This window comes from Lactuca virosa, chromosome 8, assembly GCF_052849685.1.
Source record: "Lactuca virosa cultivar CGN04683 chromosome 8, Lactuca_virosa_CGN04683_v6, whole genome shotgun sequence".
In the NCBI taxonomy this organism is placed as follows: Eukaryota; Viridiplantae; Streptophyta; class Magnoliopsida; order Asterales; family Asteraceae; genus Lactuca; species Lactuca virosa.
Genome location: NC_136433.1, coordinates 98,966,380 through 99,038,468, shown reverse-complemented (window position 1 = coordinate 99,038,468; position 72,089 = coordinate 98,966,380). Strand labels below are relative to the sequence as shown.

Sequence of the window (72,089 nt, the reverse complement as noted above, 5' to 3'; positions counted from 1 at the left end):
TCCGGAATCTGCATCGGACCGAAGTCCGGAACTAACCAGGGCCTTGCCCTCTGCATCGGACCGAAGTCCGGAAACTACATCAGACCGAAGTCCGGAACTAACCAGGGCCTTGCCCTCTGCATCAGACCGAAGTCTGGAAACTGCATCGGACCGAAGTCCGGAACTGACTGAACATAACATAGCATAATCATAACTACTAGCATAAACACATACACTGCATACTGCATCGGACTGAAGTCCAGAACACATAACACAAAGACATGCTCGAATCACAAAGACATCAAGCACACTGAACCACTACATCAGACCGAAGTCCGGAACTACTGCTAACTAAACGGGTCGGCATTGTGGCCGTAGACTCGTTCCTACTGGAAGGAAAACTCACCTCGTAACGCTGGCTGCTGAGGTGCTAAATCTGAGACTGTCTGACTGCTGCTCCGGAACTCCCCGACTACAAATCCCATAACACTAAATCAATACTGATAACTAATCTCAGGGTAAAATGACTATTTTACCCTTGGTCACAGTCAACTTCCTGGTCAAAGTCAACTTCCTGGTCAAAGTCAACTTCCAGTTGACCGGACTCGCCGAGTTGGGCCGCCAACTCGTCGAGTCCCTATCATGCATTCTAGTCCTCTACGCGCTTCTACTCGTCGAGTTTGGCAAGGACTCGACGAGTTCTTCTTCGAAACTAACATCGAGTCTAACTTCATCCGACTCGCCGAGTTGTATGAACAACTCGTCGAGTTCTCCTTCATCATATGAACACGTCCAGTCTGTGGCTCGCCGAGTCGTATGAACAACTCGTCAAGTCTGAAGAACAACTCCCCGAGTTGAAGAACAACTCGCCGAGTCCCAAGCATGCTATTACTATACAGTCGATTCCAATTGATTTCAGTGCTTCCAAATCATAGATCTGAGCTTCTAGGACTGGTTTTACACGTAAAGTTTCCAACTTTACGTGCATGCACAAGAGTATAAGGCTAAATACCCAAAATCATCAAATACTAAGCACTTAGGGTTTGGAACAAGGCCATGATTACATAAAGGTGGCTATAATGAGCTCTTGGAGTTCAATAACGTCCAGATCTAAGGTTTCATCCAAAGGAGAGTCCATATCTCAAGTTTTGAATCATAAAAGGCTCCAAGAGAGACATAACAAGCATAAAAGAGGGTTTAATGGAGGAATACACAAGGTAATAACTTTATTACCTGAATCAGAAACAGATGGAAGCTAACTCTTGGATCTCCTTTCTCTTCTATGGACCTTCTTTCCTTCCTTCTCTTCCAAAGCTTCCAAACTAGCACAAACACACTCAAGCTCAACAATGGGGGCTAGGGTTTACAGGGGAAATGCTCTAAAGGTGCTGGAGGCTGGGGTGGGAGGCTATAATGACGTTTAAATAGGGTACAAACCCTTGAAATTAGGGCTTCATCCAGATAGGCAGACTCGCCGAGTCCCAACATATGGACTCACCGAGTTGCCAACTTAAATCGCGAGCTCATCCCGCTTCTACTCGACGCGTCGGGCTACAGACTCGTCGAGTAGCCCTTAAGAAATGGAGATACTTAAATTAAAATTACATACCAGAAATGGGGTGTTACAGTTTATAAAAAAAATATTTGTTATGTTTATAAATGATTTGTTAATAATAATATCCATTAATTTCATATTCAGAAAAGTCCCAATATTTTGGTTATCGGGTTATTTTCAAAAAAGTCCTAATATTTTGAGCAAACAAACGAAAAAGGACAGAATACCGGCAAAAATCTACGAAACTGACCAAAAAGGGTTTTTTCGAAGTTTTAGCCGGTATTTTGTGCTTTTCTATAAACAAAATTTAGTTTTGGACTTTTTCATAAATTGGACTAAAATTTTAAGACTTTTCTGGAGATTTCCCATTATATTTTATAAATAAATTCATTTTATAATGACATTTTGAATCATGAAAATACATATAAACAAACTTTCTATATTAAGTACCTAACTGAATTTATGATTTTAGGATTTAACAAAAAGTTATTCAATAAAAACTTAATTTTTTATGATACAAAACATTTTTTTTTACTATTTAAGATAAAAAATTGTCTCTATTATCATATGTTGTACAGAATGATAAAATTTAAGATAGATAAAAAGATGTCTCTATTATCGTATTTTCTACATAATGATAATATTTAATATAAACGTTTTAATTTAATATGAAATTATTATTTAATAGATAACAATAACGATTTATTTATTTTTAATTTTTTTTTTCTATTTTAATCATATAACTTTGTATATGCAAAACAACTTCAAGTTCCAACCTTATCTCTTATAATATAGTTCAACATAATAACAATACTAAAAATCATTTTTTATATTTTTATGAAATTATTATTTAATTGTTAATAACAATGATTTAGTTATTTTTAATATAAAATATTTTTTTATATCTCACGCAACGCGCGGGCATTCGCCTAGTGTATATATATATATATATATATATATATATATATATATATATATATATATATATATATATATATATATAATAATAATAATAATAGAGGTGTTAATTAGTGGAATTGATTAATTTTTTATTAACAAAAAAATGCAAATACCACATAATGACATGTAGAATGTAAGTAGTTTAAAAATCTCACTTAATGACATGTGCCAAAAATCTTGAGGAAATGACAAGTGGAAAAAACATTTTTATTTATTATGACAGATTCGGTACAATTCACAAACATTTTGATAAAAAAATTCGATTGTTATTTTTACGATTTTACCTTCTTAGAGGGTGTTTGGGATTTCATCTAAAAATTCCTTTTTAACTTATTGAATTATTGAAAAGTTAATAAGTTAAAAAATGTGTTTGGATATTTAATAATGATTTTTAAAACAACTTTTAGTTTAGTCTTTGAAAATGAGTTTTGAAGAAGTTACAATTTGTTGGAATGACTTATGACTTGTCATAATAAAAAAACAAGCAAAAATCAATAAGTTAGTCAAACACTTTTTAACTTATTAACTTATTGACTTTTGTCACTAAAAAGCGAATCCAAACACATTTTTAAAATCTTATTTTCCCAAATTGATAAGTTAATAAGTCATTTTAGAAAAAAGTCAATTTTAACTTCAAAATGAAATCCCAAACACCCTCTTATTGTATTGAAAACAATACGTAGATAAAACTATCCCGTAAAAAAGGAAGGCAGCTATTCGCAATTCTTTTTAGAAAAATCGTGTTTTTCCTATTTACTCGCAAAAAATATATAGTGCTCCCGAGTGGTTCACAAATTTGCTTGTATTCTGTAATTTGCAGCTTAAATTCGTGAGTTATTTTGTAGTAAAATGTCTTTAGTGTCGAAAATAGCAATGTTGGAATTCCCGACATTCACTATAAATTGGTGTTCATGGGAATCTATTTTAATAATAGATGTATGCTTGTTGTATGCTAGGTTAGCTGTTTAATGTCCTTCTCAAGAACTTAATAATGTTGTTCATGTCTTTTTTGTGATGTTTGCTTAGATTAGCTTGGCATCTGTTTGCCATGTTTTAAAGATGAGACATGTAAGTCCTAGTACACAACATAGGATGTATGCTAGACCCTACACTTGAAGCATATGAAATCTTGTTTATTCTCTCTTACCCAATTCTAGAACTATGAAAAAGAGTCTTACCTAATTGCACTCTTGAGACGTATATATATGAATAATCACTTGAAAGTCATGTCCCTAATATGTGTTACGTCCATCAAATTGAATGGTTTAATCTTCTTACATAACTGGTTTTTTTGCTTTATTATGATGCTCTTAAAGTTCTTAGTAGATATAGAAAAATATATTGAATAATTAAAATGACTAGTCGAAGTGCATAAGTATTGATATCTCCCTCCATCATGTGTGTTGAATGATCCATTGACTATGTATGAGATCTAACAGTACCTCAGTTTTATTATATTTTTCGGTAAATATTGATTTGTCAATTTACAAAGTAAATAAGATTCACATGTCTCATACGATTTCAACTCATATGAGTCTAATAGTCTACCATAATGGAGTTTAGATATGTATATCTTGACAAAACCATATTTAAATTAAATCACTTAATATACATATATTTTTAACATTCCATTTTTTTTAAGATTAACATAGAAATATAATCACCGTAAATCACATTCAAATTTTAATTATATTCAAAATCATCATATATTAAATCAGTAAAAGAGTGTAAGAGTCTACACAAACCCGGAAACATGCAAGTTAATGTTCAAGGTAATATACATTTTATAGGCAACAGCAATCCATCAAATGTAAAGTGATGGTAACAACAATTGTACTAGCTACTACCTACTCTATGGTTCTTCGTCCCTCGAACAAACTACTTATCCTCCGACATCCCTACACTTCAAGCATGTAAGTTCACAACTTGTACATATACCAGAAGATTTTGAAGGTATGGCAAAAATATAGATATGATGAAGTACCAATCATATATTGGATTCATACTTCTTTGTCTTCGGATATATGGTCGGATCCGGCCAAGACCTCTTATTGGATTTATAAATACAATTGCCATTTATTGACTTATGGTATAATCAATATAATTTTGTTCATTTAAAACTTTTTATTCTAACACTAAAAAAAACGGATGGGATTATCCATCAATATCATTAAAAACTTGTACGAACTAAAAGTTATAAAATCGAGTCAAAACATTCTTTTGTTTCATTATTGTTAATTTTACTAGCTTAGTCAACATAAAAAAGAAAATAAAAGACATAAAATCGGAGATGGGCCAGGGGTTACCGACACAAAGATTTGGAGCCGCTTTTCAACGTTCGACACTCAGCTCGCCATAACATTTCGTTACAACTTATTAAATAAAAAAATGTAAATAGATCATCTTGTATTATAACAGAAAATCATTCATTGGCCCACAGAGTCGTACAAATCTACAACTTATTTATTTATTACACTTTTATTGAACAAAATTGGAAACAACAAAGAGTATGTATATATATCAGTATAAGTAGGTTAACTGACGTGCTAAAAGAATACAAAACAAAACAATTATAAACAAAACAATTATGTTTTTTTTTTCTTTTTAATATGCATTCTAAACATGCCGTGTTGATTTTTAATATTTTGTTCTTTGAACAGCCAAAATATATAAAAACACAAATTTAGCAAACCGATAGACTAGAACCAACAAAATTACATTGGGTTTTTTAACCGATCAATCCAACTAACACATCAATTGGACAACTTAAAACAATGATATCTTTTAACAAAATTATATGGTAATGATGGTGGTTTCGATAATGTTGGTAATCTCGGGTCGGGTCCATGAGCTCGAATTTTTGCTTCTTATTGCAAACTTAGGAAGCGAGGTTTAGAGGTGGATTCGGTCCTTGTCAAAAAATTCGGTAATGGGAGATTGACTAGATTTTAAAAAGAACGATGGAATGGAGATTTATTGTCTTTTAGATTCCCAATGTTATTTGAGCTAGAGATTGATAAAGATTGTTCGGTGGCTGATAGACGTATGAATGGAGAGTGTAATAGGAAGTGGTGCCATAATATTCATCGTGGAGAGGAGCTCAATCAACTCTCGGTTTTTCTAGGGAGCCTTCAAAATGTTGTTCTTAATGATAATTTGGATATTTGGTGGTGGGATATTGGAAAAGATGGTATGTTTACGGTAGGAGATACTAGAATATGGATTGATGATCAGATTCTTCCTTCCATGGATAAGGAAACTAGATGGAATCATTACGTGCCTAGGAAGGTAAACATTTTGATTTGACATGTTATCTTGGATAAAATACCTACTAGATTAAATCTGTCGTCTAAGGATATTGAGGTCCAATGCATTTTATGTCCTATATGTTGAACAACTTTTACATCTTTTTGTTAAATATGAAGTTGCTGCTAGAATTTGGGATGAAATATTTCTTTGGCTAGAGTTGGATCGTGTGGATTTTGACTTTATCTACGACCTTTTTTACTTTGATTGATAACCTTCCGTGCAACTCCATAAAAAAATAATAATAAAAAACCGTTGATGCCATTGTGTGTACTATGATTTGGTACATTTGAAAATTCAGAAATAGTTTGGTGTTCCAACCGTCCATCAAAGATCTATCTTTTTTGTAGTTCGTTAATAGAAATCGTAAGATTTCTTTAGATTGGATTATGTGGTTAAAAAACCCTTTGATATTTGTGTAATGTTTTCCTAGCTCCTTACTAGTTTTTTTTTCAATATATTTGTTGGCCGTTTAAAAAAATGATTCGGGAAGTTATAAACATTAAGCTTGTTTCCAACCACCCAATCATTCTATTATAAGATATTATCATTTTAAGGTTTTTCTTTAAAACGACAGATATTTATTAAAAAGGTCTAGCAAGCAGCTACACAACCAACAAAACAGTTAGGAAAGAGCCAATTTGGGATTATGAAGCCATCAAACCAAATTTATGTATTTTCTTATTCTAGCACTACACCAAAAATAAGATTGTGTAACTACTTTATCAAAAAGAACTGCCATCATTGGTTTTGTAGACGTAAACAAACGAGCTGAAACATCCCAAAAATACAGACCAAAAATTTCTTTTTAAAATCATTTATAATAAAACCATAAGTCATCCATCATCATGAAGAAAACCATAAATCGTGTATCTCAAAACATCGTGTCAAAATACTGTATCAAATCATATGATAATATCAGAGTCTAAACATCACAGGCTGAAGCTGTGGTGTGTGCCATGCGATCATCCCGAGCCATTCCCCTTGCTAGTGAAAGTACCTGAAACCAAAACTGAAAACTGTAAGCACGAAGCTTAGTGAGTTCCCCAAACTACCACATACCATACAAATATCATGCAACTAGGAGATACGGGCCCCGCCCACACTCCGTTGTCTAGGAGATTCGGGCCCCGCCCACACTCTGCGGTCTAGGAGATTCGAGCCCCGCCCACACTCTGATGTCTAGGAGATTCGGGCCCCGCCCACACTCCACTACTAACATGCATACAAGTATCACACAGACAACAAGTATATCTACCAAACAATCACATAACTATACACAAATAATACTATGAGAATCGGGCCCCGCCCACTCTAGGCTGCTACGAGATTCGGGCCCCGCCCATGCTCAGCTACTAACATATCAAATATACGGGCCGACCTTGGTGCCGTAGACCCTTTCCTACTGAAGGAAACTCACCTCACAAGACTGACTGCTGAAAACTCGAGTGAGAAATCCTTGTCTGCTGCTCCGGCGACTCTCCGACTATCAATTCCATAATAACACTTAATCAGAATCTTCTAATCCTCTCTTAGGGTAAAATGGCCATTTTACCCCTGGTCAAAGTCAAATTCAATGTCAAGGTCAACTCCCGGTTAACCCAACTCGTCGAGTTATCTCCCAACTCGGCGAGTCCTTGAATGCTTAAACTTGTGGTCAACTGAGTCAACTCGTCGAGTCCCTTAACAGACTCGCCGAGTTCTTGCTGTCATAATAATCGGGACAACCCGCTTCAACTCGTTGAGTCCTTCCCTGGACTCGGCGAGTTCCCCTGTCTGATTGAGCCATCTCAATGGATTAATCTCCTACCATTCAAATCTATGTTCCAAACTCCTTCTACATACTGGAAATGCACTCTTAAGGGTAAAGTTTCCAACTTTACCCATCCTTAGTCCCTCTTAATGGGTTTAACCCAAACCCTAACTTCTTTAAGACATAATACTTGGTCCACAAGCCATAATACCATAAACCAAAGCACAATATACTAGATCTAGGCTCTTATCATCTGTGGGACACGTAAAGTCCCGAGCTTTCCTCCCATGCATGGTCTTTTAGGGCTAAAAAGGTCATGTTCATGCATATAAACTTGCAAGGGGTCTCCATGGTCATAAAGTTTGCACCTTTATGGCATGGAACCCTTCCTAGATTCCAGATCTGAGATATACATCACTTGGGACGTCCCAATCCCAAGGGCTAAGGTTCTTTAACCAATTCCTTCATAAAATGTAAACACATAGATCTAAGAGAAGAAAGATCAAGTTATGGACTTGATTACCAGAATATGCATTAAATGAAATGTAGCTCCTGGATCTACTTCTTCCCCTTTGAGCCTTCTATCTTCTTCTTCTTCCACAAGCTTCAAAAGGTACAGTAACACTCAAAATGGCAAGAACTAGCTCAAAATCACTCAAGGTGGATTAGGGTTTCGAGATTAGGGTTTGGACGTGATAGAGGTTGGGGTGGAGGCCAGATATGATGTTTAAATAGGGTGCAACCCCTGAAGATTAGGGTTTCCTCCTGATGGACCTACTCGTCGAGGCCAGGCTTTGACTCGTCGAGTAGACCACTTAAACCCCGCGTCCCAACTGGCATCTACTCGACGAGTTAGGGCTACCAACTCGTCGAGTAGCTCTTACAAAATGAATATTTTATTAGATTAAATGCGTACCAGGAACAGGGCGTTACACGAGCATTTATGAAATTCCAACTATGTCACCGCAACGAATAAAAAAATTGCTTCCAAACAACAATTTATACCTCCTTGTAACCATAAATCAGATAACCAAATCAACCACTCTCCATAGCAAGACAAGTCCAGAATAACCATTTAGCAATGAGTCATAAGATCTTTAACCACATGATGCACAAAGAACAAATGACATACATATTTTGGAGCCACTTCACAAATAGGGCACAACAATGAAGGAATATCCACACCCCGATGATCAAGGTTGACTTGAGTTGGTAACGTATTTAAAATTAACCTCCAAGCAATATTGACCTTAATTGGAACTAACTTAGCCCAACAGGTACGAGTAGACGAAGAAGGGAGTAAGTGATTATCAATAAAAGAACGAGCACATGCCACAGAGAACTCACCCATCCACAATAAGGATCAAAACCGTCTATCTGAATTAGGTGAAAGGATCATAAAATCTAACATACATCAAAGAGCCTGACATTAAGCATTCTCAGTCCCCCTCCCCCTCTCGGTTCCATGCACAAAATCACAAAAAAAATAGTTATGATTCATCTTCAATCTGAATGACATGATCTTGTCTAAATCTAAAGCATACAATCTAGGAAATTGAGATTTTCGAGGCATATCTCCCAACCAAAATTCATCCCAAAAAGAAGTAAGCGAACCATCACCAATCCTCTTCTTGCAAAACAGTAATGGTTCACTCCCCTAAAAGTCAAACCATTTACCGCCTTAAGCACATCCAACCAAATTGAATTCTTATTTAATGGAATAGATGAACCAATAAGACCTTTCGAATCGTAGATAGTTGTGATAACACAAGCCCAAAATTCATTCAGGTAAGAAAGAAATCTCCACACCCACTTGAAAAGAAGAGATATGTTTAAAGCATACATACTACTCACACTTAAACCTCCAACTTGCTTATGAGATAAAACTTTCTTCTAACCTACCCTAGTCATCTTTCTTTTTTCCAAATCATCCCCAATAAAAAAAATTATTACGCAAATATTCCAACTTATTAAGAATTCCTATCAGATTAATTAAAGTTAATCTACCTCCCACCGATAAGGTTTTTACTTTCTAATTTGAGAGTCTAGAAGTTACTTGATCAACTACTTCGCGCCAAGAATCCAATCTAGACATATTTCCTCTAACTACCAAGCCAAGATAAGGAAACGGGGTCTGCATAGTCGTGCATCCTAAGTTCCTCGCCACATTCTCCACCTCCGATAAAGGAACTCCAATACCCAAAAGTTTACTTTTATGGACATTTATTTTCAACCTTGGAGCCAAGTGAAAGCAATGTAAGACCAGAATAATGGTAAAAATATTAGAATCCCTCGAATCTCCAACAAAAATAGTATTATCTGCATAAAATAAATGAGAAACCGAAATTGGAGAATTGTCACCAATAGTAATACCCGAAAAAATATTCCTCTAAATCACACCTTGAAAAGATACATCTAAGCATTCCATCACAAGAATAAATAGAAAAAGTGTAACATCTCAAAAATCATAAAAAATTAAAATTTTCAAAAACAACCCATTTCAACCATAAATTGTTTACAAAACCATTGTTTCAAAAGTATTATTCAAAATCAGAGTATCCCACGATCCAATGTCATAAAAACAGGAAGATGTGCACGATCATGCCTTCGCCTTCCCACGATCATCTGAAGTACCTGAAACAATAAACTGAAACTGTAAGCCAAAGATTAGTGAGTTCTCCCAAAGTACCATCACACAACACAACAAACAATAACATGCAAAAATGAGCCTTCAACCTGACTGGACCGCCTCGCAGGGCCTACAACCTATCTGGACCGCCCCGAGTATCTTGACCTTCAGCACAAAGCAAGATTGCCTCAACCCAACCACAATATGTCGACATATGGAACAGTTAAACATAAAACACATATCCAGCAAACACAGATAATCATACATATCTACAAATCAATCATCTAACTAGCATAACATCATCCTATAAACCAGGATACGTAACCTAGTGGGTCGGCACTGGTGCCTTCGACCCACAAGTACAGTGAGGAAAACTCACCTCTCAGTCCGAACGATAGCTGAATAAATCTCTGCTCCGAATATCGGCTCTACTCATCACCTATTAATTAAAAAATGGACTGACTTAAATTAATATCAAAATAGCCAAAATACCCTTAGGTCAAACTTGGTCAAATCCTAATCAAAGTCCAAAAAGTCAAACTTGGTCAACAATGTTGAGTACGCCCAGCGTACTCAGCTTGACCAGAAAACGAGTTGGTTGACCTCGAACGCTAAGCGTTCCTGGGCGTCTTAGCAATTGGAGCCACACCCGGAATTAAATCGATCCTGAACTCAACCTGCCTCTCAGGGGGCACACCGGGTAACTCCTTCGGGAACACATATGCAAACTCCCTAACAACAGGCACATCTAAAATCGAAACTTGCTTCCCCACTCGAGTATCAACTACATAAGCAAGATAACCCATACAATCATGTTGAATATACCGTCAAGCTCTGGTAGCAGAAAAAAAGGTTGACCCCAATTTGGTACCCTCTCCATTAATAACCAGTTCTCCCCCACTTGGGGTTCGAACTACTACCCACTGACCCTCGCAATCGATCATAGCCCCGAATATACTCAGCCAGTCCATCCTTACAATCACGCACACATCTCCCAAGGGAATAGGGATCAGATCAATCGGGTAAGGCACCCCAAAAATCTCCAAGATGCAACCCTGAAAAACACTCGATGCAGAAATCCCGTTTTCATTGGCGATAGAAACCTGCAACGGACACTATAGCTCTCCAAGAGTCATATCAAAACCCCTGCTAAAAGACCGAGATACAAAGTACTGACTCGCACCTGAGTCGAAAAGCACAAGAGCAGGCAAGGAATTCACTAAGAAGGTACCTATCAGAATCATAAACATAAGTATATCATAGAATAACTGACAGAATGATAAATAGAAACATACTAGTAACGACGTCCGGCGCCGCCCTGGCCTCCTCTGCTGTGAGCTGGAAAGCACGACCTTGAGCCCTCGGGGCTCTGTCCTACCCTGGCATCCATCTGTGGTCCTCAAGGTAGAGGGTACGGGAGCCTGCGCCGGCCTCGCAATGAGCAAGGGACAGTTGGCCTTAAAATGGCCAACCTGCTCACAGTTGTAACAGATCTTGGTGCTCGGTATTGGGGCCTGCTGATGAAAATCCTTGGCATAATGCCCCTCCTTGCCACAATTGTGGCATCCATATGAATATCGAAAAGCACCATCATGAACCTTGTCGCACTTGCCAAAAGTGTGGCCTTTCTGTCCCCCAGATCTCAAATCAGCGGGCTTGAACCACTTTGCCGCAGGCTGTGACCGAACAGGATCCTGCCTCGGCTCCCTTTCCTGGAGATCTATCTGAATCTCCCACCTCCTCGTGGCTCCCTTTAGCTCAGCAATAGTACCATAATGTTGGGTGGTCAAAAACTGGCGGATAACCGTCTTGAGCATGCTCAAGTACCGGGTCATCTGAGCTTGCTCTGAAGCAGCAAACTCTAGGCAGAAAAGAGCCCTCTCAGTAAACATCTTGATAATATTCGTCACCGTATCGGTCCACTGTCTCAGATCCAGATACTCCTGATCCAGCCTCTCCCACTCCACCAATGGAACATACCTCATGTGAAACATCTCGGAGAACTTCTCCCAAGTAACAACAGCTCTTTGCTCAGGAGTGTAAGAGCCAGTCACCAATATCCACCAATCCTTCGCACCTGACCGAAGAAGGTTCAGGGCGCACTTGATATTCTGTTCAGTAGGGCAAGAGCATGTGAAGAAAAAATCCTCCACATCAGACAACCACCTTATCACAATAATCGGGTCTCGGGCCCCATCAAACTCTGGGGACTTCGTATTGTCAAAGTCCCGGTACCGGAAATCTCTTTCCCCTCAAACTCCTACAACAACAGCAGCCACGGTAGCTACAACAACAGCAGCCTTAAAAAGTGCAGCATATCGATTGTCGAAAAGCTCAATAATGGAGGTCTTGATAGACCCCAAACAACTCTGGAATCGATCCACGGGCAGCAGTAGCCACCTCAGCAGCAATCATCTCTCGAATCTGATCCTCGGTCAATCCTGGCATGTCCTGGCCACCCGCTCGGGCTCCTTAACCTGATCCCCTCATGAGCACCATACTGAAAATAAACCAGAATATATCATAAAGTCCACAATAAACAATGTTAAAATCACGAGACGAGGCTAAACCCTTGGGGTTTGTGACTTCCTTGCTAAGCGTATGGGTCATGTGCTTCTAGTAGTACGAGCCCATACTACCTTCCACACGTACCCGTATTTATCTCAGAGGATCATCACAAACTGGCCAAACAATACAACATCTAGGATACGCATACATCATATCTCACTCTCTCGAGAATGGCCAAAAATTCCTCAACTGGCCGACTGATCACACATATACTCATCCATGAAACTTCCACCAACTCTGCAACACTTGTGTATGCTAATCATACATAACATTGGATCCTATAGACAGTAATATATTTGATTCTACCCTAAGCCCACAACCAAACAAGGAACAGGAAATAAGGCTAAACCAAACATTCTCAGGCTATAAAATCTTAGTTATGTACAACTATGATGCATACACTAAGCAATTGCAGTAATGATGTCAATTTCATACAAAAAGTAACCCTAGGCTATCAGGCATCATATATCAAGCAATTCTATCATGCAATTCCTGAAGATCCCTAGCCTATCACTAGCATGATGTTCTATCATAAACATCATATCAAATAACAATGTGATAACTTGGGGTATACTTTCTTGCTCCGACTGATCGTACACATCGCATCCTTCCTTGGTTACTTTTGAAAACAATTTTCAAAACCATTTTAAAACTTTTGTAGTTCCTTAGTTAGACTATGGATTCACACGAATGCTCATCTAATTCTCTCAAACCAAGGCTCTGATACCAACTTGTAACATCTCAAATATCATAAAAATTTAAAATTTTCAAAAACAATCCATTTCATCCATAAAGTGTTTACAAAACCATTGTTTCAAAAGTATTATTCAAAATCAGAGTATCCCAAGATCCAATGTCATAAAAACAGGAAGATTTGCACGATCATGACTTCACCTTCACACGATCCTCTGAAGTACCTGAAACAATAAACTAAAAATGTAAGCCAAAGCTTAGTGAGTTCCCCCAAAGTACCATCACACAACATAACAAACAATAGCATGCAAAAATGAGCCTTCAGCCTGAATTGACCGCCTCGCAGGGCCTACAACCTATCTGGACCACTCTACGGGACTTCGATATGACTGGACCGCCTCGCAGGGCCTACAGCCTAGGACCCCAAGTATCTTGGCCTTCAGCACAAATCAGGACCGCCTCAACCCAACCACAATATGTCGACATATGGAACAGATAAACATAAAACACATATCTAACAAACACATATAATCATACAGATCTACAAATCAATCATCTAACTAGCATAACACAATCCTATAAACCAGGATACGTAACCTAGTGGGTTAGCATTGGTGCGTTCGACCCACAAGTACAATGAGGAAAACTCACATCTCAGTCCGAATGATAGTTGAATAATCTATGCTCCGAATATCGGCTCTACTCGTAACCTATTAATTAAACCATGGCCTAACTTAACTTAATATCAAAATACCCAAAATACCCTTAGTTCAAACTTTGTCAAATCCCGGTCAAAGTCCAAAATGTCAAAAAGTCAAACTTGGTCAACAGGGTAATCTTTCACTACATCCAACCACTTCCTCTGCCTCCTGAATCGGGGCACTGACTGTTCTCCGACTCAAGGCATCGACCACCATATTGGCCTTGCCTGGGTGATACATAATCTCACAGTCATAATCTTTCACTACATCCAACCACCTCCTCTGCCTCATGTTTAGGTTAGGCTGATCTATAAGATATCTCAGGCTCTTATGGTTCGTGTAGATGGTACACCGAACACCATAAAGATAGTGGCGCCAAATCTTGAGAGAGAAAAGCACAGCCCCTAGTTCCAAATCATGAGTGGGATACTTCGCTTCATGAGGCTTTAACTGCCTCGAAGCGTATGCAATCACATGCCCTCTATGCATCAACACATCACCCAACCCCAAAATGGATGCATCACAATAGACCACAAAGTCCTCGACTCCCTCCGGGAGGGCAAGTATCGATTCCTCACAGAGTCTCTGGCGAAGAGTCTCGAATGATGCCTGCTGCTCAGGCCCCCAACTAAACAAAACATATTTCCTTGTAAACTTAGTGAGAGGAACTGCAATCTTGGAGAAATATCGAATGAACCTCCGGTAATATCCCGCCAAAACGAGGAAGCTCCGAATCCCATATGAAAACTTCGGCACTTCCTACCTCATCACCGCCTCTATCTTGGCTGGGTCGACCAAGATACCATTTTTATTGACGAGATGTCCCAGAAATTGGACCTCGCGTAACCAGAACTCACACTTAGAGAACTTGGCGTATAGCCTCTCCATCCTCAAAACCCCAAGAATCTCATGCAAATGCTCCTCATGCTGCTCTCTGGTCTTCGAATAGACTAGAATGTCATCGTTGAAGATGATCACTAACCGATCCAACATATGCCTACACACCCGGTTCATGAGATTCATAAACGTCGCCGGTACGTTAGTGAGTCCAAAAGGCAGCACTACGAACTCGTAACGCCTATAACGAGTTCGGAAGGCCATCTTCTGAATATCCTCCTCTCGTACCCTCATCTGATGGTATCCAGACCTCAGATCGATCTTGGAAAACCAAGATTCCCCCTGCAACTAATCGAATAGATCATTAATCCTTGGTAATGGATAACGGTTCTTCACCGTCAACTTGTTCTACTCCCGGTAATCAATGCACATCCAGTGTGAACCATCCTTCTTCTTGGCAAAAAGGATCGGTGCTCCCCATGGAGAGTTGCTCGGTCGAATTAACCCATTTCTTAACAGCACCTGAAGTTGAGAGGATAACTCATGCATCTCAAGAGGTACAAGACGATACGATGGCTTGGCAATTGGCGTCACACCAAGGATCAGATCGATTTGGAACTCTACTTGCCTCCTAGGAGGCACACCATGTAATTCCTCTGGAAAAACATCAGGGAAATCATGCACATCAAGAACATCAAAAATAGAAACCGATCTCTTCTCATCAACCTGGGTATCCACTACAAATTCTAGATAACCCATACACCCATGTTGTAGACTTTGCCTCGCCCTGGTGGCAGATTAGAAAGTTGACCCTAACCTAGTACCCTCGTCGTAAGTGGTCAGCACTCGCCCACTTGGATCTCGAACTGTAACTATCTGCCGCTCACAGTCAATTAGAGCCCCAAACCAGCTCAACCAATCCATATCCACGATAACACTGACATCTCCCATCGCAATAGAGATGAGATCTATCGGATACCCAACACTAAAAATCTCTAGCACACAACCCCAATAGATGTCCGTAGTGGAGACCGGATGCTCATCAGGTATAGAGACTCTCAATGGCCTGCTCAAGGCCTCCCGCGCAATACTAAAACCACGACAAAAAGATGATAACACAAAAGACTGACTCGCACCCGAGTCAAACAGCACAAGTGCATGTACAAAATTCACAAGGAAAATACCTATCATGAACAATATCATAAGCAACATAAATAAATCAACAAAGTAATAAAGAACACATACCAGCCACGACGTCTGGAGCTTCTCGGGCCTCCTCTGCTGTCAACTGAAATGCTCTCCCTCGAGCCCTCGGAGCCTCGGCCTTCCCCTTCCCGGCAAACAGTAGTACGTAGGGTCGTAGGGGATGGAGTTTGAACCTCCCAAGATGCAAGTTGAGGACACTCGGACCTCAAATGACCCGTTTGGTTTCAACTGAAGCAAACCCAAAATCCCCTGGGGAAATCCTTAGCCAAATGCCCCGCCTTGCCACACATGTAGCAAATAGTCCCTGACCGACAGGGTCCCTCATGCCCCTTGCCGCACTTACTACAAGTGCGGCCCTTTTGGCCTCCAACTCTCGAGTCAGTGGGCTTGGGCAGCTTCGTCGTATGATGCGACTGAAGGGTTTTGAGCATTCTAACACTCCTATGGTGTACATGCAACCCTAGAAACCTTGGATCTATGTTTTACTATGATACATGCAAATTTGATTTCCAAGGTTCATAACCTATCTAGCATAGCATGGGGAACTTTTAAACATAAATGTTAGATGTAGAACATACCTTATGTTGTTTGGATTCCTTGAAAACCTTGTGAGCCTAGCACCTCAAGTGTGATGCCTCAAATGTCTCACACAACACCACAATACTTGGAATAACCTTGAGAGAAGTTCACTAACACCTCAAAATCGGCTAGCCCTCTTTCTTGCTTGTACAAGTGCCAATTTTGCTAGACAAAGGGTCTTTATATAGTTGTGACACAAGTAGGGTTACACCATGTAAACCCTAATTGTCATGGCTTTCCATATTCCATGATCCATGGGTTTGTAACCTCCATGGACTATCCATGGAGCATCTTATGGATTTTAGCCCAATCCATACAAACCATGGATCATTAGCCCACTATACAAGAATAGATGATTTACGCAATCAACCCCATATATTTAATTAGTCTCTTTTTGATCACTTAATTAATTCCAAATTAATTCTTTGATCAATACTAATTAAATATTATTATTAATATATTAGAACTTATAATATATTAATAAACCTTAAGTGTCCTTTCTCTCATTTAGTCTATCCAAGTGTTGCAATGCCATGCAACCCAAATGGACCATGTCAACCGGGTCAAGTACATACCATACATAGTTATGGACTTAGACACCTTATCCAACAGCGACTGCATTGGTCTCCTATCTCTCACCTGTATCTCTCTCTCATCTCTAGCTTGGGTCTCCAGCTCGATCTCTCTCCTCCTGGCATTGGCATGCAGCTCAGCCAAAGTCCGATACAAAGTGTTCTCCACAAACTCACGGATATTCCTCCTTAGAATACTCAGATACCGACCCACACGTGCCTGCTCAGTCGATACGTGCTCAGGGAAGAACAGGTCCCTCTCATGAAACATCTTGGTGATCTCTGTCACCGTCTCTGTCTTTTGCTTGAGAGATAGGAACCCATGGTCCAACCTCTCTCCCTCTCTCTCTCAACCACTGGTACGAACTCATCTCTGAACATCTTAGTAAATCTCTCCAAGGTCACCGCATAATGCTCTGCAAGAGTATAATCAGTTGTCACAAATTTCCACCAATCCTTCGCTCCCAAGCGAAGCAGATTCAGCGCGAAACGAACCCTCAGATTCTCTGGACATGAGCAAGTGTAAAAACAACCTTCAACATCATAAATCCATCTCATCACAGCAATCGGATCATAGGTCCCATCAAACTCGTGTGGCTTCATGTTGTTGAACTCTCGATACCACAACGAATCACCCCATGCGGTCTCACAGCAGCAGCGGCTGCAGTGGCTGCTGCAACAGCAGCCTCAGTGACGGCGGCATAGCATTTGTCAAAAGTATCAATCAGCTTCGTATTAATAGACCCAAAGATCTCTTGTATAGCCCCTCTAATCTTTGCGGCCACCTCAGTGGCAACAATCCTACGAATTTCATCATCACTAGTAATCGGCCTCTCGGGGTCGCTGGAGCCTAAACCTCGGGTAACCACAATACTGAAACACACAAGAAAACTATCAGAATCGGGCTAAATCTCATACAAAAACATCCACACACTCCTACAAGCTCCTTCGTCCCTTAAGATTCCTTCTCGAGCCGCATACGGATCTGGTGCTTTCAGGAGTACAGGCCCAATACTACCTTCCACACCAACCCGTATTTTTCTCAAGTTGTACTCTCAAGACCCTAAGTCACATGGACTTTATTCCTCAAGAGTATCTATATACCGCCATGTCGGTTCCCAAAAACCACTACTAAGCATCTGGGCACCCGTCCTAGGCTGCTCCTCAGCACTGCTCCGCCTCACAAGACCTCCAATATCCTTGCCATTCACTTTGTGCATGCCAATCGTACACAATACGAGACTCGATAGACATTCTAATAAATGATTCTACCTCAAATCCACAACCAAACAAGGAACCAAGAAGAAAGGCCAAATCATACATTCTAAGGCTATAAAATCCTAACTATGTACAATTATGCAACATACACCAAGAAAATAGCAATGACATATTCAATCTTACAAGAGCAAACTCCTAGGCTAAAGGCATCACAAATCAGGCAAACCTATGATACTTTTCCTAAAAGATCCTTAGCCTATCACTATCATTCAGTTCTATTAGATCACAAGATATCAGCTCTACATTATTCAATAAAAAATTTGAGATATTTTGGGAAACTACCACTCGGGCTCTGGTTGATTCTACACAATGCTTCACTGGGTTTTTCTCCTGTAAAAATTTCCGTTTCTTTGAAACGCTTTTATGAAAATCTAAAGATCCTTAGTTTGAGTTTGGAATTCCCCTAGAGTTCATCAAAATCCCTCAAACCAGGTCTCTGATACCAAGTTGTAACACCTCAAATTTCAAACCAAGTTTTTCATTTTCAATTTACCCAAAATATTGTTCATAAACCAAACCATCAGAAAACCACAATTATCAAGTACAGATCATCACTACAAGTATCAGAGTGCCACATAATGCCCAGTAACAAAATCTCCCAGCGAGTGTGTACAATCATACCTTAGCTTTCTCGTGATCCTCAGAAGTACTTGAAACACATATAATCAACAATTATAAGCACGAAGCTTAGCGAGTTACCCAAAATATCGCATACAACACAAGACATAAACAACTATGGGTTATCAGCAACCCTGGAGACAACATGAAGTCTCAATGGGCAAACAGTACGCCCTGTGGGTTATCAGCAACCCTGGAGACTACCCGAAGTCTCTATCACATGTAATCAGCATAACATGATAATAACAGTTAGACCCAGCTGGTCATCACATATACAGCTATTCTACCACACATGTAAGAATAAGTGAGGAGACTCACCTGATACTGATGACAGATTAATCTCACACCCGAACTGCCGGAACTAGACTCCGCCTAATAAACACAATAAGTAACCTTAATCAATTTAGGTCATTAACCGAATTCACAAGTCCAAATCCCACAACTACGCTCCTTAAGAGAAAAATACCGTTTTGCCCCTTCTATGTCCCAAAACCCTAAATCTTTGACCAAAAGTCAAAATTTAACAAAAGTCAACCAATACTGCGTGTACGCTGGGCGTACGCTCCCTACGCGTCGCATACTCAATGAACAAGGTGAGTTGGGTTCAAGCCTGGCTACGTTGGGCGTACGTTGTCTGATCCCAAAAGTTACTCCATAACGTCTTAATCATTAAGACATGCAATCCAAACACATATCTGACCTCAATAGAATGTCTTAATACATAAAGTCCATAACTTTAAGCCTTTGCATGGCTGAAATAAGCTTAATGTAACACTTGAATCTTGGTATGTTTCATTATTTCCCCTTTGTTATTTGAAAGTTGCACTTTTGATCCTTGGGTAGTACGTGGGGCGTACCACATGGTATGCTTAGCGTACTAGCTGAGAAGCCAGTACGCGGGGCGTACCACATGGTACGCTTAGCGTACTGATGCGAGGCTTGATCGAGACTCCGGACATGTATGCGGGGCATACGTGAGAATTAATGAAACCCTAATTTAGGGTGATGCACCCTGTATAAGCACCTTAAGTCTTTAGGGTTGGCCTCTTTACCAGTCTCTAAGCCTCCAAAACCCTAGAAATCATCCCTTAGCCTGCATTGTTGAGCTTTTGAGTCCTTAAGAAGTATTTGGTGGTTGTTTTGCTCCTTGTGAAGGAAGTATAGAAGAATGAAGGTGCTTTGCTTGGTGAGAAGGTTATAGATCTAGAATCATCACCCTTGTTGAAATCTTATTGAGGTATCAAGTTCAAACCTTGTGTTTTCCATGATTAGATCTCTTCATTTCTTAGTTTTTATGCTTTTGGTCCCTTTTGGGTTGGTTTAAGGAGTTAGGTCATTTTAAGGACTTATTCTTTTAGATCTGAGCTTATTATGGACTCCTTAGGCATAAAGGTGCAAGCTTGATGGGATTTTTGGTCACATGAATGCATTAAGTCACTTATTAATTCCTCTTGAGCTTTAAGAGCTTCATTTAGCCATGCATGAACGTAAAGTTAGCAACTTTATGTGATAATCTAGCTCAAGGAATTCAGATCGATTAAGGGCTAAATGTGAAAGGTGACTGAACAAGAGGACTACGTTGGGCGTACAAGCCAATACACGTAACGTATAAGCACTAAAGTGAGTACGCCCCGCGTACTTTGTCTGATGGGTTTTGCATTTTGGGCTTCGAGTTTGGGCCGTTCTATTGGACTTAGGTGCTTGGGGTCTTGTTGGGCCATCTGAATGCAAGTGTTTGGACTAGGAAAACTTGTTGGGCCTTGGGGTAAGGCCCATGTAAGGGTTTAGGCCCAATTTGGAAAATTGGGCCATGTTTGGGCCTTGGATGGTTAGTTAATTTTTGGGCCTTTTAGATTGTGAGTGTGGGCCTTAGTCTTGGACAAAACTAGGTAAGGGGTAAAATGGTCTTTTTACCCTAAGTATGGATTGATGATTATAGATTGAAATCCAATTGTTAATTGGATGTTATTTGGTATTGATAGCTCGGGGATTCGTCAGACAGCAGCCAGAGATTCAGTCGTGTGATTCAGCAGTCGAGGTGAGTTTCTTCACTGGGTTTAGCGGGTCTAAGGCACCAATGTCGGCCCTTTTGTAACGCCCCGATTCTCAGGTATTGTTTAAATAAGATTTATTGGGTGAAGCTCTACTCGACGAGTTGGTTGACCTACTCGTCGAGTAGCAGCGGGGTGGGATCGCGTGTTAAGTGACCTACTCGACGAGTCCATATTGGGACTCGGCGAGTAGGAGCTGGCAGATGAAACCCTAAATCCCGGGGTTTTGCACCCTATTTAAGGAAGCATAAGCCTCCTTTGGCCTCTTTGCAGTCCTTTGAGAGCTCAGAGAACCCTAATTCGTGTGGTGTTTCATTCTTGTGTGTGTAAAGCTTTGGAGAGGAGATCTTGTGAGGAAAGGAGCTTGGGGAAAACAAAAGGGCTAGGAGCCAGGAAGTGTGGGAGATCAGAAATCTACCTCAAATAGCATTATTTGGAGGTATCAAGTCGTCATCTTTTCTCCTTTTTCTTTCTAGACCTCTTTTGGTTGAGATCTAGGGTTTTTATGGTTTGGTTGAGATGGTAATGTGGGATATGAGCTAGATCTGAAGTTGTAACTTCAGATCTGTAACCTTCTTGGGTTCTAGAGTCATAAAGCTCTGATTTTGGTCGAGAATGAGGCCCTCCTTGTGCATAAAGCCTCATTAAGAACTTAGTTTTGGCATTAAGAGCCTTATTAGTCATGCATGCACGTAAAGTTTGCAACTTTACGTGAAAAGCATGCCCTAGAAGCTTGGATCTGTGATTTGGAGCCGCTGCATGGCTCAAAACAAGTATGTATGGAAAAAGGACTGAATAGACTCGGCGAGTCGCAAGGTTGACTCGACGAGTCACATGAAGATGGCCGTGAACTCGACGAGTTGGATGAACAACTCGGCGAGTCCGATGAAGATCACCATAAGACTCGACGAGTTGAAGAACAACTCGGCGAGTCGGATGAGTTTTCCTTAGGATATGTATGCGTGTGTGCCCGTCGAGTGGCAAGGAGGAAACTCGACGAGTGGCCTTAGAGTTTGAACGGAAATCGAAGGAACTCGACGAGTCACCCCGATGACTCGGCGAGTGGAATGTGCTTCAAGGAACTCGGCGAGTAGCCAAGGGTACTCGGCGAGTTGGGGGTCAACATGGACTGTTGACCTTGACTGAGGACTTTGACATTGACCAGGGGTTGACTGGTGGGTTATGGAGTACCTTATAGATTTAAGGACTTATGAGTATATTGTACTATGGTCATCGGTGGTGGAGCCTGTGTCAAGTGATCCGAGAATCGGAGTTTACCTTTCGAGTCGGCATCTACGAGGTGAGTTATCCTCGCTATATCGATAGGGTCTACGGCACCAACGTCGGCCCTTTTAGTTGTTATTGTTATGGTATGCTACATATGGTTTGGTCTGCTAGATCGGAATCAGGGTAGACAGTATGTTATGCTTTATGATCCGTAAGGATTGGTATGTTAGTGACCTGCTAGGTCGGTACTCTAGTTACGAGAGGATTCTATGGTTGATGATCAGTATGACAGATATGTTTGATGTTTGTATATGCCAGTATATGATAGTTATGCGAACTTGGTTATTTGCTTATTGGTTGGGTTGAGGCGGTCCTGCTTTGTGCTGAAGGCCAACATACCCTATGAGCGGTCCGGGGAGACTGCAGGCCCATGAGGCGGACCAGTCATGCCGAAGGCTCGGGATAGATTCTGATAGACTGTAGGCCCGGTAGGGCGGTCCAGTCAAGCCGATGGCCCAGTATGCATGAATAGATTCAGATAGACTATAGGCCCGGTAGGGCGGACCAGTCAGGTCGATGGCCCAGTATGCATGATTGATTGATTGATTGTTACTGATATGGTATTGTCAGTGTGGTATTGGTATTTTGGGGGTAGCTCACTAAGCCCTCGGGCTTACAGTTTTCAGTTTATTGTTTCAGGTACTTCAGGAGATCGTGGCAAGGCGAAGGCGTGACCGTACCGCTCCTCATCCTTATGTTATGATTTTGGGACACTCTGATGGATATTAATTTGAAAACATTTTGTAAACAATACTATTTGACTTTTATTTGTGATTTAAAAAGTTTGAATTTGGCGTGAAATTTTTGGACGTTACACCTTTTTATTTATGTTAGGATGCTAGGAGTCTGTGTGACCCTTGCATGTGATATGTGTTGCTATGTATACCAGGCGGGGCTCGATGTCGGGCGGGGCCCGATGACTGTATCGTAGGCTATTGTTTTATGATCATTGTATGTGTTAGTATGATTATGTAATATATATCTATGTGTATAGTGGGCAGGGCCCGATGTCAGGCGGGGCCTAAGAATAACAGATTTGTATACCGAGCGGGGTTCGATGTCGGGCGGGGCGCGATGGAGGGTGGGGGCCCAGTATGTGATTTATTATGTATGGTATGGGGTAGTTTGGGAAATCACTAAGCTTTGTGCTTACGGTTTTTAGTTTATGTTTCATGTACTTCTAGTTCCAAAGGGAAGGGTTCGGGATGATTGCAGAGCACACACCACCTACTTTTGCTTTTTGTGTTTTACTCTGATTCGAGATGATGTTTGATACACTTATTTTATTGGGATTGTATTGATGTTGTTTTTTGAATACTGATTTTATTAAATTAAAAATGAAATTTTCGGATCGTATTTTTGGGATGTTTCACTTAAACCTCAAAACCCTAACTTAAACCATACTCAAAACCACCACACTTTTGCATGGAAAGAAAGGGACCTTCAATCAAGCATTTGTATGATTCTAGATGACCTAAAACACATGAAAGGACAATTAATATGCTCTGGAGTACACCATACTCACAAAGATCCAAGCTTGGGACAAAAGGTTCTTAAATAACCTCTTTAAGATATCTTGAAGGAAACACACCAAGGTATAAACTTTATACCTTAAGAAGATGCACAAGGTGAGGTAGTTTCTGGATCCACAAGTTTGCAAGCAACACCACCTTCTTCAATAGCCTTCTTTTTCAACAAGAAAGCACCAAAATCACTAAAAAGCTTCAAAAATTTTACACACAAGGATAAGACTCGAGATCAGGGTTTGGAAGGAGTGGAGGTTGTCTTTAGAAGGTCCAAGGGTGTATAATGTTGATTAAATAGGGAATAAACCCTAAATTTTAGGGTTTAAGGCCTGAGCTAGTACGCCCTGCATACCACATGTACGCCCACGTACTAGAATGAGTCACGTGTTTCCAAGTCTTGATCATGTACCCTGTGCGTACCCCACGTACGCCCAGCGTACGGGCTGAAATGCAAAGATTTTGACACAAGGGACCAATAATGTAAAATACATGAATATCAGGTGTTACATGAACATGAGTCTATGCCTCATGCTCTGGAGTCACTGCAGGCGAACCTCCATGCCCACAGGGGCCGAGTAGTGTCAGGATTTGAACATGGGTCAATAGGTTATGCATAATATCTCTCACATGTCTTAAACTATTATTATTGTTAATTAATTTAAAAACCATTTATTTGGAAAATTTACAATTATTATAAAAAAGATTGGTTTTGGATATTTTTAGTTAAATCGACATGTCAATTTAGATTTACATGTAAAACAATTAAACGTTTTAAAATATTTTAAATAAATAGTTTTGGAACATTTTTAAGTTTGTTTGATATTTTAATTTTACATTTTAAATTTAACATGATATTTAAATTAAACATTTTAAGTATATTATAATGATAATGCAAAAAATTCATCATTAATATGATAATATTTCACATTAAAAAAATATTTAAATTATAAAATAAATATATTACAATGAAATATAAAGAGTTTGGGGGTTTCATATGTGGTGAAAAAAAAAATACATAAGAACGTTATATTATAGTTAAACTATACAAATTACATTAACACTTACACACATATTTAACACAATCATATTATGATAATGAGTTTTAGAAATGTAATTTATAAAAGAGATCAACATTATATTTGGCACGTTCATTCCTTACGATAAGCATTTTAAATCGTTTTATCTTGTGTAGAAATGAAACTATGATTTTCAAACCCGGATGCCATGTTATTCTTAGTTTCATATTCCATAAAACTCTATCATTTTGTTCCTACAATGCATTGGACTCTACAAAACTCAATAGAATATTGCAAAAAATATTTACTTAATAATTAGAAAACTTTTATTTTTCTCATTGAACTTAAAATCCATTGAAGGATGTGACATTTCGCAATAATAAAGTTTCATTCATTGAATAACAACTAGACTTGTGACATCATTCAACTCACCATGTAATTGCTCTCTAGTCTGTAATCTCACTTGGTCAAATGATCATTAATCTTATATAGGTTTATAACTAATTCTTACGTTTTCATTTCCACATGTAACAACTTTTTTGTTGAACAACAAAAATTCAGTTAACTCCTAACTAGCAAGATGCTAGAAAGGGCAAAACCGGAAAATTTACATAAGTCTGATAGCCTCTAAGGGATTTTTAAGCCATGCAGTCTAAGAAATATTACGACACCTCTTATTTACAATTCATTTAACCGAATAAAAAAGACCACCACATCAAAAGCTTTATGTTACTTTTTCTAAACACTCATACATAAATAAAAACGACAACTTTCATCTAGTTTTGCAAAACACTCATTTCACTACTTTCTATTACAATCTTGCACTTTTGATTTTTCTATTATTAAGATACTGTACTTGGAAGATCTATCAATTTAAAAGGTGTACTTTTAGTTTTTTTTTCTTATTAAACATTGTACATTGGCCTGCATGGAAGTCGGTATAGATTTTCCGATAAGAGGGCGTTAGAGGTTTGAAAGGAAAGCGGTAGGGGTATGTTGATTTCTTTATTAGATTGAAAAAGTTAGATAAAATGATTGATTTGCTTCAGACACATGATCTGATTTATTAGGGGCAAGACAAACGACATTGAATGCATGTACCAAATGCATGACAAAAAAAATTCAGGGATGCTCGCATCTTAATTGAAATAACTGGATTTAATTTAAAAATATACATAACCACATGAACCATATTTTTGTAATTTACTCTATATTCGTTGATATTACAAATTTTTTGGTAATAATTTTAATCTGACGATATCTATGAACATAATAACCCAAAAAAATGATTACAATGGTAATAACCACATGAAATCTGCTAGATAGAGGTGCACAAAAAAAAAAGGTTCATGATCCGAAACTTGGTCCGATTTAAAAACCGGTTTTAAACCAATCCAAATCAGTTCTTATAGATTTGGATATTTTTTGTTCAAAAACTGGTTTCAAACCGATCCAGTTTTGACTTTCGTTATCCCAAACCGAATAGGTTTTTAAAACCAACCAGGTTTTCAAAAAAAATGTATGTGCACCTATGCTACAAGGTGTAGGCACATCCACTAAAAAAAAGGGATAATGACTTGAAAGGGTAACGAACTTTCGACTTTGTTCACATTTAGTAACTAAACTTTTTTTTGTTATCTATTTGTCATTGAAGTATTGAAATTGTTCACATTTTACCCTTATGACCGGCTGTTACAGGTCATAAGGGTAAAATATGAACAGTTTCAATAGTTTAGTGGCAAATAGATAACGAAAAAAAGTTTAGTGACTAAATGTGAGCAAAATCGAAAGTTCGTTTCCCTCTAAAAGTTCAATGACTAAATGTGAACAAACTTCCTCTTGTATTATGTTTTAGCAAATTATTTATTTTTGTTAAATTATAGCAACATTTGTTGATGAAGAAATCTATAAAATAAAAAAAAACAAAACCCCGAAAAATATATTAAAAAAAACCGAAAAACCGAAACCGAAATAAAAAACCAATGGTTTGGTATTTTCCAAAATAAAAAATCACAATTTTCCAATCTGATTTTGGTTTTACAAAAATTCAACTTTCGGATTTCCATATCTAAATCCCTCCACCTTTTTATAATCGAAAAATGATTATAAAACCAAAAAGGGAATGAGAAAGCGCTCAATTCAGAATTTTCTATCCAAAACTATCCTTTTATGACATGAGAGATAGAGAGAGAGACATGTAAACACCTCTATATAAGGTGGGTTCATACCACATGTAGAGGTGTGCTTGAGAGATGTAACATTGAGAGTGTTTGTGTGTGTTAATTATGTAGATTTAGATCTAGATCTTTTTTTGTAAACACCTTTCATAATCGAATGCATCTCTTAAACACCCAAATCACCGTGTTCTTTGTGTGTTCTTTAATTCTGCATGCCAAACCAATGGTCATAATTCACATCAGTGAGAATGGTTCATTTTTTTGTAAAACCAAAATCAGATTGGAAATTTTGATTTTTTATTTTGGAAAATGTCAAACCATTGGTTTTTTATTTCGGTTTCGGTTTTTTGTTTTTTTTTCAAATATATTTTCAGGGTTTTGTTTTTTTTTTATTTCATAGATTTCTTCGTCAACAAATGTTGCTACAATTTAACAAAAATAAATAATTTGCTAAAACATAATACAAGAGGAAGTTTGTTCACATTTAGTCATTGAACTTTTTAGAGGGAAACGAACTTTCGATTTTGTTCACATTTAGTCACTAAACTTTTTTTCGTTATCTATTTGCCACTAAACTATTGAAAATGTTCACATTTTACCCTTATGACCGGTAACAGCCGGTCATAAGGGTAAAATGTGAACATTTTCAATAGTTTAGTGGCAAATAGATAACGAAAAAAAGTTTAGTGACTAAATGTGAACAAAGTCGAAAGTTCGTTACCATTTCAAGTCATTATCCCAAAAAAAAAGGGACGAAATACGTGGGCATAACATCTGTTGTGGGCTGTGGCCCAAGACGATTTTACCCCATGTGCAGTAACAACTTCTTTCTTAGTCTTAACCCTTTCTTTCTCTAAAATATCGAGGCACAAAATCCTAGGGTTTGGTTCGTTGGTATTGCTTAGACGGGTATGTAATATGTTCTTCGTGTAGATATAATGTACGAAAACATATATGTATTGAAGTGTTATGTATATGCATCAGATTGTGTTCTCCTTTGATCGTTTTTAGATAAACAGTTTTTAACGAGTGATTGTTTATCTCTTGCTTTTCATGTCTTTATACATACGAATATGACTATGTTGGATGTTTATTATTATAATTATTATTTTGATCCACTTGAAGACACAGTTTATTGTTTTTATTGATTGTATTATCTGGATTATTACAGGTTGTTCATACAAATACAATCCCGCAAACATTCAAAATGGACTTGGACTTGGGGTAATTAGTTACTACGAGTACTAGCACTATATTTGTAATTAATTTCTATTTAGAAATCAGTTTTTAATAAATTTTACGTGAATGTAGATTGAAAGCAATAATGTACTTATTTCTGCGTGCTGAAGGCTGCGATAGGGCAGCGAAGTGTTTCGCAGTGGAAGCACGTCTTCCAACACCGGTTGACGAACAATGGTTAGTTCTACATTTGTTTTTTTCTTTTCAGAATGACTTTAAAATATGATTTCAGATTCCCTTTAAAATAAATTAAATAATTGAATAGTAGGTATATAATCATCTTTCTTGATCTTATTTTGTCTAAATACTATCCACTAATTTTTTATTTTATTTTATTTTTTTGTTTGTAGGCTTCGTAGTCATGTCATAACATGGCTATGGAACAACAATCACAAAGCATCTGCAACAGAGTATGCCAAATTCCATCACCTTAAACACATCATTACACAGCTTCTTCAAGATGATGTTGCAAAACCTTCAGCTGGAACTGATCAATGAAGATGATAGATTTTACTTTTAGGTCACATTCGAGACTAGAGGAGAATCTCTCCTGATTTACAAGTGTGAATAATAATTAGTTATGCAAATATCATCTACAATTACTCCGGTGTTTCTTATTACAACTTTTTTTATCGTTTACATTTATTACATTAAATTCATTATTTCCTCAAGTAATTAACTAAATTACCTTTATAATACCATCAATTTCACCATTACACATATGCACTAATATATTTTTTGAAAACATGGCATCATCATTCAACAAAAAATATCACAAATTAAACTGATATAATACAATAACCATAAATCCATTGGCCTCAACAAGATATAAATAAAGCTATACATACAATCATAAACAATCCAAAATTTGCAAGAATATGAAGCATATTTTCACACACCCTGGTTCGATGGGAAACTTTCCAACTAATACAGAACTATAACCTAAGCCTCACATATATTGCATCAAGAAAACAGTGAGTATATGCGACCTTACTGAGTTGACTCAGTGAGTTTGAACTAATCAATAAATGAACCCAAAGTTACAAACACAGAAAAGGGTATTTTAGGAAAAACAAACTTGTTATAATCTCTAATTAAAAACCAAACCGCATACCTTTTCCATCAAGAAAACGATCCGTATGCCATCCTTTAGCTTGTATTTGAGGAAGCAATGTAATCATCACCACCTTCATCTTCTGATAAGCCTCTTGTAAATGATCCCATTCAGATTCGGACCCATTTTTTTCAATATTTGAAGAATATGCGTATGCCGCCACCAACCACCCTCTCAAAGCATCTTCACCGGTGGCATTATGCTCCAACACCATATCTGTCCATCCTTTTTCAATTCCACAACTTAATAAAAATTTCTCTTTTGGAAACATTTGTTTAAGTTCCTTTAATCTTGAGGGCTTAATTGCCTTATGCAAATCACCACCCACTTTCACATTCCCAGCATCTTTTATTAACCTCCCTGGAAACAACAGATCTTCTTTGTACCTCAGGTCTACTGGGCTCGACACCTTTCCTGTCTAAAATTATAAATTTCATCCTTCTGCTTTACTCAAATTTGCATATTTCGTCCCTAAATGAAACTTTTCACTTGTTGAGGTTTTGGTCCATAACTGATATAGAATGTGACAAATATACCCTTATCTCGTTTTTTTGACTTTTTATTATTTGTTTTGGTCCATAACTGATTTAGCTGGGGTTTTTTTTTTTCAGTTTTTGTCCCACAATGTTTTCTTTTGCAATTTTGGTCCTTATTTGATGTTTCCTAACATTTTTGGTCCTCTAACTAAAATGAGGATATTTTTGGGAACAAATTTGGATAAAATCAGCTATGCTCAGGGACTAAAAGAGTCATTTTACTTGGAACCTGAACCAAAAATGTTACAAGACCAAAATTGCAAAAATAAGCTATACACAGGGACTGTAAATCTTAATAAGAAATTCATAAAACATTAGCAAAATAGACAGGACAAAAATGTAAATAATGATAAAGAGTTTTTAGCATTTGTTTATGAACCTTAATGAAATCTTCTATAATCATTGCAGTTCTTTGTGGATTTAATGTGTTAACAGGAGCAGCTCGCATTTCTTCAGATACACTGTAGACATGTATTACAGAAAGAAGAGACCCAACAATCATCTGCACAAAACAAAAGGAACTAATATTAGATTTGTTTCCCATATATAGTAAAGGGGCAATAATGTAAATTCAAAATTTTACATGTACCTTTCCTTGCATAGATGAACAAACTGTTGAAACCAACTGGATACCAGCACCTAACCCAAGCACATTAAACACAGTTGAGATGGCTTCTCCTTTTGCAAATAAGTCGCTAAGATTTCCTTCTTTTGCAAATGAAGAATAAATTGGTAATCTTGTTGCTCTTGCAGCTACCACAGCCATTCCCTGTTCAATAATGGCAACCAAGTTTTTAAAATTGGTCAATTTGGGTTATTATATAATTATTGAATATTGATATTGATTCACCACCAACTAACCTTTGCAAAATTCCCAAGCCCAGCTGTTTCAAGAAACAGTTGAGGGCATAATGGGGAAACAATTTCGAGACCAGTGCCCAAGTCGTATAGCACATCAGCTACATATTAAAAAGAGGTTCTTGAAGTTGTATATTTCATAGTCATATAGAAGAACAAAGAACAAAAATAATGGTACAAAGTACAAACCCACTATTCTCCACCGTTTGGGTTCTGCATCCATGAGTGCACCTAAATGGCTACATATTAGTTTTCCCATATGCTGCATTCCATCTTTTAGTACCTGTTTGACATCAAGAATGTGAGGTTAAGTTCTTTTAGTATTGGTATGATCAAATTCTTGAGATGAAAGTTGTTTCTCACCCAACTAACTGCAGTTGCTTGTGCAGGGGTAGGTCTCAAGCCTGCAGCATATAGCAGTGACTGCAAAGGGGTAAGATTATGTATTCTTACAATGGAATGAATCATGTAAAAATGGAATTTAAGAGACGGAGTGTATTGGAAGAGGACCTGAGTTGATAAAACGGATAGTGCTGCACTTGAGAAGTGTTGTAATGCCCGAAATTTAGTATATCTAAGGTATCCTTCGTTGACGCTGGAGTAAGAAGAGATGGTAGAATTTACATGATATGAGAAATGAAACTTTTCAACACAATTTAGGGGAACTAAGTTCCATGAACTCACCTGTATGGAAATCCAGAGGGGAAGAATTTGTTGACGAAGGATTCAGCCATTTTGTGGACAACTGGTCTTGAATCGTCAAGCACCTTCACCTAAAATACAAAAATCCCACAAGATTCAATTTTCATGATGTTAAGCGTTATGAAAAAGTTTAGATTCTGCGATTAACAACAGATGATACATTTATTAGAACTGTAAATTATGGCACTTTGAATACCCTAATTGTAAAAAATTGATTAGCGTTATCGTATGCTGAATACTTACGGAAAATTGGCCGTCTGGTTGAAAGAAGAAGTGGCGGGAGACGGTGTCGGAGGTCTCAATCCATGATATAGACGCACCAACGTCTTCCGACAAAGGATTTTGCGCCATGGTCTTCTGCATTTTCATATTTTCCAGCCCCCAAAGTTGAAATAATCAACGTATAGAGAAAGGAAAGAAGAATTAGCATAAGAGGTTGATCGAAAAAGAACAGGGAGCAAGTTCTTGCGACTATGCGAGAAAGAAGAGCAAAGAGTATCCCCACAGCTAACTATGTGATCGAACTTTCACGCCGGCGAATAAGGGAGGAGCAAATCACGAGGCTTTGTATACCCCACCTACACTACCTATGCTATGCTGCAAGGGTTGATGTTCGATTTTTGCCCAAAGTTGAAACCAAACGAAAAAAAAAAGTTTTAAACATTCAAAATTGATTTTTTTTTCTTTTTTTTGTTTCTACTGAATTTTCCATTTTCATGTTTGTCTGATCTGTTTTAGGGTTTTTTTTGGTTTTTGGGATATTTGTCGTTTTGTGTTTTTCAAAACAACTAAAAAGACGAAAAATCAAGTGATCTAAGTTTCTAACGGCTAAAGAAGTAGGCAATTGATGTATGTTTGACTACAATGACATCGTATATTATGATACAAATTGATCAAGCCTTCTTGGTTTATCGCAAGTCGCAACATAATTGAATAATAAAAAATTGGTTTATTCTAAAACAAGATCATACTAGCACTTCTAAAAAATATTTTTTTTCCTTTTGATTTTGTGCATTTGCAATGAATCTGAAGTTCTAGATCATCTTCGATACTATGTACGTTAAAACTTTTTTGAAATTTCTTATTCTTTCTGAATCTAATTATGCAATTCGATTTCTTTCTTACAATGTAATATGAATACAATTTTTTTTAAATGAAATTATATATATATATATATATATATATATATATATATATATTAAAACGCATGGAAGGTTTCAACAGGAAACTTTCCATGTTTATAATTTTAACATTTTCTTAATTTTGCCACTAAAATTTCAACAAACTGTTCATTTTTATAATTTTGTCACTTTATTTTTACTTCTTCATTTAAAAGTTGTTGAAGTTCAAATCTTTCTTACACCAGATGAATTTCAGTTCTTTGATTTTTGATTCTGAACTTCAGTTTCTTTGTTAAACCGAATGAATTTATGATTTTGCTAAACTTCATATTTTGAAATATTCCCAAAATTTTGTTTCTTTGTATGGTTGTAGGAAAGGCCCACAAGTTAGTTGCCTTCTAAGAATATGAGCCTAATGGGCAACTCCAAACAAGAATGTCTAACAGTTGGATCATCCTATTAATCCGACCCATGGGTCAATATCAAAATGGATTACGTATCAACCATTCACAAGTTGAGCAATGTAAGCTTTCACGATATAGGTTTTGAGTTGATCACCCTAAATTCATAAAACTACCAATGTTTATATGCATATATATTATATACATAAAAGCAACAATCTTTCATCCACCATCAACGGCAAAACCAAACTTTTGTTATTATATATCTTTATCCCTTCTCTTGTAGCATACCTAGTTGTAAGCCTCCATAAACCAAATATCTCAAATCAAATCAGGATCATCTTCATAGTCAAAGTCAGGTTCACTGTACTGCCTGATTCTTCTCACATCCCTGGGTCCCGGTCTACCCTTTTTCGGCTTTCCCCTGACCAAATAAAACATTCCCAAAAATTACAATTTTGTCCCAACACTGATATCAGTCTCAGTCCAATGAATATCAAACGCAGTATGTTAGTAGGGTAAAAGAAGGTGCTTACGGTCCCATTGCGGATGCAGCTCCCATTGCAGCATGTTCTTCGGTCTGAGAAGCCACATAAAAGTAAAAAAAGTTTATGATTAGCCATACACAAGTTGGAAAAGACGAAATTGCCCACACATGGCGATATACTCTTAATATGCAAACTAAATGGCGTAACTCAATAAAAACATTTTGTGAGGCAAAAGAAAGCGAGGGTTATAGTTGGCAAAATGGCGTAACACAGGTTAAGCTAAAAAAGGTAAATTTCTAAATTCTAAACCATGTGAAAACGGGTTGGATGGACCCAATAACAAACACTTCTTTGTCCTTGTTTTTAGTTTCATAAAAAGATAATATATTAAAACGGTTGATGAGCTTATTTGAGCAGAGTTATTAAAGAAAAATATAACCGGTTCCATATAAATTGGTTACACATACAAATATTACAAACAAATAAAATAGAATCGAGAATACCGCTTGTGAGGTGACCGAAGATAGTGAAAAGAGCCTATCTTCCACCTGAAATTTCCTAGACCGCTTGTAGCTGAAATCGAAACAAGTAACTCGAGTCAATTAAATGACCTATTTGCCCATTACCAACAACAAATATATATATATATATATATATATATATATATATATATATATATATATATATATATATATATATATAGCATCGACATGGGTCCACAAGATGTCTTTATTTTGCATTTGTCAAAGGGTAATTTAGACATTCAACAAACAGTTTTTCGTTGCAATTTTAATGGGACCGATGTAGTAGAGAATAAAGATATGGATCAAAGAAAGTTAAGGGAGTAGTTTTTGGAATTACAATGAAGTGCTCTTAGATGCTGACAGAAACCCTTCGTAACCTTTTAATACGTTTCCACTTTGGCTTGGATCTTGTAGATAAGCCGTCTCCATGTCATAAACCTTGAACAAAACATTAAGAAAAAAAAAACAGTTAGGTTTTTAGTTGTCATGAAATTTATAGAACATCACAATCAGATACAGATACGGATACGGATACAAATATAGATACAACATTGTCCTCATACATTTCATTTTAAAACATTTATCCTTGAAAAAGGAAACTGAAAGTAGAGAACTGAGAATTCATGACTTCTACAGTTGTTGGAACTTTCAGGAAGGGAACCCTAATTGTGAAATGCAGGGGGAACATCCAGACTACTGTCTCTTAACCTAAAGATTTTGGTAACCCTAGAAATTTTTTGAAACTTTCGTTATTTAGAAAGATACTGAAAACACACACTATAACTGAAATTGTGAATCTTTGTTTCTTTTATATCCATTGATCCAAGAACCTTGAAACTTTCCTTTTTTAGAGGATGCCAAAACACAATTATATATATGTGAACTATTTGCAAATCGGTAATTGACTGAAAACATTGAAATTCTCTTTTGTTACCACTGAATTTCTTCAAACCCAAAGCAGAAACTCAAATTTAAAGATTGAAGAAACCTACGGACCCATCAAAATCAACAAAAGACCTAATAAACGAATTTAAGGAAGCCAGTTAACGGAAATCAAGAAACTAATGAAATTACAAGATCAAGGAAACGTTAGGCCGAAATGAAACCTGTTTTTCGATGCTTCGAAGTTCTTCATGTTGTTTGGCTCTTTTACATAGAAGAGCTGCGATCACGGCTGATGGGTTGGATGTGTTTTGTTGTTGCCCTAAACACGAAATTGAATATTATAATAGAGAAATCGGATAGGAATGTAAATTTTTTAATAAGAAAAGTGAAGAAGAGAGTGACCCCAAATGAAGAATACCTTCAGATTCCATGATTTTTACTGCGATTTACAGTATGAGATCTTGGGTTTGTTTTTGTAGAAAACCCTTTTGGTTCTCCTCGGAGTCCCCAAAGTTGGTAGAAACATAGAAAAAATTAAGAGGTTACAAACAGTAATCGCATTTTCTCTCCCCCTTCAAATTATACAAACGAGTAATGCGTGATTAAAAGGATTTTTTTTTTAGCTCATGGTTGTTTGGCATAAACTTTTAAAATCTAAATTTGTGAGATTCTTTATTTTTAAGGCTGCTAGGAGTGGGCGCCCGTTATTGCACCTAATAACATCAAATAACGTCTAAGAACACCGCCCTCCATCCATGTTATTAGGTGTTATACGTCTGCGCGTTGCTTCCCGTTACCACCATCACTTCCATTAACACCGGCTTTTTGTCATTTTCTTAATAACGCTGGTGTGGGCGTTGCCCACACCTACCAGTCTAAGGGGTCGGAGAAAATGAAAAGATAAAGAGAGACAACAGTGTAAAGTAGAAAAAAAAGAGAAAAAAAAATCTTAAAATTAGGGTATTTCTGAAATAATTCTTTTCTCTAGATATAAATCATTCTTTTAAAAATTAAGAAGCTGATAACAGTTAAAAGGTTATCACATGCTCTGAAAGTGAAAAATTAAGAGACTGCTCAAATTTTTTTTTGAACGGCAATACAAATATATATTAAACTACTCCTAAATTATTTCATCTATGTCCACAGTGAGACTTGTACCATCGACTCCAAGGAAGGAGGACAACACCGGATACCGCTGTGCTAGAAGACATTTGGTAAGAAACTGCTCAATTCGAGTTCAACTCGATTATATTCAAGGAGTTCGAGCTCAAATTTTGTTTTTTTCGAGGCTAATTTCAAAGCTCGAGAAGCTCGGTTTTTATTTGTTTAATGAGTTGAGCTTTTTACAAATAGCTAGACTCGTTTAATCATTAAACATCTCGTCATTAAGGTGTTGTTTGTTTTTTCGAAGAGAAATTCATTAAGTCTGCGGACCACCTCTGCAATCCTCTGTAGTAGAAGAGGTGGAACAAACGGTTGCAGTCTATAATAAGAAGCGTGTTTGTTTTTTAACATCTATATACTGTTGCAGTAAGTTGAAATTTAAATAAACTAACTTTATAAACTGAAAATAGTTCTCAACACCGAAATTTTAATAATTATAGTCTTAAAACATTGAAAGAATACTAAAAAGAACATGTAGAAAAACAAAAATACAAAACTTTTTAAAAAAACTTAAAAATATATAAAAGAAGCTAACAGTTTTATTCTAAAAAAAACTAATTGTAAGAAACATAAAAATAATAATAATAATAATAAATTAAGAAAGTATTGCAAACGATGTCTACAAAATTCGTAAAAAATTACACACGTTAAAAAAGATGCAACTGAAACTGAAAATAGTATTAACAGAAACGGTAAAAAAATTAAAAAACTCAAAGTTTTTTTTTTAAATCAAGTTAAAAAAATTTGTGGAAACTATAAAAAGAAATTGTATCAAATCTGTAAATAAAAGTTTAAGAAAATCAAAGTTTTTTTTTAAATAAAAGCTTAAAAAAAAATAAGTTATACCAAAATTCTAAAAAAACACTTGGAAAAAATGAAAGCTGAAGAGGTTTAAAGAGGCAAGTCAAGTGCTGCGCCACCAGCACACGCACAAAGATTTTGTGGTCTGAAGCCTTCCAAAAAACAAATTGCTGCGAGAAGAAAAGTGCTGCGCCGCGCAGCAAAAAAATGGTTTGAAGATGTTTTTTTAAAAAAACAAACACCACCTAAATGTATAAAATGATCATGTGCCTAAAAAAATAGATAAATGTGTTGTTTGTTTTTTTAAAAAAACCTCTTCAAACCACTTTTTGCTGCGCGGCGCAGCACACGCGCATCACTTTCTCTCTCGCAGCAGTTTGTTTTTTGTAAGACTTCAGACTACAAAACATCTGCGTGTGTGCTGCGTGGCGCAGCACTTGACTTTCCTCTTCAAACCTCTTAAGCCTTCATTTTTTTCCAAGTGTTTTTTTTAGAATTTTGGTATAACTTATTATTTTTTTTGTAACTTTTATTTTTTTTTTTAAAAAAAAAACTTTGATATTTTTAAATTTTTATTTACGGATTTGATATAATTTCTTTTTATAGTTTCCACAAAATTTTTTAACTTGATTAAAAAAAACTTTGATTTTTTTAATTTTTTTACATTTTCTATTAATAATATTTTCAGTTTCAGTTGTATCTTTTTTAACGTGTGTAATTTTTTACGAATTTTATAGACATCGTTTGCAATACTTTCTTAATTTTTTTTATTATTTTCTTTTTTTATGTTTTTTACAATTAGTTTTTTTTCTAGAATAAAACTGTTAGCTTCTTTTATATTTTTTTAAGTTTCTTTTTTTAAAAAGTTTTATATTTTTGTTTTTTTACATGTTCTTTTTAGTATTTTTTTCAATGTTTTAAGACTAAAATTATTAAAATTTCGGTGTTGAAAACTATTTTCAGTTTATAAAGTTAGATTATTTAAATTTCAGCTTACTGCAGCAGTCTGCAGATGTTAAAAAACAAACACGCTTTTTACTATAGGCTGCAGCCGTTTGTTCCACCTCTTTTGCTACAGAGGATTGCAGAGGTGGTCCGCAAACTTAATGAATTTTCTCTTCGAAAAAACAAACAGCACCAAAGATTTCATGAATTTCCCACTATTATCAATATTTTAGGATATGCCTCCTAGAAATACCTTTACTACCAAATTGGTCTTTTCTAAAGGGTTTTTTTTCACACTATTTCATTTACAAAAGTACTTTTCAACTTTATTTTCGTAATATAAAGCTATTTTGTTCTACAAAAAATGTCATTGAATATCTTTACAATTAAAAAAAAATGTTAACATCATTTTCAGAAACTATATAAACAGTTTGCATTGAATAAAAAGAATAACTTCATACACAATAAAATCTCAAAATGCTAAAAATGACATCATATAGGGGGATACAATATCTCGGTACTAAATGTTCAATCCTCATTCTCAACTCTCATTTCGCAATACTAATTTCTTACTACTCAAAACTTATTTTGCAATGGGGATTTTGAAACATAAAAACGACATCGTATCCTCATTTCACAATATTCATTTCTCAGTTCTAAATCCTCGTATTTTGATGGGATTGCGGAACATAAAAGAAGACATTGTATCGGATAAATAACATCTTATACCGACAAAAATGCAATTTCATAGTGGTCACACCATTTATCATGCTACCAGTGCAAAAATGTTACTCGCTGCTTATTAGTTATTATCCAATTCTTCGTTCTCATTCCTGTTTAATCGACCCTTAGTTTGCATGGTTGGACCATACTTGAAGTGAGGATTGCGAAATATAAAAAACGACATTGAATACGAGCAAAAATATATTTCGAATTGGCCACACCATTTCCCAATGGGTCAATTATTAAAAATATGGCTATAGTAGAAATATGTGAGCTTACTGATTATTCTAATTTAAAAAGAAATAGTTATTTTTAATATTTTTCTTATTAAAAAGGTAGACATTAGTACGCTTTGATATGTTATTTCAATTTCGATTTTACCATATAAAAAGATAAATCATGAAATACAAGTATTAAAAGATGTGTTTGGATTTTACTATTTTCCTTTCCAACGAGTATTTCCACATATTATTTTGTGGCTATTTTAAATTAATATTTTTCCACATGTAATTTTATGTTTTTTTTTTCATTTTATTAAATTTCATATAATATTTAAATCTAATATTTGAAATAAATATAATAATAAATGAATATCAATTTCATTAATAGTCTTACATTTTAATTTCAAAAGTCAAAAATTAAAAACCCATTAATTTTTTTCTTTATTTATGTAAATTATTTGCTTAAATTTAAAAGAAAAAAAAAACACTTCAATTTTAATAATTCAATATTTTTATCATTTTATTATAAATTCAAACATCTCAAATATTTACACCTTTATATTTATCTTTTTTAAACAAACTCAAATACATAACTCTCACAACTAATAAACTATTAAGTTAAATGTGAATTATTTGTGTAAACATTGCAAACAAAGAATTAAAGATAATTTACTAATATCTAGTTTATAACCTGTGAGTGTCACAGTTACAAAATTAATTAAACTTTTATAATAAGAACTTAAAATTATGAATCAATTATTTTAAATAAATTATTAATTAAGAGATATTTTTTGGTTATATAAAATTATAATCATTGATTTAAATAAATACGTGACATTATATCACCTTATAATCTGTATTAATTTTATTTTAATTTTTATTATAATGTAATTAATTTAATATAATTAGAGTGTGAAATTTAAATTTTAAAATTTGAAATAGAAAATCAATAAGCTCACAAATGACATGAAATTAATTACACGATATAATAGAATGACATTTAACAAAAAAAAATCTATTTTTCATTAGAATAAAATACAAATACATAAAAAAAAATAAAAAATATAATAAAAAAACAAAAATGAAATATTGAGATTGCAGAAACTAGTTGCCGTTTAAGAACCGGAAGTCCGGAACCCACATAGGCACGCACGAAAGGAAAAGTTGGCAAAGTTGCGTTGAGTTAACGCACCGATCTGAATCGATTCGAACCGGAATCCCACCTTCTTTCCCGAATCCTTTTTCATATGCACTACCTTCTCCACTTATAAATCGTCATTCCTGTTTTTCCGACTTCTTGATACTGCAATTTGGGGAGCCTATACATATTCGCATCGAAGATCAGTCATGTCGTTCAGATTCCGAGGAGGGGTACGTATTGATCCAGTATTTCCTATTATCTGCTATTATGTTATTGTGCTTCCGAGACTATGGTCGATTCTGCATCTCGACTTCCTATTCCGTTCGAAATCACCGTCGGGATTGCTATTGCTATTTGTGTAACATGTATGGTCTCTGTTCACTCTTAACTTGGGAAATCTTCTCCACATTCGTATCAACCTGTTGGATTGATAGACAGAATCAGTAGGATGCCTTCAAGGTGTTCGACGAAATGTCCGCCGGGTGCCTTCTTTTAATTTTTGTTGCTGATTCTAAGGTTCTTACGTATACGGTGTTTGATTCACAGTCGAATGCTTCTTCTGGGATGGGTGTAGCTGAGCACTGCAAAGGCACGTTTCTGGAACTACAAAGGAAAAAGGCTCACCGGTATGTAATCTTTAAGATCGATGAGAAGAAAAACCAAGTTGTTGTTGAAAAAACAGGCAGCCCTGCTGAGAATTACGAAGATTTCACATCAGCTTTGCCAGAAAACGATTGCAGATATGCCGTTTATGACTTTGACTTCGTGACTTCCGATAACTGTCAAAAGAGCAAGATATTCTTCATCGCCTGGTTAGCTTTCCTTGTTACATGTAGACTTGGATAATATTTTATTCAAACAAGATAAGGCTGTTTTGTTTTGTCTTGTACTGTTTGTGTGTGTATCCCTTACTTGATTGCATGTTGTCTTAATCTAGGTCACCTGAATCTTCTAGGATCCGTGCCAAAATGCTTTATGCAACATCTAAAGGCCGCCTCAGACACGACTTAGATGGCGTTCACTATGAGATTCAGGCTACTGATTCTACAGAAATGGAGCTCGATGTGCTTAGAGAACGCGTCTACTGATTTTTCTTTATGCACTTTTTAAGCTAGCCTTTTAGTGTTTTTCGTGTTGTTTGTAACACATCGTTATACAAATATGCATGGTTGTCTTGTGTAGTTTTTTATGTATATTGGTTGTCTTATGTAGTTTGTTAAGCAGAAGATGACAAAATAAAACAGCTTGTAGTTATACTCTTTTGCATTCATTGGACTAACGAGTCAGTCACACGGAAGTTACACTTTTTAAAACTAAAAAGGTACGAGGATTGTTATTAATACTTAATAGGCCGATACATACAACTCTACCTAAGCCCGTGAATCATTGGTTTCGTTCTTGGACTCACCGGTGATTTCCTCAAGCGACTTCCCTTTGGATTCTGGGACTAACAGAGTACACAAAGTTCCAAAAAGGTTAACCACACCTAACACAATCAGTGAGTTTTTCACTCCAATACCGGGTGGATAACCCGCATCTGTCTTGGCTGGATCTTGATTCTGAGCCAAATACAAGAACCCAAAAGCACCCACCATTGCCCCAAGCTTCCCCGATGCAGCTGAGATACCATGGCAGGTCGACCTCACCCTCGCCGGAAAAATCTCCGCCGGGACCACAAACGTGGTGGTGTTAGGGCCGAAATTGGCAAAGAAGAAAGTGAAGGAGTACATGACAACAAATTTGATATTGTTTTCAGGGCGAGTCCAATGGTCGTAAGGGAAAGCTAATGCAAACATGAAGATGGTCATCATCGAGAACCCGATTATCTGAATCGTGAATCTTCCGATCCTATCGATCAAGAACACAGTGAACCAGTAACCGGGAACAGTACTGCATAGCGCGATTAGTGTTTGAGCTCTTGCGATTCTGTACACTTCTTCAATCGCGTTCATTGTTTTTGCTGGTGGGATCCACCCGATAGCGGTGAATATGTCCTTTTGGAAAAGATTTTGACTATAGAAAGCGATGTCGAGTAGAAACCAAGTGGTGGTGGTTCCAAGCAAGTGTTTCCCGTGTTGTTTGAGGAACTTTTTAGAAAAAAGCCCATAGTCGTCTTCGAATTTTGCGTTTACTTTTTGTTGATCGGATTCGATTTCAACATTCAACACTTTAGACATGTCGGAAGCGGCTTTGGTGGCGTTCTTGGCCACCAGAGCGGTGTAACGGGCGGTTTCCGGCATCTTCGATCTTGAATAGAAAGTGAGGAGAGCCGGGAGAGCTCCAGCCATTAAGATGATCCTCCAGACATAATCGGCTTCGGGAACCGTTGATTTCAACGGATCGATTTCATACGGTGGAGCTTTGTAACTTGAATTGAACACAGATGAAATGATAATCGCGAACACACCACCTCCTAAAATCCCAAACCCTTGCATAGCGAAAACCGCCGCGATAAACCCACCGCGTGTTTTTTTGTTGGAATATTCCGACATTATGGTGGCGGAGAGTGGGTAATCGCCGCCAATCCCGAACCCGAGCCAGAATCGGAAAAAGCAGAGAGTGGTCAACACTGATTTTGGAGAGCTCCCGAAGGATAAACCTGAAGCTATAGAGCAAAGACACATGAGCATGAGTGTGATTCCGTACACCTTCTTCCTTCCGAGCTTATCCCCGAGCCACCCGAAGAATAGTTGACCGGCGAGGGTTCCGGTGAGGGCTACACCGTTGACCATGGCGGAGACATTTGGCGGTAAGCTTCCAGGCTTCGGTGAGCCTGGTTTTGTGTAGTAAATGCGGCCAAGCATTTTGGTTACAAGAGAGATGCAGAAGAGATCGTAGGCGTCTGTGAAAAACCCCATCCCTGCGATCACTATCGCTGTGAAATGATACCATTGAGTTTTGGCGCCATCCAGAGCATTCAGAACTTTCAAATTTCCAGCTGTCGACATTTTTCTTAATTACTTCCGGAAACTTCGTCGGTTTCCAAAAACCCTAACTCGTCAACAGATCTCGTCAAACTCTGCAATCACACACACGGAATTCAGTAGTTTCATGAATCAATCGTCTCCAATTGATCAGTACAGGTACGATTCTTCATGCACTACGAAGACCTGTAAAATCATCTTCGAAATAACTCAAAAGTCGCCAATAATTAAAATCAAATTTCTATGCACATACATGATTCATCAATAACACCAATCAATAGTCTCCAACTGATCACTAAAGGTACAATTCAGTCCATATACTTTCAACATTCTGTTTGATCTTCAAATCAGTACAGTTACGATTAGCATATATTACTAAGATCTCTAACAGAGATCATTATCCTCGACATAACTAAAAATCGCCATTAATTGAAATCGAGTTTATGTACGGGAAAAAAAACAGAGGAAGTGTGTGCTTGTGATTCATGCATGCATGCATGTCCATACTCAATAAAATAATAAGAAATAAGAATTGAACACTAAAATTTCCAGTAGAATCAGAAGAAATCAAAGAAAACGACGTATTGAAGGAATTTTCGAAGTAAATAATGAACTGATACAGACCTTTTTGTCTTTCTGAAGATCATCCGGAAGGTGATGGAAATATTGGGGGCGCTGATGTTTAGATTTTATATGCAACAAACAAATAGTGTAATTAAGTATCTTCTACGGTATATTCTTTCACGTTTCAGCATCTTTTTCAGCTCGAAATTTCGACTCCACCTTCTGTGGGTTGAATGTAACCAAAAATACTTTATCATACACTTTTCTGTAAAATAATAAATCTTGCAACAGTATTTACATCATTTGTAAGAAATTATATATCGAAATTCTAAAATATGTATATTAAATTAAAAAGACTAAAAGAATATTGATAAGTCATAACAATATCAAATATAAATAATGTAAAATTCTAATAAATATAGAATAGTTTATTTGCAATAAAAATCTAGTGTACTATTTTTTACAGTTAATGATATTTAAAATATGTTATTTTTTTAGTACAACTATATATTTATTATATAAATTAATCATTTGTGTTGAATGAGATTTTTTTGGAGGAGATTATTATACAAAGTCAAGAGTTGTTATAGAACGATATGAGAACTTAACGGGATAACAAACAACTAACTGCCTATCGAACAAGTCTATATATATTTTTTTAAATAGCATACAAATAAAAACAGCTTAATATGATTTATCAAAAAAGATTATAAATCGGTTAAACTCGTCACAACCATTTCCATATTCAAGTATTCAATAGCATCATCAACATACCCTATAAATTTCATTGAAATGGGTAGAAGTATAGGGATGAGCAATGGGTCCGACCCGAACCTGACCGGCCCGAAGACCGAAAATCATGAATTACCTTACCCGAAAACCAGACCGTCTTTAGGTGTATCAAGTCCGGGTTCGGTCCGGTTCTGGGTACTAAAGCGGGTTTCGGGTTTTGGGCCGAATTAGACTTTGGCAGTGTTGTTTATGGTTTCGATCCGGTCCTGTTCCGGGCACCAAACTGGTTTCGCATATTTGTTGTTTACGGTTTCGGGTTTTGTTGGTCATGTTATTCTCTAGTCTCTAGCATACTATTTCAAATTATAATCTTACTACGTAACATCCATTATTCGTATCTTTGTTGTTTGTACAATTCGACTAAAAAAATACATAAAAGAAGATGAATGCAAAGGTAATAAGTAGAATTATATTAATCTGATTTTTTTTTTAAATCGGTTTCTCGTAAAATTATATGTTACTTAATGTACTGTAATGAAATAAATGTAATAAATTTTATGTTGTGTTCTTTAAAACAAAATACAATATATTTTGGTGAAAAAAATAAAATATTATTATAATCAACTAATCATACATTTTTTAATTTCATATTTCACTTACTTCATATTCACCTGAAAATTTCTTATTTGTTTTATATAATCATTAGAGGACGATAACAACAATGACTTAGATCCTTATAATTCATTTTTTTTCTATTTGGAAACGTCATAAATATATGATTAGATTAGTAATAAATATTTGTAGGTGATATCTATAAAAGAAATTAAGGTGAAAATGTTTTCTGGTCCGGTCCGAGTTAAATCCCGTTTTGGGTACGGTCCGGTCCAAACCCAAAATCCGATTAGGTAAAAAAAAACCCGAAAACCGGCCCACTAATTGTAAACAATAGAAGAAATATCATATTCATGGCGTGAAGAAGTCCAACATCGACTTCAAGAAAATGGTAAAGGGGTTTTCCGTTATAAATATATGTCGCATATTTTATATTTATACACCATAAGCTTGTTGATGCATGGTTTAGACCGGCGTACTCTAATTATTAGTTGGTTTTAGTAAAAAAAATTAAGGAAGGACCGATTTGGGTTAGTCTATTCACCACGAATTTTTATATGTGCTGAACTGGCTGGTTGAACCTAGTTTTCATTTCAACCGAGTCAGTTGATTTTTGTTAGTGAACCATATGGTTTTTCATTTTAGACTCGCCACTGGCTATACGGAGTGCTAATAATGTGAATGTGCCAAAAGGATGGTCATCTCAGCACACCACCCCTCCACCGCCACCACTGGGATGGTCTTCACGCATAGAGGAGGAGGACGAGGGAGAGAGAGAGAGAGGATGAGGAGGAGGAGGAGGAGGAGATTCCAGTTGTAGTTCGCACCACGGTTAATCGCGACCACGTCCACCGCGCCAAACTTGGGGTGGTGTTCACTGCCATAACGTGCATGATGTGCACCTTAACACCTCCCACTCCGGGTTAACCTAAGGAAAGGTACCACTGGTACCGCCAGTGTATCGTCCCCTTCGACAATAAGGTACCGCCAAAATAAGATGAGGTAGGTTTATTTACCTGTGAAGCTCTGTTTCTCAATCTCATACGACTGTTGAAAGTTAAAAAAAAATTTCCTTTTTACCAATATAAATATCCCATTGTTCATTTAATATGAACAGAGAACAATACAAACATGGTTACTATCTTATCAATGAGATATATCCAACTTGGATGGTATTGTCTCAGGTGATTGGTAGTGTGATTAGTTTGGAGTAGTTGGCCTTTGTTAAAGGTCGCCAAATCTTGGATGGTCCATTTATGCTAATGAGGTTATTGCGTGGAGACAGCTTCTCTTCAGCGTCTCATGATTTTCCAAGTGGATTTTGAGAAAGCTTATGATTCAGTTTCTTAGGATTATCTCTTTAAAGTAATGAATATCATGGGCTTTGGTCATATTCGGTGCGGGTGGATTAGGGCACTTTTGTCTTCGGCTAAAGATTCATTTCTAGTTATGGGGTTGCCTACGCTAGAGTTTCCTATCAGGAGGAGGTTGAGGCAAGGAGGCCCGCTGTCTCTTTTTCTTTTCATTCTGGATATGGAGGGTCTTCATGTGGATCTTGTTATAGCCACGTATGAAGGCTGTTTTGGTGGCATTAAAATAAGTGGGATGGAGGAAGAGATCTCTCATTTATTTTATGATGATGATGTTGTCTTGTTGTATCTGTGGGATGTTGGGAATGCTAAAAGGATCGTTAGAATCCTTAGATGTTTTTTTTTCTGGATTTGGGTCTGGAAATCAACTTATTGAAAAGTAAGTTGATTTGTTTTGGGGTTCTGACGCCCAAAGTTGAGGCTACAACTCTTATGATTGGGTGTGAGATTTTGTCCTTGTCGTTTATGCACCTAGGGGTGGTGGTTCGTTAGAACATGTCGAGGTTTTCTTCTTGGTTGGGTATGTTGGATCGTTTCTCTAAGAGACTCTACTTGGAAAGCAAAGTCTCACTCTATTGGTGGTCGTCTTACGTTGTTGAAATCGGTTCTTGGGTTTATTAGGACTTATTCCATGTCTATTTTCCCAGTTCTGATTTTGGTTTTGAGATATTTAGAGATGTTATGGGCTCGGTTCATTTGGGGAGTAGATTTGGGAGAAAGACGGGTGCATTGGGTTAGTTGGGATCGAGTTATGGCTAGCAGAAAGGAAGAGTGATTGGGAGTGGGTAGTTTGTTTTCCTTCAACAGATTGTTCAAATGGAGGTGGAGGTTCATTATGACATCCCCAATTTCACGGCCAGAAAATACTGATTTGTTTATGCTTATTTAAAAATCAAAATATCCTTTTGAAGAATAATATTGCGGAATTTGTTCCCAGAAAACATGATAATGATATTATCAAATCATTTCCGAAGAAATGTATTTTATTTATATTAAAACATTGGGATGTCATCGTCAATACAGAAACATAAGCATAACGAAATATTACAAGCCTTACAGTAATTAAACTAGTGGCCTAATACTCATTGAATCTCTCAGCATAATGTATCTTTAATATCGCTACATGTGATACAATAAACTGAGTGGGTCAGGTTGGGAAACCTGGTGAGTACATAGGGATTTCAATCCCATAATGTTATAACATATATATATATATATATATATATATATATATATATATATATATATATATATATGAACTTGAAAGATACAATTTTACCTCATATAAGCAATTTACTCCACCCTGTCGATCCTCACAACGACACGATCCATACTCTCGGATCTGAAATGAACGACTTTACCTAATCCATTATCCCAGATCAGGTATGAACGACTATGTCTAATCCATGCTCTCGGATCAATGACAAATGACTATGCCCACTCCGTACTCTCGTACTAGGGACGAATGATTATGTCTAATCCATGCTCTCGGATTATTGACAAATGACTATGCCCTCTCCATACTCTCGGACTAGGGACGAATGACTATGTATAATCCATGCTCTCGGATCAATGAAAAATGACTATGCCCTCTCCATACTCTCTGACTAGGGACGAATGACTATGTCTAATCCATGCTCACGGATCAAAGACAAATCATCATATATTATCAGATATGCTATTAACACGTATTTCAGGCAATTTCAAATATCTCACACATAAACATATATTTAAGACTTTAATTAATACGTGTATTAAAATCATGTTCATGAAAGGGACTATGCACTCACTTGTTAAAGTGACGACTCAAAATTCGGACAACGCTTCGCTCCTAGAAACTGTCTTTTCCTTTGACGTAACCTAGTATCATTATCACTAAGTCTTAGGCTGATAATTATTGTGACTAATTATTAGTCTAGATTCATCATTAATTCAAAGTCTACTGATCTATAGCTGATAAGGGACAACCAAGTAGGATCATATCAGAGGTAGGGTCCGTTTGGTATACAAAGTATACTGTTTGGAAATACCACTTTAAACACCTCACCAAATCCAGCCTAGACATCATCCCCATAAGTAGATCAATCAGTATAACGACTTGGAATCACTGATAAATCTTGTTTATAGGTTCATAATAACGATAATGAACTTAAACATAAGTTATACTTAAAGTACGGTAAGCATAACTCAACTTACAGGTGGTTTAGCGAGAAACCGGACTTTGCATGGGCAGAGCTTTTAAGCCGAAATCTATACTTCTCAGAGCTTTCTGACGCTCTGGAGCTTCGCTACTAACACCTAGGAAGTGCTAGAGAAAGGCCTTGGGACCTTGGGGGGTTTGGGAGAGAATATAATGGAAAAGTGTGAAGAAATGAGTGAAATTTGGATCTATTTATAGGCTTCACAGGGCCCTCTCACATCGTGAGACATGCCTCTCACATTGTGAGCATGCGTAGGCACCATGCCTTCGCCTCTGGTGCTGACACGTGACACCGGACGCAGGTAAAACTGCAGATCTTCAAAAGTTCATAACTTTCGCATACGAGCTCCGTTTTTGATGTTCTTTATATCCATGAGTAGGTATTCCGAGTACTACAACTTTCCTTTTGACCATATCGGCTAATTCTTGAACAATCTAAACTTTAACAGTCTGAGAAGATTACACTGTTAATGACCGTGTAACATTCATAACTTCTACATACTGACTCCGTTTTCGACTGTCTTTTAATCGTTGAATTCCTATTAATGAGATCTTCAATTCTCATTTAGATCATTTTGGCTAAAAATCGGCCGATCTAAAATTCGATTTTTGTGCCCGCACTACTGCGCTAAAACTTCGAAAAATCATAACTTCCTCTACTGATGTCAGATTTGGACGTTATCTATACGCACGCTCTCGGTTTAACAAATAGTGTGACTTTTGTTTAGATTACTAAAGCTAAAAAGTAATTTATCAAAAATTTACTTTTTACGATACGCAGAGCCATGCCGGTTTAATCGCAAAACTTCGAAGAAGCATAACTTCTTCATACGAAGTCGAATTTTAGCGTTCTTTATATGTACAGAATCCTTGTCACATATACTATAACTTTTGTTAAGATTATTTGTCATAAATAATCTTCTATCAAAAAGTCATTTTTAAAGTTTATTATCTCTAAATTAACTAGCCCGAATCTGCGGGCGTTACATTCTTTCACAGTACAGATGCTTTATGGGTTAATTCTGTGAAAGTTGTCTATGGTGAGGATGGGTGTTGTACTTATTTACTTCTTTGCAGGCCTCCTTATGGTCCTTATATTTATATTATTAGATCCACCCGACCGTTAAGAGACCGAGGTTTAGATCATCAAGAGTTTTGTCCTCCGCGATTGGTAAGAGGAATGCATTTTGGAAGGGGGTTGGATTGGGGGTCAGGATTTAGCTACTGGCTTTAATCGGGTTTTTTCTTTAGATCTTCACAAGGAGACCTCGGTGGTGAATCATTTTTCTATAGGTTGGTCGCCTGATTCTCTTAGGAGACTTCTGAGGAGTGGGGTCGAGAATTCACAATGGGAACCTTGTCATGTTTTGACGTTGGGGTCCAGTTGTCTGATCATACAGATATAGTGAGGTGGACTTTAGACGTGTCAAATTGTTTCCCTGTCGCTTCTACTCGGAGTTTCTTGGACGACGGTTCTCTCCATAATGGGAGTTGTGAGACTAGATGGAATAATTGGGTCCCTATCAAGTTGAACATCCTCACGTGGAGGATCAGTCTCTTGTATGTTCCTACGAGGGGACACCTTTCTTCCAGGGGTATTATGGTAGAGTCGATTATGTGCCATATTTTCTCGAGATCGGTGGAGTTAGTGAATCATCTTTTTGCTGAATATTTGGAGTTATTCGAGGTATGGTCACAAATTGCTATTTGGTGGGGAAGTTCAGGTTCCTCCCATTCTATCTATGTAGTATCTTCTTGTGTGGCCCGACTCGGTTAAGCTGTGTTCAATGTTGTTGTTATAACTACTTTATGGGTTATATGGAATTTTAGGAATTCCATAGTTTTTGGCACGACTGTACCTAGGAAATCTACTATCTTTGATGATGTTGTGGATATGTCTTTGTTAGGGGCAAGATCCTCAATCCTCTAAGGATCCTTGATCTCAAAGAGCACTCAGGATCCTAAGCCACTTTAGGATCCCGACTATTATTATTATCATTATTTACTAACACCTATAATGGTTATAATCTCATTTCTTATTGACACGTATGCAGAATTAGTCAATGAAAGACTTATTCTCAACAGAGAATCGTCTCAACTAAGCTTAAGACCCGGAATACCAAGTCAAACAACGTTCCTATGCTAATCTCATAGGATCCCGAGAATATCAGCCTTCTTGTTGCTTATTTTAGACTATAAATAACACTTGTATTACACATACTAGACACACGATTAGCTCATCTAGATACTTGTACTGGAATTTACACATTCATCTCTATAATCAACATTTTACATCAATAAAATGATCAAGGTAGGTGATCATTGTCACCTCCCAAGGTTTTGTGCCGGAGATCCTAGCAAGGATCAAGGGCTTTCCTTGTAAACCATTGTGTCACATTGTTTACCATCTCATAATCGTTTTACCTCGAACATCACAACCTCTCATACAATTTGGTTGATTATTGATTGTTCATTTTTTTACCAAAACAATTTGGCGCCCACCGTGGGGCCGTGGTGTTCGTAACCTTCGGAAAATCATGTCTACTCAACCAACCTTATCCTCATCCTCCATTCCTACCGTTCCAACCAAAAACCCACCACCTCCTCCGAGCGGACCCCCTAGTCAAAGGAAAGCACCCGACACTTGTAAGAGAAACACCTCTCCGGTCATCAGCCAAGGAAGTTTGGGATTCGGAGGACTCCAGGATCAGCCTGCTATGATCTCCAATACTGAGCTCCTCGCCATGATGAGGAAAATGACACAACAGATGTCCCAAAAATAGGAGGACAACATGAATTGTAACACCTGATTATTGGTATGTATCTTAATTATGAATTTTATGTAATTCCTCTGGGACTCGACGAGTTGGTGGCCAACCTCGTCGAGTAGAGACGGGATCCGTGGACAGTTTAAGTGACCTACTCGACGAGTCGGAAGACTGACTCGGCGAGTAGGTGCTGTTTAGGTGAAACCCTAAATTTGAGGGTTTGCACCCTATTTAAACGTCTTATTGCAGCCTTCATCGTCCCTTATGCTCCCAGAACACCTCATATCGAAACCCTAGCCGCTTTGAGTGATCTAAGGTCATTTTTGGTACTCTTGGGTGGTTTGTGAAGCTTGGAAGGAAGGAAGAAGCTTGGGAATTCGAGTTGGGGCTTGTAGATCCAGAGATCTTATTCCATCTTCAGCTCAATCAAGGTAAATGCCTCCTGTTTTGGTCTTCCATTTGGTTGTTCATCTTTAGGGCTTAGATTTTGGGTGCATTTAGGGCTTTCTAAGCCATTTTCAGATTTGTGAGGTGATTCATGGGGTTCTACTTTCAGATCTGAGTCATTGGAGGGGTCTTATGGCATAAAGGTGCCAACTCTATGGCCATGAGAGCCCCATGCACATTGTAGAGCACCTTTTATGGATTTTTGAGCCAAAGACCCTATGCATCTGCACCAAGTTTGGAACTTTACGTATAAATTGGACATTAGGAGGCCAGATCTATGGTTTTGGCATGTTATGACCCATTTAAATCGACTGTATAGTAAGGGTCAAGAAGGGACTCGACGAGTTGTTCTTGGAACTCGGCGAGTCGGTGTGTAGTGACCACTAAATCCCTTCTGTGGTTGGACTAGTGGTTCAGGAAGGAAGTCCCGTAAATGTTCAGACTCGTGAAGGGTCCTGGGAATCATGGGACTCGACGAGTGTATGAACAGACTCGAAGAGTCCAAGGCAATCTCCCAACCCTTGAGGATGAACTCGGCGAGTTGCTCATACAACTCGGCGAGTCGCAGACTGGACATGTTCATAGGATGAAGGTGAACTCGACGAGTTGTTCATACAACTCGGTGAGTCGGATGAAGACAGTCCTGATGGTTTGAATGAAGTAGAACTCGACGAGTTCTCGCAAGGCTCGACGAGTGGTGTCGGGGTTGGATCGGGTTATTGGAGCATGGACTCGACGAGTTGGTAGACCAACTCGGCGAGTCAGGTCAACCGGGCGTTGACTTTGACCAATGTTGACTTGCCTGGTTTTTGGTATTGACCCTGGTTGGGTTGTATGTTCGGTTTGATGACTTGAAGGTTGTCGTGTAGGGATTGAGGAGACGAGGAGGGCCGACCTTCGCGCTGAGGACAGTTCAGACACTACACGACATTGAGGTGAGTTACCTTCTAGTAGCGGTGGGTCTACGGACACAATGTCGGCCCACTAATAGGAGTTGTATGTTAGATGATTGTCTATGTGATATTCATCTAGGTTTGCTACTACCTGATATGTTTATATGCTAGCATGAAAGGTTATATGTGATAGTAGTAGAGTTTGGTTGTTAGGACCAAAGGGTAGTTCGGACACCCCAGATACGTCTGATATTATGTTTATGTTATGATATATGTGATAGTAAGGGGTGAAATAGTCCCCGAGGTTCGGTTGTGAGGACCGAAGGGTAGGTCAGCACCCCATAATGGCTCGACACGGGTAGGTCAGCACCCCATAATGGTTTGACATGGGTAGGTCGGCACCCCAGAATGGTCGTACCGGGTAGGTCGACACCCCAGAATGGCCGTACCAGGGTAGGTCGGGCACCCCAGAATTGTCGGCACTATGTATGCTATGTGATTGTATGGTATGTTGTATGGTGGGGGAACTTACTAAGCTTCGTGCTTACAGTTTTTAGTTTTGTTTCAGGTACCTCTTCCGCGAAGGGGAAGGAGCCGGCGCGGTAGCTGCACATCATACACACACACGTTGGATTTTCGCATTACGAGATTCTTGGGATTGTACTATGACATTGTTATATTTATGGTTTGGTTTTCAGACATGGGATATTAGTCTTATGAGATGATATGTATTTACTATGTTTTCTTATGGAAGTTTTATAAATCAATTAATTAAAAATGAAATTTTTGGACTCGAAATTTGGGATGTTACATGAATCTGCTTAAGTAAGTGGAGAGGATGAAAGCTGAGATCCAGAGATCCTAGGAGACATCACCCACGGTCATGCAGTCGAAGATCCTGAACTTTGATACCGCAAGATCCTCAGGGAACCAACACGGGAATACGATTCCTGCAACTGCCGCATCGCCCTGGGGGAAAACTCCAAATAATCGAGCATATATGATCCATGATCTCGATGAACCTTTCACTACTCCTAGAAATCTCGATACTAGTAACTTCATAAATAGCAATAGTTTTAATACTAACTCTATGAACCTTGATGCAGGAATGAGTCCAATTATGGCCAAGGAACTTCAACAAAAATGGCAAATGATCTCAAGTGTGCCTGGGGTAGTTCAACCAATACCGAAAGCATCTCCCACAATCCACAAGATCTCGACATTTGCTCCTGCAATAGCTGACACCGAAGTTCCAAAGCGCTTCCAAACTCCCAACATGAAGCCTTATGATGGAACTACGGATTCTGAGGAGCATGTAGCACAGTACCGAGAAAGGATGGAGATCATTCCCATCCCCACACACTTGAAGGTAGCTTGCCTATGCAAGGGCCTTGGTTCAACCCTCACAAGATCAACTCTTAAATGGCTGCTGAATGTTCCTCTTTATTCTGTTACATCATTTGCACATTTAGTTAACCTCTTTAATAATCAATTTTATTGTAGCAGAACATTCGAGAAGATCACCAGTGATCTCTATCGGGTGGTCCAGGATCCTAAAGAACGACTTAGAGACTTTGTTAACATGTTTGGCAGGGAAGCTCTGAGTATCACCAACATTGACATGGCAACTGTAGTTGAAGCCTTTAAAATGGGCTTAAAGAAGGACTCTCCTTTCTACAAAGACCCTGTAATGACTCCATGCAAAAGGATAGACGAAGTTAGGAGCATAACACTAAGGTTCATAAGGATCGAAGAAGAGAAGGAGATCCAAAATAGGAGCAACCCACCAAGCTCATACGAGAATCCCAACAGGAAGGTCGAATCTTCGGCCCAAAGATCCTACAAATCAAAGCCCTATTCCAAAGCTAATCATCACAGGGTTAACTCCCTTGAAGATGAAGGAAAGTAAGAAGAACTTCCTAAGATCACTGACTATTGTTTTTCTGTGGATGTTTCAGGTTTGATATATGTTATGCAGGATCTTGGAGATAAGGCAAGATGGCCGAAGAAGGGAGACAAATCCACCAACTGGAAGGAAAGTCTAAGTGGTGTGCGTATCACGAAGACTTCGGTCATATGACAGAAGATTGCATATCTCTAAGGACGGAAATCAGTTACCTCCTGAGCAAAGGACACCTAAAAGATCCTCGAAAGAAAGAAAGAAAGATCCAAGGAGAACAGTCAAGATGGTCACAAGATCCCGAAAAAACCAAGATCCCCTCCCGTAGACGCCAAGATAATCAATGTCATCTCAGGAGGTTCTAACATTTGTGGTACCTCTTATTCTCAAGCTAAAAGGCACGCCAAGGTGTCGCAAGCAGAAAAGGAAGAAAGACCACGAAAGAATACCTCTATCACAAACGAGAAGCAGATCACCTTTGATGAAGTAGACAGGGAAGAGATCCATGATCCCCACCATGATGGACTAGTAATCATACTCTACAACACCAACCACTTCGTCAGAAGGATCCTTGTTGACAGAGGATCCTCAGTCAACATCATACTCTTGGGTGCACTGAAAAGGATGAACATCCCAGAGTCTGAAATAATCAAAAAATCCTCGATCCTTATAGGATTCAGTGGCGAGACGAAACATACGATCGGAGAGATAAAGCTACCTATATAAATAGAGGGGGTAAACTCTATGCAAAACTTTTGCATAATTGACACATTATCCTCTTATAATATTATACTAGGTAGACCATGGAACCATGAGATGAAGGTGGTTCCATCAACATACCACCAATGTGTGAAGATGCCCACTCCATGGGGGAACAGTGAAGTGTTGGATTAGTGTCTAAGTCCATAACTATAATTGGTATGTACTTGACCCGACTCGGCATGGTCCATTTGGGTTGCATGGCATCGTAACATTTGGATAGACCGTTTATGAGGAAAAGACATTTTGTGACATATTAATATATTATAAGTTCTAATATATTAATATGAAATCATGTTATTTAATTAGTATTGATCAAGAATTAATTTGGACTTAATTTAGTGATCAAAAAGAGACTAATTAAATATATGGGGATTGATTGTGTAAATCATTCATTCTTATATATGTGGGCTTATGATCCAAGATTCCTTTATGTTGGGTTTAACCCATGTGGTGATCCATGGATACTCCATGGAGGTTAAAACCCATGGAGCATAAGGAATAGGTAAAGTCATGAGTTACATGGTGTAACCCTAATAGCCACACTATATAAGAACCTCTTTAGTTCAAGAAATTGGCACTAGTGATACATATTTTGAGGGCTAGCCGATTTGAACATGTATGTCTTCTTCTCATGGTTATTCCAAGAGTTCATGATGTTGTGTGAACCATTTGAGGTGTCACACTTGGGGCACTAGGCTCTCAAGCTTCATGGAGTCAAGCAACAACAACAAGGTATGTATTCTATCTATTTTATTATCCTAGTATCAATGTTTTGGTATGCTAGTTAGGATAATACCATGGATAATCATATTTGCATGTATAATAGAGAAAACATAGATCCAAGGTATTTAGGGTTGCATGTACACTTAGGAGTGTTAGAATGCTCAAAACCCAACAGTGGTATCAGAGCCTAGGCTTGTTTTCAATTATACTTGATGCAAATTGCTGAAAAATGCTGAAAAAGTCGAATTTCGGGCATTCTGGGCACTGGACTCGCCGAGTCCACTGATGAACTCGTCGAGTCCACTGATGAACTCGCCGAGTCCATGAAGAAAATCATCCTACTCGGCGAGTAGGTTGATACACTCGACGAGTAGGAGCCCCAGACGGCATATTTTCGAGTTTTTTTGGCTAGAAATGGACTAGAAACATTACCCTAAGATGTTTTTGAACTTATAAACTTGTTTTTGATGTGGTAATGTTCATACTAATCCAATTTCAAAGATAATTGTCAATAGATTCATGTTTTGTATTAGTTTAGTGATTAGGCTAATTACATGGAAAAGTTTGATTTGAATTATCTTGTTCTTATGAGTTGCTTAGATTAATAGAAAAGTTAATTGATTATGTGTTTTCAATCCATTTTAATCTAAGAGTTGATTCTAAAATGTGTTTTTGTAACTTGTCCTCAAGTTATATGAAAAGTCACATTTAAGTTTCATAAAACTCATAAAAGTTGGCAATGGTTACAAAAATGAAGAGTCTTGTCCTCAAGTTATGGAGGTTCAAGAGTCACTTCATTAAGTAATAAAATGTGTAACCTTAATTAATTCCATAAGTTACAAAAATAAAGAAAAGTTACATTCTTTTATTAGTTTAAAGTCTTCCATAACTTGTCCTCAAGTTATGGAACTTGAAGAGTTTTTTTTTAATTAAAACTAATTTAAACACATAAGTTATGGAATTAATTAGTTTTGAATAATTTCAAAACTTGCCCTCAAGTTTTGGAATTTGAAAAGTTTTCTCTTATGAATACTTTAATTCCAAGTTAGCCCTTAGAATTTTAAAAGTTAAAATTCAACCCTTATACTTTATAATATTATAAGTTAATAATATATATATATGTATAAGAGAAAGTCAGTCTTACCGTTAGTAGGTCTCATTCACGAAGCCGGTCTATAAGGAGGGTATAAGGTTGCTGCCTATAAAATGGCAGTTTAATGGGTGTCCACTCTCACCCACCGCTTCCTTGACTGGTGGAGGGTCGTTAGCCGAACGGGTAGGACAAGGACTAGAAATCTCCCTTCAGTAAAAGTATTAATGATAAATACTAAGTAACTAAACCTTTTATAAATTCCCAATCTTAGTTACTTAGGAAAATGTGAATTTGGTGCTAACCCATGAAATTACACTTTGCACTTTGTTTAAGTCGGTTAGTGGAGCGTGTGTGGTTAACCGGCACACTAACTCATATTTAACAAGGTAGGCAAAGGGTAACTTAATGTTTATCATAGTATCGATGGAGCGTGTGTGGTTAACCGACACATCGATTGAAGGGTAAACACTTAAGGGTACCAAGTATATTTGCATGGTTATTCACACCTTGTTTTGTGATCCTCGGCATCCCAGTCACAAAACCTGAAGGGCACACTCGAGATTGAAACATGCCATTGAACAGTTCAATGAATCTCAAAAGAATCTAGGAGTTTCAAAACCAATTAAAACCTAATAATACATTTCGTTTATCTTGGTGGAAATTGGTGAATCGTCATTCACCTACCTTCAAATATTTTATAGCTTGGATTACGACATCCCTCTTCCAAGTTATAAAAGTATTGTGTTGGGTCCTAGCCTTAATATTTCATATTGGGTGTTATATTAAGGACTTTAAATCAACTATCTTGAATATCTCCCAAAAGATGATCTTCCTAAATCTCTTGAAACAAGTTTTCCTAAAATGAAGATGATGTCCCATGGAAATCATACTTCTTTCACCTCCTCCAATTATTCTCCCTAACCCACAAGTTCCTGAAAAGTTTAAGGTCACTCAAGCCCTATTGGCAAACAAAGGTCTATGTGTGATCACATCTTGGAGATGTAGTCAGATATTGACAAGCCGGGAGAGTTGGGTGTCAAAGTCTTGAGAAAGTTGGTGACTCAACTATTTTCTAAGTCACATAGTGAGTTCCTTTGGGACTCATATGAAACAGACTATGACAAGACCCTTAATGATCTTATCTATTTGCTAAGATCAACTTCCTAAAACTTTATGGACATTGACAATGATGACATTGGATATCCAGTAAAGCTCTTTCTTCCCAATGGAAAGGGATCGGCCATAGTCAACTCGGTTGACCAAATGGTAAAGAGAACGGCTAAGTCTGAGATAGTCCCATTATCAAGGGTCTATTGCCAAAGAAAGGGGCATTGGTTGCGAAGCTGCCAAATTTACCTAAGGATATTAAAGTCAATAAGTTTGACTCTACTTCGGGTAAAGTCCACTATCTAACTCTGCTAAGTTTCTATTCTGAGATTCTTGATACATGATGTGACTGGGTCACATGTTGATGTTTTAAGAATCAAAGAAAAAGTGAAGAAACTTAAAGAAAGAATATGCTGAATCTGATGGCATAGATGGATTTCTATCGCATAGTTTGAAGATCGGATTCTTGAGCTACTTCTTAAGAGTTATGATATATTGCTTAGGAATAAATAACAACAAAGTTTTCATGTGCTTTAGCATTGTACGGATAGTTTTTCCGCAAAGTTTTAAAATAAAAGATTTTTTTTTTGATTTTATTTATTTTAAAATATCCTTACAATGGCATTTGTGAAAACTTTTGTTGCTTATAAGATTCCATTAAAGAGCAAGAGTGGAAATATGAATTTGATTCTTTCATTTGTGGTAGTGTCTAAATTTACCAAATAAGGAAAGATTCTCATCACCTAAGTTTCAGTTGGATAGAAACTTGGAATCATGCAAGTTATATAGCATGATGAATAAGAACTTTCAAGCATTGGAAAAATTAAGACTAACTACTTGTTCACATGGATGTGTGAGTCAAGTAAAGGATCGAGTACACATTCTTATGCACTGATCAAGCCCACCACAAATAATCGTTAAGACTATTCGTCATTATTTACTAAAATTCAGTAAATATGGTTATACTTACAAGCTTAAGTGTAATTCTGAGACATTGGAAAAGGTTTCAATGTATGGCAGAGCGAATAAGAAGAATCAACTTAGGCAGAAAGATAAAAGTTTCTCAAATCTGAAAAGATGGGAGAGTACTTTAGTATCATGTTATATAATCATCTTAATGATTAAGAGACCTTATCACAATTCATCCTCTAAGTGCATTCTGGTAGCTAAGAAGAGGAGCTATGAATTGTTGAAGTGGTTAAATCAAGAAGATGATTTATACTTCGTTCCAAAAACAATTCTTAGAGTTATACTCTAAGATTGTAACTTGAGTGACATGTCTTAAAGAAGGTTTAAAACACTTGTCAAATGTAAGAGTAAAAGTTTTCTACTCTTGTACATTTGAAATTGGTAAGTTGTGATGTTTTGGATAAAACAAAGACCAACTAAGGCCAATTGTGTGAAGTGTTTGTCTTGATTAGAATCCACACTATCTCTTGAATATCTGACAAGAAAGTCTTATATGTCAAGAGGACAGTGGGAGTCTTAAAGGTCTTGAAAGTCTCAAGAACTAATCAAGAATAAAACCTGAAGTTCTTCACTAGCACACGACTTGAGGTTTATAACCTATCGTGTCGACATGTCTGTGCCTATTCAAGTTGGCTTTGTATAGGAGTTCTGAGAGTTCTCAATTGGTTGCACAGCTACTTGGAAGCAATGGCAGGCCCTTGAGCTGCCAAATGGCAAGAATTTAAGATTGCACAAGTTTAATCCATATAAGTGTGGATTTGTCAGTAACCTTGTCTTGTGATTATGGTTTTGACAAAATTCATATGGATAGGAACTCATACACCATAAAATCTAAGTGTCATAAGGTTTCTCTCTGATTCATGAAAATGATGGTGAGGAAACACTTTCACTAAGTAGATTTTAGCTAGATAGCAATTGTGATATTTGCATTCTCAAAGTCGTTAGTGGAGCGTGTGTGGTTAACCAGCACACTAACATGGACTTGTGAGAAGTGGTAAAGGTCTAAACAATCGAGACTATGATTACGGCATCCCTTTTCATAGTTCTTAAAATTGTTTAGACACAACTGTGAGATATCTAAGATAAGGTGTATGATATTGATAAAGTTTTATCAAAGCAATCTAGTATCAGAAATCTGAACTTTGGTAAGAAACTCAATAAATTATTGATTTCTAGAAGTCCAGCTGATTTCTGATTACATGTTAAAGCTAGTGGGAGCATAAGTGTTATGCTAATAATCATCATGTTAGTGGGAGCATGATAATTATGATAAAGGTTGCAAGTTAGCAATGTTAATTATAGAAAACAAAAGTTTCAATTCGTGAGGCTGCAGGGGTTGAAAAAGTTGTTTTACTATAATTAAGGGAGAGGAAATTATACTTCATTTCAATTCTAAAAGCTTAGATTGAGATTTTAATCGTATTGAATTTCATGTTGGAATGGCTCAATATAAGGAAATTCTATATATGGGTCCATTATTTGCGTTCTAAAATTCGATTATGATTACGGCATCCCTTTTCATAATCTGAATTATGAGAACTTGGCAAATAGAAATGGAAATGTTATAGCAAAAGACTGGTTTAGTCTTTATGTGAGACATCATGACTCGTGTCCCATATGCTTCGGATATAGGATCGATTACATGTGCTATATTTATCCTTTCTAAAATTTTCCAAATGCCTGGGGCATTAAGAAGGGAAAAGGTCTAGAAGTGGATATGACTAAAAGGATTAAGCAATTGTCGAGGACAATCTAAGGTTTACCAAAGATTGGTTGCTCAAGGACAGTTGGAAGTATAGTGATAATTCTGGAAGGACCACATTGACATAATCTGTAAGGAGGCAACTCTTGTTCAGAAGTGATAGTCAAAATGGAATATGGAAATGTTTCAAAGTTGGAAATTATTCAATCTGTGTAAGATTAGGAAACTTAATGCAAGAAGGATATTTCCAAGGAGCTGATCTCCTTTGGAATGCTCTGTAATGGTTGTTGTCAAGTCTTTCTGACTCTGTGCATAATCATTACAGGAGGATCAATGCATATAAGTTTAGAATCTAACAGATTTCAGTAAATGGCATGAATTTGGAATTCTTGCATTTGCAGTAAGGATTTGGGACTGTGAAAGAGGATCATTGGAGTTATGTTCAATTGATCTAATTCACAAAGTGAAGATCATAGACAAACATAGTATGCATACTTGGTGTATGGCATGACTAGTGTTTAGAAAACATAGTGTACATGCTTGGAGCATGGGACAACTATTGTTTTAAATTCAAGAATAAAGTTGATAGCTGAAACAGTATACAATGAATAATGTGTAATCATATGGTGATAAATAAAAGGTGTTTTATTTATGTTCATAGGTTTTGATACCATATTAGATTCTATTATTATTGTGTTTCATTTTGCATATTTTGACTTCCAGAATAACTAGGTCGTTCTTCCTGATTGACTAAGTTATTCAAACTATCCACAGTTGGTCATATGTTGGAAGTAGATATGAATCAAGACTGTCATGGGTTGGCTTGTAGAGGTCTAAGATGTTGGACAAGGGGCTACAACACTCATGAGTGCTCATAAGTTCTGAGTATTGGATTCAACCCGCGCTCATTGGAATCACTTCATGGATTTTATCACGAGTGATCATGAGACGATAATATCTTATATTCTTCAAACCTAGAGATATGAGTTGTTACTATGAGTTGGTTGTACATTGATTGCACGAAAACGCATTCGGTAACTCGGTGTTATAAAACGTGCCTTTGTGTATGATTCAACAAGTAGTAGAACAAGCCATATGAGTCGAAGTTTATCCATTCCTTTTACCTTCAGGATAAAAGCGATATCTGTGGGCCCCTCGATGATTTGGTGATGACAAATGTAAGTGCTCGGCCGGGCCTGGACTGATTTGATTTGTTCAATTAGTCAATCGTCATAAATCGGAAATCGGGAAACAACAAATGGACAGAGAGAATGATTATAATCCATGTCTCAGTCCATATGATATCTAGAATGGAGGAATATATGATCCCTTATCTAATGGACAAGTCATTGACAAAGGTCAGAGTTCATCTACAAGGTCAGAGTTCGACAGCGGCTTTTGAGAGCTACGATTGCCAGTTGGTTCCTGAAGTCATACGCAATAATAGTTTTAGACTTATCCAAGTGGGAGACTGTTGGATTAGTGTCTAAGTCCATAACTATAATTGGTATGTACTTGACCCGACTCGGCATGGTCCATTTGGGTTGCATGACATCGGAACATTTGGATAGACCGTTTATGAGGAAAAGACATTTTGTGACATATTAATATATTATAAGTTCTAATATATTAATATGAAATCATGTTATTTAATTAGTATTGATCAAGAATTAATTTGGACTTAATTTAGTGATCAAAAAGAGACTAATTAAATATATGGGGATTGATTGTGTAAATCATTCATTCTTATATATATGGGCTTATGATCCAAGATTCCTTTATGTTGGGTTTAACCCATGTGGTGATCCATGGATACTCCATGGAGGTTAAAACCCATGGAGCATAAGGAATGGGTAAAGTCATGAGTTACATGGTGTAACCCTAATAGCCACACTATATAAGAACCTCTTTAGTTCAAGAAATTGGCACTAGTGATACATATTTTGAGGGCTAGCCGATTTGAACATGTATGTCTTCTTCTCATGGTTATTCCAAGAGTTCATGATGTTGTGTGAACCATTTGAGGTGTCACACTTGGGGCACTAGGCTCTCAAGCTTCATGGAGTCAAGCAACAACAACCAGGTATGTATTCTATCTATTTTATTATCCTAGTATCAATGTTTTGGTATGCTAGTTAGGATAATACCTTGGATAATCATATTTGCATGTATAATAGAGAAAACATAGATCCAAGGTATTTAGGGTTGCATGTACACTTAGGAGTGTTAGAATGCTCAAAACCCAACATGAAGATCACAGGAGATCAACAAGAATCAAAAGAATGATACAAGACCTCGATGAAGTCTACGACAAAACCACAACAAGCATAGCAATTAAGGCAGGGGCACGAGACGTAATGGAAAACATTAAGGAAGTGCCCCTGGACATTGAGGATCGTGAAGCCAAAGTCCTCATAGGATCCTCGATAATCGAAAAAATCGAACAAGACCTGTTGAGCGTCCTCAAAACTAGAAGCAAGACATTTGCATGGAAACATGAAGACATGACAGGTATAGATAAAAGCATTATAACTCACAAACTTAACATTGATCCTTCTTTTAGACCAATACACCAAAAGAGAAGGAAGTTCGCACCCGAAAGAACTCAATCATACAAGAGGAAGTGGAGAAACTCCTCAAAACAGGGATGATCAAGGAAGTAAAATTCCCAAGGTGGATAGCCAACGTGGTTGTAGTACAGAAAAAGAACGACAAATGGAGAGTGTGTGTAGATTACAAGGATCTTAACAAGGCTTGTCCTAAGGATCCTTTCCCTCTACCACATATTGACTCCATGCTAGACGCTATAGCTGGCCACGAGTTGTTAACATTTATGGATGCTTTAGCAGGATTCCAACAAATCCAGATGAAACCATCCAACCAAGAAGATACGACATTCATAACTCCGACAAGTATATATTGTTATACCGCAATGCCATTTGGTCTTAAAAATGCAGGTGCAATGCACCAAAGGTTAGTTAACCGAATGTTTAAAGAGAAATTGGGGGACACCATGGAAGTCTAAATCGACGACATGGTGGTCAAGTCTATGAAAGCCGAAGATCATCTCAGGGATCTTAAAGAAGACTTCGACATATTGGATGAATACAACATGAAGTTAAATCTGTCCAAGTGTCATTTCAGAATGAGGTCAGGCAAGTTCCTCGGATATATGGTAACCAAAAGAGGGATAAAAGCAAGTCCGAAGCAAATCAAAGCAATCATTGAGCTAAAATACCCATCTTCAACAAAGGACATTCAAAGGCTGACTGGAAGAATAACATCCCTCAACAGATTCATCTCAAGATCCTCATAAAGATGCAAACATTTCTACGATATCTTGAAGAAGAATAAAAGATTCGAATGGACCTAAGAGCACGAAGAAGCCTTCCAAGAACTTAAAAGATATTTAAGTTCAACACCACTATTGGTGAAACCTCTAGATGGGGAACCACTCCTCATCTACCTCTCAGTATCCTCAAACGCGGTGAGTGTTGTCCTTGCCAAGTACCTCAACGGAGACCAACATCTCGTCTACTATGTAAGTAAAAGTCTCCTAGACCCTGAGACCAGGTATTCCCATCTCGAAAAGTGAATACTTGCATTGGTAACTGCTTCCACTAAATTAAGACATTACATGGAAACACATACCATACATGTAAAGACTAACTATCCCATTAAGAAAGTGATGAGAAAACCAGAGATGTCGGGAAGAATGGTAAAGTGGTCCGTGAAGCTGAGCATATTCGACATAAAGCAAGATCCGCTATAAAATCTCAAGCATTAGCGGACTTTGTGGCTGACTTCAGCGATGATCTACAAAATGAAGTAGAAGTAGAAGTAGAAGATAAACAGCTCTTAGAAGAAGAAAACATGGGAAAATGGACACTATTCACGGATGGAGCATCAAACCAAAGAGGAACTGGACTAGGGATCATACTAAAGTCACAATAGTGGGACATCCTACCCCAGACAATAAGTTGTGAATGCAATGCAACCAACAGTGAGGCAGAATACGAAGCACTCATCATTGGATTGCAATTAGCTAAGGATCTTCAAATCAAGGATCTTCAGGTATTCGTTGATTCGTTATTATTGACTAATCACTTTAATGGGATCCTGAACCATAGATCCCTCCTCAAAGGGATCACGACGATTAAGATCCTCGAAGAAATTCAGAATCATGGATCCAACCTATTATGGAATACCTCCAAAATGGCATGATCCAAAAAGAGGAAAAAAGCAACAGAGCATTCAAAACAAGGGTCTCAAGGTTTGCAATAATCCAAGGATATACATGGCAGGTCCATACCTTAGATGCTTAGAAGATCATTAAGCTGCAGAAGTTCTAAAGGATATACATGAAGGAGTCTGAAGGATGACATTAGTTTTAGTGATTAGATAGATATTTTAGAAACTTGTAATAAATAAATATAATTGACATTTGATGATTAAGTAATGGAGATTTATTTATAATTATTGTTTACTATCTCTTGTCGATTGTTTATTCTTGTGTTTCAACTTTGCATGTTTTACTTTCTGAATAATTGGATTGTTCAAAATATCCACAGTCGATCATACTTTGGAAGTAAGTAGTGAATTAAGATTGTCATGAATTGGCTTGTAGATTGTCTAAGTGTTTAGACATAGCATTTTTTTTGCCGCAACGTTCATGAGTACTCCTGAAATGAGGATTTGAGTATTGGATTAAACTCACGCTCATTTGAATTACTTCATGGAATTTATCACGAGTAATTATGAGACGATAATATCGTATAATCTTTAAACAGAGATATATGAGTTGTTGTTTACAAGTTGGTTGTGCATTGATAATGCGTAAACGCATAAGTAACTTGATGTTATAAAATGTATTGTAGTGTACGATTTGATGAGTAAATAGTACAAGCATATAAGTCAAAGTTTATCTGTTCCTTTTATCCCAAGGGGTAAAAGCGATATCTTGGGCCCCTCGATGATTTTGTGTTGACTTATGTGTCGGGCCCGGTCAGGACTGAATTGATGTGTTCAATCAAGTTCTTTGTCATACGAGTCAGAAATCGGGAAACAAACTATTGGACAGTGAGAATGATTCTATTCCATGTCTTTGTCCACATGATATCTTGCAAAACGGAGGATTATATGATCCCTTATCTAAGGACATACAGCTGACTAGGTTAGAGTTCGACGACGACTTTTGAAAGCTACGATTGCTAGTCAAAATTTCAAAGTCATACTTGCAGTTATAGTTATTAGACTTATCCAAGTGGGAGACTGTTGGATTAGGTTTCTAAGCCCATAGCTATAATTGGTATGTACTTGATTTGATAGTAGCATGGTCCTTTTAGGTTTCCTTCACCCTAGCAACTTGACATGATGATTTTGGAGAGAGAGGTTGATAAAAGATTTATTAATGTATTATGAGAATAATATATTAATTAGAAATCATGTTATTTAATTAGTATTTAATCAGAAATTAATTTAGAATTAATTTTGGGATTAAAGGAACTGATTAAAGGAACAAGGGATTTTTTGAAAATCATTGATAGTTTTGAAACGGGGCTGGTGGACTCCTTACAATGGAGTGGACGAAATCAAATAGGGAGGCCCTATAGATTTCGTCCAAGGCTTCTTAGTAGGAGGTCCATGGGCTGCTTAATCCCTAAGCAGGAATTAGGGTTTCCTCCAGAAACCCTAGCAACCCACAACTATATAAAGAACCCCTAGGCATGGGATTTTTGGCCACTACACTTCTAAGAGAACCCTAGCCGAAATTCTAAGAGCTTCCTCCTCTCTCCTTCTCATCTTCTTGGTAGTTGTGTTTGTGAACCATTAGAGGTGCAACATTTGGGGCACTAAGCTTTCCAAAGTCAAGGATCTACAAGGAGTTCTAGTTATTACTACATAACTAGTAAGATAAACTCAAAACCCTTTTTTTATATGATTTTCGAAAAATTGTATGCTAGATCTAGGGTTTATTGCTTTGGTATTCAATTGCATGTTCAACTAGTGAAAAACTTAGATCCAAAGCAATTAGGGCTGCATGATCACATAGAATGTTGTTATGCTCGAAACCCATCAGTGGTATCAGATCCTAGGATGTTTTTCAGTTGTATTTGATGCATATATGAATTATCCAAATGAGAAGGGAACATATTCGTCAATCTGTTCATTAGACTCGACGAGTTCATAGAGGAACTCGACGAGTTGAGCCTACTCGATGAGTTCACTGCAAAAACTCGAGGAGTCGGGCTGTCAGATCCTGATTTTTCGATTTTGATATCTTTGTTTGATTAGGATTATTGCTAAATTCGTTTTAGCTGTTTAAAATTGAATTTTCTGGAAAGATAAATCTATATCCTTATCAAATTAAAAGATTTGGTCAAATTTTAAGATAATGACAAAATTATTTGATTAATTTAATTATTTAAAATTTGATCTAGTATTTTTGAAAAGTTTTAAAAATACCCCTTTGGTTTCGGAATTTAAAATTTAATTAAAAGTTTAATTTTGAAATCTTAAATTCTAGAAGCCTAGTATTTTAAAAGTTTAAAATACACCCTTAGACTATTATAATATTAAAAGTTTAGTGTGTGTGTGTATATATATATATATATATATATATATATATATATATATATATATATATATATATATATATATGTATAAGAAAAGTCAGTCTTACCGTTAGTAGGCCTCATTCACAAAGTTGGTCTATAAGGGGTGTTTAAGGAAGTGGCCTGTAAAATGACCATCATTGGGTATCCATTCTTACCCACCGCACTCTTGACTAGTGGATGGTCGTTAGCCGAATGGGTAGGATAGGACATTAATCTCTCATTAATAAGTATAATGACAAATATAAAGTAACTAAATGTTTTTATAAATTCCCAATCTTAGTTACTTTAGGAAAATATGAATTGGATGCTGATCCATGAAATTGCACATTGCACTTTGTCTAGTCGTTAGTGGAGCGTGTGTGGTTAACCGGCACATTGATTAGGTGGTAAATGACATCGAGAGTACCAAGCTAATTTGCATGGTTATTCACACCTTGTTTTTGATCCTCGATATCCCAGTCACAAACTTGAAGGGAATAATCGAGATTAAACATATCATTGAATAGTTCAATGAATCTCAAAGAATCTAGAAATTTCATTTCATTCAAAACCTAATTCATTTAAAATTTCATTTTCATGGTGGAATCGGTAAATCGTCATTTACCTACCTTTAAATAATTACAATTAGATTACGACATCCCTTTTCTGAATTGTGAATTATTGTGTTGGGTCCTAGCCCTAATATTTCATTTGGGTGTTATATTAAGGATTTTCATATCTAATCAAAACTTTTCTTTCTTCCTTTTCAGATGTCTACCTCATACAACGCTTCCGGTTCCTCCAACAACAACAACTCCTCCAACTCTTTCTCGCTCTTGAGCATTTGTGCCAAGGTGACATTCGATGTATCCAATTTTAATGATTGGATTCACAACATCAGAATAGCCTTGCATTTCGAGGACAAGGAATAAGTCCTCAACAAACAGCTGAACGAGATAGAAGAAACTAAAGCTACTCCTGCAGAAATAGCTGAGTATAGGGCCTAATGCAAAGATGCTACTAAGGTGTCATGCATTTTGGTGGAAACTATGACTCCTGAGCTACAACGGTTTTATGAAGACTATTGGCCTTATGATATGTGCCAGGACTTGATGGAGAAGTACCATCAAAGAGCGTGTCAAGAAAGGTATGCGATAGTCAGGTCGTTCATAACTGCCAAGATGAAGGACGTAGAGTCCATCACGACCCACCTGCAACGCATGCAGAGATATGTGGATCGTTCTCTCAAACTGAATGTGAACTTTGATGAAGAGTTGTCTATTGACATAGTCCTGCACTCATTGCCTCATTGCTATGATCATTTCAAAATGGAGTAAATTACACCAATGGTCCCTATGGTTTGGGGTAATTTGCACGCTTGGTCCCTAACTTATTTTTTTAACTCGGAAGGTCCCTACTGTTTCTTTTTATTATGCGCTTGGTCCCTACTGTTTGTTTTTGTTATGCGCTTGGTCCTTGTCTTACCTAAAAAAACTATTATTTAAATAGGGAAAAATGATGGGTAGGTAAGATAAGGTGAGGGGTGGGGTTAGGGTGTGTTTATTTAAATAAATTATAAAAATCAAGGGCAAAATAGTCTTTTTAGGCAAGAGAGGGACCAAGCGCGTAACAAAAGCAAACAGTAGGGACCTTCCGAGTTAAAAAAATAAGGTAGGGACCAAATGCGCAAATTATCCTAAACCATAGGGACCATTCGTGTAATTTACTCTTCAAAATGACTTATCATCTGAGCACAGAGGACATCACCTTGAGCAAATTTCAAGGCTTGCTGAGAACTACTGAAAGTGGATTGAAAGGAAAAGCTGTTGAATCCACTCCTGCTGCTGCTTCCCTAGTCCTGACTATTGGAAAAGGGAAGGGGAAAAAGAGGAAAGCTCCCTCAAAGCAAAATTAGAAGGGAAAGTCTCATGATGGGTCTTTTAGTAGTGGACCCAAAGCAAAAACCAATTCTGCTCCCCCTGCCTCAGATCCAAAGGATGCAGCGTGCTTCTACTGCCAAGACAAGGGGCATTGGAAACAAAGCTGCCTCAAGTACCTGCAGGACATTAAGGATGGCAAGATCAATCCTACCTCGGCATGTATTTACACTATTATGTCTAAAAATTCATCGCATTCTAATTCTTGGGTCCTTGATACAGGATGTGGTTTTCATATTTGCTCCGACTTATAGGGACTAAGAGAAAGTAGGAATGTGGAGCTTGGGAAGATGAACCTGATAATGGGCAATATGTGATCGTCACCTGTTACCAATATCGATGTTTATTCTTTAAAGCTTAGTAGTGGATTATGTTTAGACTTGAATAATTGTTGCTACTCGTCAGAAATGACGAGGAATATTATTTCCTTTCATGGTTTTTATAGACAAGGTTTCAAATATTCTTTTGATAATGAGAATGGATCTATTAATGCTTATTATAATGGTGTATTTTATTTCAATGCATTGCCTTGTGATGGTGTATATGAAACTGTGATGGTTGTAGACAATTCAGGAAATAGTGTGTTACAAATTGATGCGTCTAAGTATTTAGACAAAGCATGCTGGTGGCATTGTCTTCTTGGACATGTCAACAAGAAGCGCATTTCCCAACTCCAAAAGGATGGAGTGTTGGAACCATTTGACCTAAGGTAAGATGATAGATGTGAATCTTGTTTGCTTGGAAAGATGACTAAATCACCTTTCACTGGTTCTTGTGAAAGAGGTGAAGGATTGTTGGATCTCATACACACAGATGTGTGTGGGCCCTTCAGATCCACCACAAGGGATGCAAATCGATTTTATGTGACTTTTACTGATGATTATAGCAGATATGGATATATCTACTTAATCAAGCACAAGTCAGAAACCTTTGAGAATTTCAAAGAGTTTAAACATGAAGTCGAAAATCAATTGGGCAGGAAGATCAAGATGCTCAGATCTGATAGGGGTGGTGAGTATCTTAGTATCGAGTTCCACGACTATCTTAAGGAATGTGGAATTGTTTCACAATTGACACATCCTAGGACACCACAACTTAATGGTGTGGATGAGAGGCGTAATCGAACCTTGTTGGACATGGCTCGTTCCATAATGAGTCGAGTTTCGCTACCAATCTCATTCTGGGGGTATGCCTTAGAGACTGCCGCCCACATCTTTAATCTAGTCCCAACAAAGAACGTTGCCAAAACACCTCACGAGATGTGGACATGGAAAGCTCCCCCGTTGGCACACATCAAGGTTTGGGGTTGTGACATTTTCGTTAGACGAGAGACTCACGACAAGCTTGAACCTCAAAGTGAGCGATGTATTTTCATCGGTTACCCATAAAAATCCTTTCGTTACTTCGCACGAAGGGGAGTCTTCTGCGAGAGGGAACTCATATGCAAAAGGGACAGTGGGAGTACAATTGATCTTGAAAAAATTCAAGAGTCAAGCGATGAAGGAACCTCTAACACTAGCGATTAACCTGAGGAAGAAATTCCTATTGAACCTATTGATGAGTCATTACCTCTTATACGTTCCAATCGAGTTAGAATGACACCCGAGTTTTATGGTTTCCATATTACTACAGATGGTGATATGTTTATTAGTGATAGTACACTGATAAATTTGGATGAGCCTTCTAACTACAAGGAAGCCATGGCGGGCCCTGAGTCTGCAAAATGGAAAGAGGCAATGGATAGCGAGATCCAGTCCATGTATGGCAATCAAGTTTGGAACTTGGTTGACAATGTACCAGGTCGTAAGACAGTTGGGTGCAAATAGATCTTTGAAGAAGACCGGCATGGATGGAAAGGTACACACGTTCAAGGCACGGCTGGTGGCGAAGGGCTTCACTCAAAACCAAGAGGTTAACTATGATGAGACCTTCTCACCAGTAGTTAAGATCAAAACTATTAGGGTTATGTTAGCCATAGCTGCGTTTCATGATTATGAAATCTGGCAGATGGATGTCAAAACCGCTTTCCTTAATGGAAAGCTGGCTGAAGATGTTTACATGTGTCAGCCAGAGGGTTTTGTGGATGCTAAATACCCCAATAGAGTGTGTAAGCTTGAAAAATAAATCTATGGATTGAAGCAAGCTTCTCGTAGATGGAATCTTTGCTTTGATGAGAAGGTCAAAGAGTTTGGCTTCTCTAGGAGTGAGGATGAGTCTTGTGTATATGTCAAAGCTAGTGGGAGTTTGTAGTATTGTATGTTGATGACATACTACTTATAGGAAATGACATTCCAACTCTGCATGAGGTTAAGTCCTGGCTTGGAAAGTGTTTCGCTATGAAGGATCTATGAGAGGCTGTTTATATTCTGGGAATAAGGATCTTGAGAAATAGGAGTAGAAGACTAATTGGACTTAGTCAAAATACTTACTTGGATAAAGTGCTAAAGCGTTTTAGCATGGAGAATTCCAAGAAAGGGGAATTACCTATCCAGAGTAATACCAAGCTGAGTAAGACTCAGAGTCCAAGTACCGATGCAGAGAGAGCAGAAATGAGTCGAGTTCCATATGCTTCCGCCGTTGGATCGATCATGTATGCTATGACATGTACTCGCCCTGATGTGGCTTTTGCTTTGAGT

The 72,089-nt window shown here is 37.3% G+C and overlaps 3 protein-coding genes and 1 pseudogene across 5 annotated transcripts; 1 reads left to right on the top strand and 3 right to left on the bottom strand.

The window, feature by feature from the left end:
* Positions 1-29,355: 29,355 nt before the first annotated feature.
* LOC145128280 (protein root UVB sensitive 2, chloroplastic-like) lies at positions 29,356-32,376 on the bottom strand. Its single transcript, XM_079063088.1, has 9 exons — positions 31,984-32,376; positions 31,723-31,811; positions 31,549-31,633; positions 31,402-31,461; positions 31,228-31,321; positions 31,042-31,139; positions 30,770-30,949; positions 30,560-30,682; positions 29,356-30,062 (listed from the first exon to the last, which is right to left on the bottom strand). Exons 1-9 carry the CDS (start codon positions 32,107-32,109, stop codon positions 29,625-29,627), a joined length of 1,293 nt encoding a protein of 430 aa, XP_078919214.1. The 5' UTR covers positions 32,110-32,376; the 3' UTR covers positions 29,356-29,624.
* A 921-nt stretch (positions 32,377-33,297) lies between these two features.
* LOC145128997 (uncharacterized) lies at positions 33,298-35,729 on the bottom strand. Its single transcript, XM_079063758.1, has 6 exons — positions 35,578-35,729; positions 35,381-35,478; positions 34,612-34,712; positions 34,254-34,323; positions 33,799-33,842; positions 33,298-33,686 (listed from the first exon to the last, which is right to left on the bottom strand). The coding sequence occupies exons 1-6, from the start codon at positions 35,588-35,590 to the stop codon at positions 33,584-33,586; spliced, it is 429 nt and encodes a 142-aa protein (XP_078919884.1). The 5' UTR covers positions 35,591-35,729; the 3' UTR covers positions 33,298-33,583.
* A 4,412-nt stretch (positions 35,730-40,141) lies between these two features.
* On the top strand, positions 40,142-41,433 carry LOC145129637 (actin-depolymerizing factor-like). 2 transcript variants are annotated; one of them, XM_079064403.1, is made up of 3 exons: positions 40,142-40,384; positions 40,701-40,966; positions 41,092-41,433. In XM_079064403.1, exons 1-3 carry the CDS (start codon positions 40,361-40,363, stop codon positions 41,240-41,242), a joined length of 441 nt encoding a protein of 146 aa, XP_078920529.1. In that variant the 5' UTR covers positions 40,142-40,360; the 3' UTR covers positions 41,243-41,433. The 2 variants fall into 2 exon arrangements, with proteins under 2 accessions (XP_078920529.1, XP_078920530.1); XM_079064404.1 differs by lacking the exon at positions 40,142-40,384 and adding an exon at positions 40,386-40,519.
* Positions 41,434-41,524: 91 nt separating this feature from the next.
* On the bottom strand, positions 41,525-43,726 carry LOC145129636 (putative inorganic phosphate transporter 1-7 pseudogene; annotated as a pseudogene). The gene is made up of 2 exons (XR_013717575.1): positions 43,703-43,726; positions 41,525-43,173 (listed from the first exon to the last, which is right to left on the bottom strand). The product of XR_013717575.1 is annotated as a putative inorganic phosphate transporter 1-7 pseudogene (transcript).
* Positions 43,727-72,089: the final 28,363 nt, after the last annotated feature.

Bases quoted from the DNA above. Each gene is read 5' to 3' on its own strand.
- LOC145128280 (XM_079063088.1), bottom strand. From the start codon at position 32,109: ATGAAAATGCAGAAGACCATGGCGCAAAATCCTTTGTCGGAAGACGTT. The intron at 31,462-31,548 runs GTCCTCTTCCAA...ACCCCTTTGCAG, and splicing joins TATCCGTTTTATCAACTCAG to TCACTGCTATATGCTGCAGG. The intron at 30,063-30,559 runs GTTCATAAACAA...TTATAATTTTAG, and splicing joins TTATAGAAGATTTCATTAAG to ACAGGAAAGGTGTCGAGCCC.
- LOC145128997 (XM_079063758.1), bottom strand. The intron at 34,713-35,380 runs GTTTCATTTCGG...GTTTTGTTCAAG, and splicing joins TTCGAAGCATCGAAAAACAG to GTTTATGACATGGAGACGGC. The intron at 33,687-33,798 runs GTAAGCACCTTC...TTATTTGGTCAG, and splicing joins GCTGCATCCGCAATGGGACC to GGGAAAGCCGAAAAAGGGTA.
- LOC145129637 (XM_079064403.1), top strand. From the start codon at position 40,361: ATGTCGTTCAGATTCCGAGGAGGG. The intron at 40,385-40,700 runs GTACGTATTGAT...TTTGATTCACAG, and splicing joins CGTTCAGATTCCGAGGAGGG to TCGAATGCTTCTTCTGGGAT. The intron at 40,967-41,091 runs GTTAGCTTTCCT...GTCTTAATCTAG, and splicing joins AAGATATTCTTCATCGCCTG to GTCACCTGAATCTTCTAGGA.